This window comes from Euprymna scolopes, chromosome 7, assembly GCF_053919585.1.
Source record: "Euprymna scolopes isolate OS-2025 chromosome 7, ASM5391958v1, whole genome shotgun sequence".
Taxonomy (NCBI): Eukaryota; Metazoa; Mollusca; class Cephalopoda; order Sepiida; family Sepiolidae; genus Euprymna; species Euprymna scolopes.
Genome location: NC_136488.1, coordinates 44,186,443 through 44,258,531, shown reverse-complemented (window position 1 = coordinate 44,258,531; position 72,089 = coordinate 44,186,443). Strand labels below are relative to the sequence as shown.

General features: G+C 33.8%; 2 protein-coding genes across 2 annotated transcripts; one reads left to right on the top strand and one right to left on the bottom strand.

The window, feature by feature from the left end:
* The first annotated feature begins 38,384 nt into the window (after positions 1–38,384).
* LOC145280267 (uncharacterized) lies at positions 38,385–38,924 on the top strand. The gene has a single exon (XM_080132041.1). It carries the CDS (start codon positions 38,385–38,387, stop codon positions 38,922–38,924), a length of 540 nt encoding a protein of 179 aa, XP_079988167.1.
* Positions 38,925–41,002: 2,078 nt separating this feature from the next.
* Positions 41,003–59,236, bottom strand: LOC145280228 (uncharacterized). Its single transcript, XM_080132012.1, has 2 exons — positions 58,462–59,236; positions 41,003–42,962 (listed from the first exon to the last, which is right to left on the bottom strand). The coding sequence occupies exons 1-2, from the start codon at positions 59,095–59,097 to the stop codon at positions 41,733–41,735; spliced, it is 1,866 nt and encodes a 621-aa protein (XP_079988138.1). The 5' UTR covers positions 59,098–59,236; the 3' UTR covers positions 41,003–41,732.
* Positions 59,237–72,089: the final 12,853 nt, after the last annotated feature.

Sequence of the window (72,089 nt, the reverse complement as noted above, 5' to 3'; positions counted from 1 at the left end):
TGTTTGCCTATTTCCATTCTATGGAGGTCAGGCGCGAATGCAGACCCCACAATTTTATTATACCATCCCTATTTAAGTTAAAACATACTTATCAAAGTATCATTATGTACATCTATATCAAAAACGTTTGTAAACATTTTTTTTTAATTTTTTATTTCCATACTTTGTGGACCAGGCGCGAACGCAGACCCCAAAATGTAATGAACCACCGTTCTGCAGGATCAAATCTACCCATTCCTGTGTCTCGATACATCTTTTATCATTATATGTAATCAGTTTTTTTTTTTAAATAGTCAACAATATAGGAGCCTATTCGTGACCACACACACACACACACACAAACACACACACACAGATATTCAGCTTTATATTATATATATATATATATATATATATATATATATATATATATATATATATATATTATATGGAAAAATGCGCGCATGAAAAGTAATATTCTTAAGATTTTATTAAACCTGGAAAAGTAAAGGACAAGAAATTCAACCTGGAAAAGTAAAGAACAAGATATGTAAAGTAAAAAATAAGAATTTTTTAGACTTAAAATATTGCAGCTAAAAATAAAATTTGAATATTGATAAATATTTTATTTATTATTTGCATATGTTGTTGTTTATTGTTGAGTTAGAAAGGGTGTCAGTCGCTGGATTGAACTTATTTCCCCCCTATTATTTGCATATATTTATGTAGTGAAAATTGTTTGAATAAAATTAATTCATTAGTTAGTTAGTTAGTAGATGGAATTAATAATTTTATCATTTTATTATATCATAATTAGTATCATTTAATTCTTTTTAACTCAACAATAAACAACAACATATGCAAATAATAAATAAAATATTTATCAATATTCAAATTTTATTTTTAGCTGCAATATTTTAAGTCTAAAAAATTCTTAATTTTTACTTTACTAGAATATCTTGTTCTTTACTTTTCCAGGTTGAATTTCTTGTCCTTTACTTTTCCAGGTTTAATAAAATCTTAAGAATATTACTTTTCATGCGCGCATTTTTTCATATAATCCATGATTTTTCCAGGCATTGCTATTGTATTAATATATAAATTTATAATATTTATTAATGATTGTCAAAAAAAAATTAGCTCTCAAACACACATTTATGCAATATTTATCATTCAATCACAGTAGTTCCGAGCCAGAGTCTCTACCGAGACTGCGGTTCATGAATTCGTGATCTGTATAGAGCGTAAACTAACAAAAAAGAAAGTGGCACTCGGTGTCTTTTTAGATATCGTTAGAGCTTTTGACAACATACCCTTCAATAGTATGTTCAAGTCGCTACGAGAACTCAATGTGCCACCAGTACTCATCCGATGGATTGAGTATATGGTGAGGCACAGAACAGTTCAAGTAGAACTACTGAGGGCAACTGTTACAAGGGAAGTAGTTAAATGAAACCCCCAAAGTGGGATTTTATCACCTTTACTATGGAACTGTATGCTGAATCCTCTTTTAAAGGAGTTTAAAAATAGGAATATTTATGCCCAGGCTGATGCTGATGACATCGCAGTGCTGGTCGCGGGTTCAAAAGCATCATTGGTCAGACGCATTGCCAAAATGGGACTATATTTATCATCAAATGTGATAACGAAAAATTTTAGTTCATTCAAAGAATATGTATATTAAAGAATTCACTAATATTTTTAATCGATAAATTCACCATTTTTTGCTATAAAATCATAAGGAGAGTTAAAAAAATTAGTTATTAAAAAAGAATTCGGTTTTTTAATTATAAAAAAAACGATACACGGGATTAAACCTAAAATCTTTCCACCAACCCCCGGTACTCTAACCGTTACGCTAACATATCATATTGCCAAAATCGCAGTAAAATATATTTATATACAAAAAAAGTTATGCAAAATAAAAAAAAGCGTTAGTCACTTATGTACTTACTCTCCTGTTTGTGAACCCACATATTTTGTTGTAACTTTTTTTCTACTGAACCCATTTTCGAAATTTTTTTTTCAAAATGTAGCTAATGAGGTTTTCTATCCAACTATATAACCTGTTTGAAATTTGGTTGCGAATGGAAGTAGTGGTGGGGGTTTGAATGTGTCTCGATTCGTTCAATTTCGGACTTAAGCATATATTCAACCACTACCGTGGTTGAATGATATATATATATATATAGTTTGTGTGTAGCAGAAGTATTTGGTACATTGTTTTTTTTAAAGTATATCTCAAGAAATATCAATTTAATTTGAATGAAATTCACACTCAATATTTGAACAAATATTATTTATCTAAAACTAAAACGGAAATGAATATATACTTAGTTGCCAAATATTTATTAACAAAATATCAAAATACCAATATGCAAAAGTATGTAGCACACTGTCAAATTCTTTTCTGACGCAGTCCCTTCATTTTCCTATCAATCAGAAATTTAATTCTGAAGCTGTCATTTAATCTTGCTACAATATTTCAATCAATCAGGAGCAACCGCAGTTCGTGCTCCTTACATGTCAGTTGATAACAGCTCTCAGACATTGCAGAGGTTGCCTCTTTCATTACTGTTTTAAAACAAAGGAATTAACTAATGATACGGGTCATGAATCATAGAAAGGCATAAAGATTCAACGGGTACAGAAAAATAAATGAAGAACTAAATTTTCTGGTGAGTACAGTTGGGGCTGTCACGAGATAGTAGAAAACAATGGAGGAGGGTAATACTAAAAATTTTCAAAGAAGTGGTCGGCCGCCTAAATTAAATGATGTCACTGCTCGTTACATTGCTTGTAACGTGAAGAAAGAATTATTTCTGACTCGTTCAGAAATTTAGAAGGATTTGCAGAAAGTAGGTATTCTAGACCACAGAGAAAAACTCCATTGTTGAGTCCCAGACATGTGAACGATTGTTTGAAATTTGTTTGTAAATAGCAATGTGAATCGGATGGCTTCTGAAACAAAGTTATTTAGTCAGATGAAACAAAAATTGAGCTTTTCGGAAGAAAGATGCGCAAGCGTGTATGGAGGAAAAAGAACACAGAATAAAAACCATCTATTACCATTCTCAGTGTAAGATTTGGGGGTGGAAGTGTGATGATTTGGGGCTACTTTTCTGCAAATGGAGTTGGAGGAGTGGAAATCATAGAATAGAAAATGAATGTAGCAAAATACACGAAGATTTTGTCAACACATTTGTTCAAGAATGCCGAAGATTTAGGATTGAGTCGTGATCTTATCTTTTAATAAAACAATGATCCCAAGCAGAAGGCTAAAATAACTATGCAATGATTTAAGGATTAGTGTTATATCGTGACCTTGCCAGTCATCCGACCTAAATCCAATTGAAAATCTGAGGAAAACTTTGAAGTTAAGTGCATGCAAGAGATCCCAGGAATATCAAGGAATTGAAAAATGTTTGCGAAGAAGAATGGCTGAAACTACCAGTAAGTGCTTCGAAGAAACGAGTAGGCAGTTATAGAAAGTATTTGGAGGCTGTAAGGCAAAACAGATGATATACAACTAAATATTAGTAAATGTGTTAAATACTTTTGCATATGTGTAATTTGATTTTTCGTTTATAAATAATTGTCAACTAAGTATACCTTTATTTTTCCTTGAAATTTCATTCAAATAAACTTGATATTTTTTGAGAAATACGACAAGAACTAATGTATCAAATACTTTTGCTACCTTATATATACAAAAAGCGATATGCAAAAATCGGTGGGCTGTCTACCCTTACCTACCAATTTATATTATGTTGGTGCAAAAACAATATCTTTTTCTCACATATGTTACTTTTTATATATGATTAATTAATTAATTAATATATATATATATATATATATATATATATATATATATAGCCATTTTATATATCATTTTGAAGCGCGTTCTTCGCGCTATCAAATCGTTTCATTTGTTAACGTTCTCAATCTATTCATTCATTTTTCGCAGCATTTTCGACAGCATGGACAAAATTAAAATTAGCACGATTTTCTTGTTCCAGTTCAAACTAGGCCGAAAAGCTGCCGAGATAGCTCGTGATATCAATGATGTGTTTACCTGAGAACCACTTACGAACGTGTAGCACGGCGATTATTCAAGAAATTTCTCAATGGTGACAAGAGCCTCGATTATGGAGACGGTCGCGGCCGGCCGACTACGGATGATATCGAACATTTGAAATCCTTAGTTGAAGCCGATCCCTGCAAAAGCACAGGAGAAATTGCTATTGAACTCGAGGTCGATCACTCAACAGTTATTCGCCATTTAAAGCAAATAGGATATAAAAAAATGGATAAATGAGTACCGCATGAATTGAACGATAATAAAAAAAAAATCGTCATTTTAGGTTTCTTCTAGGATCCTTTTACACAACAAAAATGACCTATTTCTCGAGTGGCCTGTGACGTCTGATGAGAAGCTGATCCTCTACGACAACCGACGACGTTCAGCACAGTAGTTGCATGCTGGAGAAGCTCCACAACACTTCCCGAAGCCGAAATTGTACAAAAAGAGGTTATGGTGACTGTTTGGTGGTCTTCGGCCGATCTCATCCATCACAGCCTCTTGAATCTGGGCGAAACGATTACCACGGAGTACTGCCGACAAATTGATGTAATGCACTTCTTGACGACGTAGCGAGACATGTAATCGTTAACATTTTTTATTTTTAATTTGGTGGCGGGGGTGTGGATAGAAAAAGGAAATGGGGTGGGATGGGGTCAAGTTTTTTTTAAATACGTAGAAACACTTCAAAACGTATAGGGGGACTTTTCATTTTTTTAAAGATTTATTTTGAAAAAGTCTCACCGTGAAATATTACTTAATCAGTTAGTTATTATTTCCTGATGCTTTTTAAGGCTGTTAACACACACACATACACACACACACACACAAACAAACAAACAATAAAACTAGGGTGGACCTGTACAATGCACATCCCCTCCTTGTATTTTTTCTTTTAGTTGGTTTTATCAATTTTTTTCAATGGATTACACCCCTCTTATATAATGGATTTTTTATTTAATCCACAATGTATTCGATATTGTTTTCACTGGTCGCCATTTTTGTTTTCGTGCACGCGTGCATTCAATTTTTTGCACGCATGCTAAATTGGGTAGCTTTCACTGGTTTATTTTTGCGCGTGCTTGCAGTCAGATTTTGCGCGTTTATACATTAATTCTGTATATTCACTATTTCATAGCTAGTTTTAACATATACTGACCCAACGCACCACGGGTATTCTAGTATATCTATGAAGTGAAAGTGTGTGCGGGTGTGTAGGAAACTCTTCTCAACCTATATACTCAACGAATTGTTGATCTGAAGACTTATTTAGTACATAGGGTAATCAGACATGTGGAATGCTTTTTAACGGGGTTTCATCCGCAAAGAAAGGCTGCAAAGGAGGCAAAATTGAAAAATGGATACTTGTTTTTGTTTATCTGTTTGTCGACTGTTTCATGCGTTTTCAGAACACTTTTTAAAGATCGTGGGAAGCTGGTCTTATGGTTATCGTATTTTACTCACGGTTGTGATTTCGATCTCAGCTCGGGTTTTTTCTTTATTTACAAAAAGTGATCTGTGCGGAAACAACCTAATACTCGCATGCATATGTCTCAGTTTCTATATAAATTAAAATATATTTATGCGTATTATACGACCGGGCAACACCGGGCGATTTACTAGTATATATATCACGAAAAATACATGTTGATATAAGATACAATAATAAATATTAGCGGGGCCTATGGAAATTCCACAGAGGACGCTTTCATATGTAATATATTGATGTTGGAATTCTGTGGATGTTCCTCGTAAATGGAGATGTTGTGATATTATTGTACCTATTTACTATGCCTCCCCACGGGACAGAGTTAGACACCAGGGTCATTTTTTAATGTGGAGAAAAGGTACAAAAATAAAAATTGTCTCAGTCGTGAAGGATTTCTCCTCCACCATCGAAAGAGAACAAGAAAATGAAGTGCAGCATCTGAAGAATAGATACTACACTTTGATCTTGTCCCGAAGGCCAAGAAAGAACTGTTGTGATATTATTGTAGCTGTTTTGTTAAAATCGCAAAAGTATTTATCTAAACAAGCAGCCTCCCCCGGCTCCCCCGGCTCCCCCGATCTTAAAATACGCTGAAATGTGAGATGTTAATTCATGCAGATTACTTATATGTTATTATAGAGTTCATTTTCTATCTGCGATTGTATATAATAAAGTTGTGAGGTAAAAAATTAAAAAATGTATGCGTGCATCGGCTTGAATCGAAACCGAAACCAAAACTTATGAAGAATTCATGGTAAATTTATTTATAAAATAAAAATAGATGGCTTGAGTGCCATCAACTATAATCGAAACCACAACTTGTGAAAAATTCTTGGTAAAATTATTTATTACAAGAAATGAAAGGTCATAACAATTAGACGGCAGTGACTCGGAAGAAATATGATGTAAGCCTGACACACAAAATAACACACGCACTATCGTATTAATATACTAGCGGGGTTACCCGGCGTTGCCCGAGTGTTTGTTTCCGGGACGGGGGGGGGAGTTTTGAAAAATGTTATGGTAGGTAAGTAGGAAGGATCAAACCCGGAGTCATGAGTAAAAGTAGGAAAATAAAGTGTGAAAAAAAAAAAAAACATCTGCAACGTTAACAGTTCCGCCACCAAGAAAAGTCCATTCCAGTTGTTTAGGAAAAAAAAAAAAAAAACGACTACGGTAGGTCGGCGCGAACGTGAAAATATAATGTGAATTGTCCAGCACGCTAACCACTACGCCACAGAGCACTGCAGTTTAGTTTAGTGATTTTAAATAACTTCACATGAAAGAACTACGAAGCCAAACCGGTGTTCTCTTCTCAACTGTTCCTTGTGAACGATCCCCAAACGGTGTTAAGTGGTGGCAGGGGGAGGAGGAATTTATTAGAGAGAAAATATTTTACCACTTCCATTGATCTTAACTGATGTTGGCCGTGACTTCTCAGCAGAAAAAGTATAGAAATCTAAGATTATCGAGGAATCTGAGAAATAATAAGCCTATAACACACCTCAGATATTGTTCTGCCGTTTGTGCATATTATATTTGCATGAAATATCTTGATTTTTAATCCTATTAATGTCAAAATCAGACGGGAAAAAATGAGTTCATTTTATTTATATATATATATATATATATATATATATATATATATATAAGAAGATAGATAGATAGAAGAAGAAGAAGATAGAATAGAAGAAAGAAAGAGAAGAAGAATAGATAGAAAAGAAGATAGAAGAAGAAGAGAAGAAGAGAAGATAGATAGAAGAAGATATACATTTTTTAATCTGTTTACTATGAAATATATTCACAAAAAAAAAATGTCCATAGCATTATACTTGATAAGATGTAGAATAATAACCAAGCAAATGTACAACAGGTTTATTAATGAAGATGGAAGCTGAGAATGATGTGAAAAACGAGAAGAATGAGAAGTTTGTTATTTTAAACATGTCCTGTTGTTTTTGTTGTTGTTGTTGTTGTTGTTGTTATTGCTGCAGCTGCTGCTGTTGTTGTTGTTGTTGTTGTTGTTTACATTTTAGGTGAATTTAAGTGACTTATGACAGAAAATATTATCAACAGAAGGATATTTGTAATGAAACGTATAAAAGCTTTTCATACGATTAACAAGATGTGCATTACAGGTCGTATATGTCGAGATAAGCAAAAAAAAAAAGAAAAAAAGGATTGCTGTTTATGTATACATAAAATAAAAAAAGGTAACCGTAAAAAGTATTGATTATAAGGCATTGTTTATGTTGGAAAAACAAACAAAAAATAACAAAACGAAAAAACTTTTAAAATATATCAAGTCTCCAGTTGTTTATGAACTTCGATATCCATTTATTTTATAAAGTAAAATGCTGTTTTATAGGAAAATCACTTGTATATTTAATATAAGAACGCACACATTACACCTCGCCACATTTGCAACCATTTTGACTCTTAAATAAATGGTATTTGTTTTTGTTTTTTTGTTTTTTACACAGTGGTCACCTCTTATCAAGGCCCGGAAGCCACTCAGGGATAAGGGTTATTGCAAGTACATTACGTTAGTGCGGAGATTTGATGAAGTGTTTACTTAAGGGGGCGGTTCATTAGGAATTTGTTAACGTTTGACTTGAACACATCCAAGTTGTAGTCAGATGGGAAGCAAGCAGACGGAACGAAGTTCCACAGGCGTGCAGTTCTAAGAAAGAAGCTTTGTTTATGGAATCCACGTCCTGATTTAGGCGCAGATAAAGAGTGGGGAAAATTTTTCATAGTGGATTCAGCTAGACGGATGTTTTTCGTGAAAGATTGGCGAGGGGGGACCAGAGATTGGAGTTCAGACGAGCACCTGCCATGGAAATAACGATAAAACAAGGATAGGCTCGCAACGTCTCTTCTGTGGGAGAGAGGTTGCAGGGTAGAGAAAAGGGCATCCCCCACTAAGCCACGAAGTCTATTTTGTACTCTGTCAAGGCAGGAAAGGCTGTTTTTAGCAGATCCTGCCCAGATATGGCAGCAGTATTCCATCCTTGGACGTACTTGGCTTTTGTTACTTTGATTTATGAGCACCGTCCTTTTCCTTCCTTTGTATTTTATTTTAAATCATTTAAACATGCACAATGACACAATAAGGTTATTTTCGTATATTATTTTTTACTAAATGTGATAGTTTATCATTGATGAGAGGAATAAACACGCACACCCATAAATATATACTAGCAGGAAGTCTCGAAGTCGCTCGAAATTGACTGAAGATCAGTCTTATGTCTCGCTCCCTAATTCAATTTATAAAAGTCACTATGCCTGTCTGTCTGTTTTCATATTTTGCATCTACCGAAACTATAAGTCGCAAAGCGGCGCTAGGGGCCTCAATCGATTGTTTTTACGGGCTGTTTTTTATGGGTCTTTAATCGGCTAAAATAGTTTTTAAGGGGTTAAAAATTAGTCAAAATTGAAAAAGTCCATATAAATTTTGTTCATTCATGTTAGTTTACACCTAATCAGTTCCTTTGTATGTCACGTTGGTACAGTGGTAACTTCACCAACTTTGAATGCTACAGTTTTGCTTTCGGTTTCAATTCTAGCTGATGGCACCCAAATACTTTTTCTTTTTACTTTTGAAATCACGAATCTATAATAAAATATTTTAAATCTCGACAAATTAAAATATCATATTTAAGCGTATTTTACAAGCAGGCACCCCCCCCCCGCCGCAAGTGTAATATAAAGAAGTTAAAATGTTATAAAACTCTCAGAATTAGTGTTTTCTACATATGGTGTGTATTCGTTAAGGTCAGATAATCGTCTTCTAAGTTTTAAGAGATTACTGTTTCCATGGGTCACTTTAAAGGTATGGCACACATGTTATGCCTGCGAGGAGATAATTTGAATACCTACAAGGAAAGAACTTGAATGTCTACAAGGAGACAAGTTGGGTACCTACAAGACACTTTTCTTAAGTGTACAAGGTCTTTCTCTGCAGGGATTTGTCAGTAAAACCTGGCATTGGCATACTTTTTTCCGTACAATTAAACCATGACTAAAGATTCGAAATCATATAGTACTCGCGACCCAAATAAGATCGCCTCGGTATAGCTAATCAACACTGATATTTACGAGGAATGGTGCACCTTCTCCAAGTGGTGTTATCTCAAGTAACAGCATGAAACTAGATATTCTACCAGACTAGATAAATTATTGTCCAGAAAAATATATACTATAACATATTAAAATGATCAATTGGGGAGAGGAAAATTATGTTCTTAACTTCATGACTATCTCAGTGTTTTAGAGGTAAGGTATAACTTTAATAGAACATCCGAATATCTATGTATCTCATAGAGAAATCACTTGTTTACCGCTAGGAAGAGGTCCCTTGATTTCTAAGCATTTCGACGAAAGTAAAATGAAAGAAGAAACATGAACAGTAATCTAGAGATTCAGGGCTACGTATATTTTCGCCAGTCAGAGCATTGTATACATATAATATGAATTTTATTTAATTTGAATTCTCACTAAAAGCTAACTCCTTACACTGCGTTAGAATTTTCCTTTCTGTATCTCACATAAAAGTCGAACATAAGTATTCCTGAATAACATAAACGCAATTGTTTCGCTAATGAAATACGTCTATCTAATTTTTTATATAGAAATACAATGTTCGATTTAATACTGCATATCAACTTTTAAATTTATTAATTTTTCTGAACATAAAAAACATAATTCGTCACTGTTAATCATACTTATTAATGCGTTTCTTAGAAAAGCGTGGGATTTCAAGCATGGAAACATCGATAATTCAGGTGTTCGCTTTGTTTTATCTATTTTAAGACCGTCTAGGTTTCTGCCCCAATAAGCTCAACTCAAAATATTATTTTAACAGATGACAAAATCAATATTAGGTATTTTGAATTGTATTCTTTCGGGCCTTCGGAGAAAAGTAATATTCAAACGAAGTTAAACAAGCCGTAAACAAACGACTAATGGAGACTTTAAATTAGAGACAAAAATATAGTTCGTCAATTTTTGCACAAATATTAAATATAGATTTTTTTTAATTTTTCGTATTTCAATTATCAATATAACTTCTTATTCACTGAGGAAAACTATAAAAACTATCGTTGGCTTTTATTTGATCAATAATTAGTGTCCTAATCTTTATCAAACAGCGATGTTTTCAGGTACTATTTGCAATTTTGTTTTCCTTCACTATTTATTATCGTTTCACACAGAAACTCGAAAAGGGTAAGATTTTAATCGCAAGCTTATGATTGGCAGGGAGTTAATAAAAAATATACAATTCTATATATATATTTTTTTACACAGTGGTCACCACTTATCAAGGCCCGGAAGCCACTCAGGGATAAGGGTTATTGCAAGTACATTACGTTAGTGTGGAGATTTGATGAAGTGTTTACTTCAGAGGGCGGTTAATTAGGAATTTGTTAACGTTGGACTTGAACACATCCAAGTTGTAGTCAGGTGGGAAGCAGGCAGACGGAACATTGATTTAGGCACAGATAAAGAGTGGGGGAAATTTTTCACAGTGGATTCGACTAGACGGGTGTTTTTCGTGAAAGATTGGCGAGGGGGGGACCAGAGATTGGAGCTCAGACGAGCACCTGCCATGGAAATAACGATAAAACAAGGATAGGCTCGCAACGTCTCTTCTGTGGGAGAGAGGTTGCAGGGTAGAGAAAAATATAATTATAAATTAAACAAAGAATATCTCAGTGAATAATGTATTTTAAAAGATTTCAATACTTAAAAAATATATTGATTGGCATATTTTTAAAATTTAATAATAAAGTTATAACATAATACCAAATTTGTTTGGATTACTTAAAGGCAGTCGTTTTACTGAAATGTTTATTACTTGATCTTATTTTAGTCCTAATGCTATTTTAAAATTTTATTTCAAGGCAAAAAGTATAACCATAACTGTATTTTTAATTATTTTCAACTGGAAATACATCCCAACATTAGCGATTTTAGTCATTTATTTAATATTGTGTGCATCTGTATACGCATTTTAATAAGGATACGCTACTCAGCTATAAAAGTGATAATTCATATTTTCTAAAATAAGCGGCCCTACGAAACTCCACTTTCCTTTCGCTGAATCTCGAGTTTGAATTAATTTTATTATACAACCATGACAGATACGTAATTTTAGTTCTCTGTGTTCTCGTCCGTTTACGATCATGCGAGAAACTTCATATAATGCAGTATTACACTATCTTTGGTGTAAAACGACGCCTAGCAATGTTGATTTTTTTCAAAATTAAATGTTGGTACTATGTCGCGTACGCCTAGCGAGTGGCAATGATGCATCTGCATATTCTTTATAACAATATTTAAAGGTCGTTTTGTTTTTCAAATTGAGCTTTTACCGATTAAGTGTGCTTATTTATCTCATCTGCAGGAAGTAATATTAAATGTAAGGCGGGGTTTCGAAAGCCAGTGTCTTAGGTTAAGTGTATTCTTGCCTATAAAAAAATCTGATAACCCCCGTCTACATTGTATAGGATTTGCGCCTCAAGCGATTAGCAATAAAGTAACTTTTTCACTAGGAGATGCTAAAGCCTAAAAAAGTGAACCTCATTATATTGAACGCAACAATACGCCAACGCAACATAAATAAATGTGACACGTAAATGTCGGCACATTTTTACTTCGATTGATCTAATGTAGGAAATCTTCTGTCGATGAAAAAAGTTTCTTTCCTAGAAGTGCTTGTTGTGAAACTCTATACCGCGAGCCTGTTTGTCAGCTGACTAAAACCAGGTCGCTTTTAAGTCCAATGTAATCAAGTTCTTGTTGGGTTGTCCTCTTTATAATCAAATTCCATAACTTTTCAGCCAGTATCGACCTTTATCGTGCTGTCTCACCAACCTTCTGACAATCACCAATCCCTATCCTCGAATGACCTTCTGATGTTGTTAAGCGGTGACTCCATTTAAAAAATATGCATATTTCACAGTTAGAAAATGAGGTGAAATGAAATTCAACGTGAACGGATGTAAAAACTGAGGTTCTATCGTGATTCGTGGGTCTAATGTACGAGTGATTTTGTCCATAAACACTTTTTTCTTTGAATCGTGCACTTATGGAACTCTTTACTGCAAAAATGCTTTCCCGCTAACTACAGCATGGTCGTTTTTAAGTCTAAATGTGAATAGGTTCTTGCTGATTTGTCCTCTTAAATAATCAGTCTACTCAGTTTCTACCACTACGACCAATATGGTGTTGTACCGTCGACCGCCTAACACCCATTAACTCTTATCCTCGAGTGACCTTGATAAGTACTGACTCTCTGGGTAATATTATTTCGCAATTAGAAAATGAGAAGTCGAATGAAATTTAACGTAGACAAACGTAGGTTTAATAGTGAAAGTGATGCGGCCAGATGACCAGTCCACGTCGGTGTCTACATTGCCACCACCAGTTGGGGGACTAAGTTTATGTTATATTTTAATCTAGTCTTAGTTTACAAACTCTGGATTGGTTCGATGCTGAAGGTCAGCATAGTTCTACTTTCTCCATAACATAATACATACATCTGGAAATAAAGCTTGAATCTGTAAGAAGTTGTTTATCTTCCTCTCACGACTGGAAAGTAGGATGGTGAAATGCAACAGCACTAATAGCAGCGCATCCTAGACTTTAAAAAATACCTTATCAACCTCGTTGACATTCCCTGCTACAGGTGCCTCAGGCGATGAGACATAAACTAATAATTTCTCAAAGAGAGTAAACAAACCTAGGAGGATGAGCCTTCTAGAACTGCACAAAACCAGCAAAATACCGCAATCAACAGGGAAAAGTCGCTTTAAAAATGGGAAAGATTCTGTTAACTTTTGTGCCGAGAAAAGAATTCCCTCGCAGGAGAACGAAATCGTAATACGCTGCCAAGATCTATAAGATTATATTACTGTACACTCAAACGTAACTTTCGATGTCTCCGTTCAGTCTCGAAAGACAAAGGATACTCCTTACAGTGGCAGCTGCGCATGTAATTGTGTGGCAAGTGTTGCGCAATCTCCACCGACATCTCTCCTGAATCGGTACTGCTTGAGTCCAGTGGCAAGGAGAAGTCCAGGACGACTGGAAACAACGCCGAGATAAGCGGAGAGCACAGACAGCACCTGGAAGTCCCAAATTTTCACCCATCTAGTACTGGCCAGGCTCATTGTTGCTTAACTTCGGTGATCTGACGGGAACCGGTGTGTCAAACGTGATTACGCTGTATAACCTTATTATAACAGCAAGTGGGAAAACAAACGCGTAAAACGCAAGCTGCAACCGAGCAAAACATTTACAATACTGCGAAAAAAAAAAAAAAGAAAAGAAAGGGAAACGTTATTGACTCTTTTCGGTCAGCTATTTGAGTGAAAATGACGAGATCGTTTTTCTATTTATTGTAATAGCCGAATGGTTGTTTCCGGGATCTTTGTTCGTTTATATTTTAAAAAATAACAATTTAGAAGTATTTCATTCTCCGCATTCAACTACGATACGAATGGAAATATTCACAACATAACCCCCCCACAATTTACTATTCTTGGAAAAGAGATTATCACGCGATCATACTGGATCAAATTGCTTTAACTATTCTTCCGGTCTCTTAACAGACTACAAAGTATATAGGATTTATTATGAAGTAACCTATGTAGAAGTGCACAAAAGGGAGTATGCCTGTTATGTTTGTCCGTGCATTCAACGCTTTACAGCAAGATTAACTCTAAATAATGCACAATAAAGGGGGATATCTGGAATCATTTTTGAAAAAAATCAGAATTATATACTACGGATTGAACACGTATACTATTTTTCAAGATGCTATGTTGGAAGTATTATAAAATAAACTCAGTAGTGAACAGATTGTTTTCCATTTAATATGTTACCTAGTTATTTTATTATTCATGTTAAATACATGTATAAATATACCTTCTTATGTCACATTCTAATCTTACTACCTATTACATTTTAATCGAAAAAATACATCCAGAATATTCAATTTTTTTTTAATTTTTTAGATGAGTATTGATAATGTGTATTATTTAGGCCATTCGGACTACTGTTTTATTTTGAGTGCTATTCTCAAAATGTTTCGACAGGAATCTTTCTGTCGAATTCTGGAATCTGTACGGAATTTTGGAACAGAACCTTTTATAATTATGCTCTTGTTACATCAGTAATGACCGGGAAAATGCTTTAAGTAATTTGCAGTTGTATTCTTAATATTGTTCCATAAAGACTCGTAGCATATCGGATAAAGTATCAAGTGAAATTTACTGTGTGGAACGATAAAATTTTCGCTCTAGAAAAGACGTCATGATTCCATTTCTGTTTGATAAAACCGATTTTCTTGTTTTGTTGCAGACGATCTACTAGTTGGCCGGATATGTACAAATCCTACAAGCGATTGGGGGCTTCTATCATGTCTGAAAGTGACACAATTTTCAACGAGTGAGAGCGGAGATGCGCCGCTGTAAAACTCATGCTCTTTATCAATCCAAATGACAACAGGAACATTACCGACAACCTCAAAATGCACATCCGGACGGTTTAATGCTTAAGGTCAGAGCTCAATGAAGTTTCCAACCACGGTTATGGTCTTTGGTGTGGTTTAAAGTGAGGGTCACATCATGCCACCACACATATTCGAAAACGTCTCGAAAGTCAACACTAAAGGGTACCTGGATATGCTGAAGAGTGTGATGATTCTTTGCTTCAATCAGGTGGCCGCTGTCAGACCCTAGGTGCTGCAGCAGGACTCGGCGCCGGTGCACAAGTCCAAATATACCGAGGCTTGGCTTCAGAAGTGCTACGACTTTGTACACTTCTCTAATTAATATTCCCTCCTCCTCCGACCTGAACCCATTGGACTACTTCGTTTAGACATACGTCAAGAACATCACCAACATGACCTCCCACAACCCAAAGCCAGCCTAATCGCCGCCATCTGCCGAGTATTCGCCGAACGCCCGCCGACGCTTGTGGAAAAGGCATGCTCCCAGTTCCGAGCCTGTATGGAGGCGGTGATTAAGGCAGAAAACGACTACATTGAATAGCTGTCATCTCTAAAACATAATCAAGTTACCTGAATTGATTTTGTAAATAAAAGTTTTAAAATATAGTTGTAGTGTTGTTTTTTAGGGCGACAAATTTATCGTTCCACCCTGTTGTTCTAAGGTTCAATTTTTCGTGCAAGCGATGCTAAGAATACAAGATAAGAAAAGTAATCCAAATAATTCGCTTATAGATTATTATCAGAATGAACAATTTGGAAGACATTTTACAGGTATTTATTTGCTAAAATATGACCAAACTTTAATTTAATAAACCCAAAATCCTTCCAAAATGAACGGATAATGAGATGAAATATGTTATGATTAGATTTAGAATAGTTGATGCAGTTCATATTTTATTTGGAGCCAACTATGTTGTAATAGAATAATAAATTATACACATTAGACGCTTTTATATAAATTATATATAGACGAAGAAACGTATTATTATGTTGTATAATTTATAAACGCGCTTTTATTTACCAATGCATACAATGATAAAAGAAAATACTGACGTCAAAACAACGCGTCGCTCCAAAGAAGAAAATTGCAGAAATGTTTCCTTTATCATGGAGTTAGATAGATTACAATCATTTAATGTTCAAAATATAATAGAAGATTTGCATTTGATGACATTGTTATAAAAATGTACTTAATAACCGGCCACGTCCTGCGCGCGTAATGGTGTGTATACAGTGGGGTTAGTGCATTCATTTGTGTTAGCTTTCTCGTTAATACCTTGCCAATTTTATAGCTTATCTTTAGCGGCATAAACCTCTCAGTGCTTGCAGGTTGGGAATTCATAAAAATAAACCCTGTGGAGTGCGAAGGGGTTGTCAACGGGCCTCAAATTCGCAGACAAAATTAATAAGCCCAGTTAAACAATAAAAAGAAAACATTGAAAGATAAAAGAAGCCGAAAATATGTAACTCACGCGCATATACGCACACACGAGTACGCAGATATACGGATAGGTTCTCTGTTGTAAAGTGTCACCCTTCAGTAACGAAACTCGAGGTGTGAAAATGGTGTCGACTTGTCAATAGCAACAAAGCGTAGCACACGTCATGTGTCAGCGCGTGCGTGACGCCGTGAGCGTCGACAGACATGAGTTAGCGCCAACGTAAAAAATTAGGTAAAGAATAAACACTTGAAAATTTTTTAAAAAAAAACTCATTTTACAATGAAATTCCTCTTAATCCAATAGTTATCCTCGAATTTCGAAAATATTACATTTTTATACTAATAATTCATCGTTTATCGACGTTATATAATACTAATGCTTCACCGTAATCAACATCCGGGTACAATCAGTGTTTAAAGGAGAAACATATGCCATAACTTTGTACAATTTCGTCAGGCTCTTCAATATTTAAAAATACTGAGAATCAGTCATCTGACTCGCGGTACTCCTATTACTCTAATAGTTTTATTAGTCGTTGATGAACAAAAAAACTAAAGCACATACAATCAACTCTGGGGTGCAACAGGGATCCATTCTGGGCCTTACCTTTTTTCTAATCTTGACCAATGATTTTCTTAATCACATTCTAAGATCATTCAATAACTTTTGTGTACAAGACGCAATCACCTATGGCAACAATTCGAAGAACATTAATGATCAAAATCTTTCTGCTTCTCCATCTTCCGACCTGAAACACGTCGCCTAATGAGTAAAAAGTAATTAATTGATTTTATTTCATCTAAAATCAAATTTATCTTCTCTCCCTACCCTGATTGTCACTTTGTTTTACTTTAATTAAAATTAAAGAATCTCGTCTAAGGAGAATCCTTTTTTAATACGCTTTTTGAACTGGCGTTCACTTCAGACTTGATATAAAAGACGTACATCAAAGCTGTTGTTCAGGTGACTAAAAACCGTTGGATGTGCTATCGCTCTAGACAATATATCTGACGAAATCCACTCTCTGTGGAAGCGCCAAATACATCTTAAGATGTTGCCACATCTGGAGTACTGCCGCTCAAACCACACTTTCCTGTTTTTCTCTACTCTACTGTTTTTTTTTTCACATGATAGCTGCTCGACTGCGCTCAAATCTTTGGTTTCCTCTGCAAAATATTAACAACAAAACCATATCTAGCTGCAATCACTGTATATCATTTCACCTTTTTTCCTTATGTGTATCAAAAGCTAAACAAAGCGTCCATTGGCATTTCTTTTATTATTACCCAGTTTGAGACACAATAGACTTGGGATGCCTCCTAGCTGACTAGAACGTAGCCATTTTAAAATCCAATATAGACAAATCTGTGTTGATCCATCACTTAAATAATCAGATTTTGCTAACTTTCAGTCATCGTTACAAATCATCACGGTGTTATCTCACAGTATACCTAGCAAACACGTTAAAGTGAGCTTGTGAATTTCATGTTGTGACTTTTTAGTAACAGAAAACGAGCACAAAGGTCGGCTGGACGAGAATCGCCACCACGAGAGAATTGGAAACGTCGGATTAAATTACTTAAGAATAAGGTTATATATTATATATATATATTATTTGTAAAAGAATGACTAGAAGATGACTATATTGTATTTGGTTAGGGAGCCGCTTCATGGTATTTTTTCCAGAGATAAGATATGATAGAAAAAAAAAACTTTCTCGTGGAACTTATGTATGTTTTGTGTGAGTGTGTGTGTGTGTGCGTGTATGCGTGTGTGTGTGTGCGCGTGTGTGTATGTGTGCGTGCGCGCGCGTGTGTGTAAAAAGAGAGGGAAGAAAACAGCAGGGACAATTTATTCGCAGTGGTTGCAGCCAGAGGAGTACTTGCTATTAATAGCTTACAGATGTCAAGGAATGAAGCTAAGTAGATCATGATCAAAAAACGTATTGATACATTCGAGAAAGGCTATGTAACTTAACAGAAAGATAGGTAATAAAAAATAAAACGCATATTAGCTCTACAACAGTATTGAGCTCTTTCTTAAGTTTTTATTAATTACCATCTCCAATAAATAAATAAATATATATATATATATATATATATATATATATATATATATATATATATATAGTAATTTATAAAATATATATGGCGATTAATCTACACTGAATATTCCGCGTTTCATCCACTCTAGGACTCCTCAGCCTGACTGATATATATATAACTTATATATATATTACATTTTTAACGTAGTGCGTAAAAATTATGCAATACACATTATATATATATATATATATATATATATATATATATATATATATATATATATATATATTAGTAGGCCGCCCAACATTGCTCGGTCGTAAATACGCTTCAATATGATATTTTGATTAACGTACATTTCATATTGATAATTATATTATATGGACCCAATATATTGTGATGATTTAAAAAAAAAAAAATTAATGACTAGTGGGCAACCATCGAGAATCGAAACCAAAACGTTTAGCTTACGATTTACTTTTTCATTTACCGTTAGTGCCTGAGCTGGTAAGATATATTTGATGCAAAGCCAAAAATTAAAACATATATATACATATATATATGATGATGCAACGTCTTGTCAGACGAGGTCCACTCCCTCAGACATTTAAAATCCATGAGCCCAAATGTCTGAGGGAGTATCTATACAAATATGATGTTACAGTCTTAGCTTTGTACGACAGCTAAGTCTCTCTCGGTTCAAAATGTTGAGATCCAGCAACAAGCAAGAGCAAGATAGCCAGCAACAAATTAAACTGCAAATCAGCTTAATGCGGGTACTGGTCTTCCGCTTTATGGTTTTTTACATCAGAGATTTGCTTCTCCAAGAAAGGTTGCCTTCACCACGGCTTACGGGAGCCCTCTCTACCCCAATACACATATACACACATACACGTATGTATACATATATATACATACATATACATATATATGTGTGTATATGTATGCATACATATATATACATACATATACATACATATACATATATATATATATATATATATATATATATATATATATGTATGTATGTATATATATAAATCGTAAAATTGCCTTCCCGCTAACGAAAGAGCTGTAATGAAAAAATCCAGGAAAAAATAAACAAAAGTTATAAAAAAGAAAAATAAGTCTTTGAATTTCAACAAAGTTTTGCACTAATATATATATATATATATATATATATATATATATATATATATATATATATATATATATATATATATACTAGTATTTGAGCTCGGCGTTACCCGGATATTTGGAGGCGTATGTTGAGAAAAAAAAAAAAAAAAGAAAGCGGTCATTTTTTTTTTAACTTTGACCCCTTAACATTTATTGCTTTGGGCTCAAATCAAAGTATTACGTTTGATCCATGTCCAAGGAAACTATATAAAAAATTGCAAGTGTTTAGACCCAAAATTGTCGGATGTGTTTGGTAGAGCTCTCAAAAGTCAAATCGTTAAACTTTTACCTCGTAACCGCCAAATTTCTGGCCGAAAATTCATTCCAAAGATTTTCCCAAATCTCAGTACCCTGTATATCAAAATTCGAGTCTGTAGACTTAAAATTGACAAAGTTATTGCCTAGGGAAATGTACACACGCAGACAAACACCCAGATACAGAGACGCGTTCACTTTGATAGATATACTAGCATTTCAGCCCGGCGTTGCCCGGGTGTTTGGATGTGTCTGTTGAACAAAAAAAAGGCAAAAACAAAAGTGGTAGTAGGAAGGCAGGCTAAACCCGTACCGCGAAGGAGGAAAAGAACGGGGTAAAAACCTGACGTCTATGCTGTTACGACCACCGCCAAACCGGAAGCGACATTTATTTAAATTTAGGCTAGACAATCTAAAGGAGAGTATAACTTTAAAAAATATCGGCGAAAAAGGTGACCTCCCCTCTGTAGAAAAGTGCCTAGTTGAAGGTGAAGATATTAATGTTTTTAGACAATTTTTCGCTACTTCTTGTATAAAAGTTCGAACTGTAAAACGATACTGATCTTGGTAAAATCCGTCGCCTCTATTGAAAGTTTAAGGCAGACATGCAAACAGACATACATACATACATACATACATACATTTATATATTAATAACTAAAAATTTTCGACCCAAACTGATGAAAAAGCTTGCCCTATCTCTGAATACCCTTCATGTAAAATTTCAAATATTTAGACCAGAAATTGTCTCATTAATTTGGAAGAGACCGCAATTTTTATTAACTTTGACCCCTAGTATGGCCCCTTAAAATTTATTGTTTTGGGCTCAAATCAAGTTAATAAGTTAGATCCATGTCCAAGGAACCTATATCTAAAATTTAAAGTGTGTAGAGCCAAAATTGTCGGAGGAGTTTGGTAGAGTTCTCAAATGTCAAATCGTTGAACTGTGACCCCTTAATCGCCAAATTTCTGGCCCAAAACCGATCACATCGATTTTCTCAAATCTCAGTACTCTGTATATCAAATTTCGAGCCTTTAGACTAAAAAGTGACAGAGTTATTGCGTAGGGAAATGTACACAGACACACACACACGTTCACTTATATATATATATATATATATATATATATATATATATATATATATATATATATATATATCGTTCGTCTCATCTTATCTCTGTCGTCTTTCAGGACGCTTCACCACAGAATCTACACGACTTCTTCAGTTCACTCGATGTTGCATTGGCAGTTTGCAGGTCTCGAACATGAGATAATAGCAATGACAAACGTAGATGGTCTGTTAAAGACGATAGATTTCTTGTTTCATTTGCCAAGAGAAAAACACTAAATCGTATGGTAATGGGAACCGTGTATCAGGATCGTTTTGAGCAAGAAAGGGCGTCTCGCTGGGTTATAATTTGTGCGGCCCTGGGGTGGGATGACCTGCTTCTAGTTGGTACGGGTATAGTAGACAGGATTGATGTTGAAAACATGGTAGCCGGGCATAGATCGGTACTAGAACAGGTAGTTAAACGTCAGTTGGTACCAAACCTTGTGTCTGGAAACATTAGAACAGCAGGGGGGGGAGTCAGAAGTGAGCTGGAACCGCTGGAGTCGTAGGCAACTGCAGGAGTGAGCCGGCGCCGCTGGAGTTACAGGAAGCTGCAGGAGTGATATAGGGCTGCTGGACTCGGTGGTAGCTGAAAAAGTGAGCTAGGGCCGTTGGAGTTTCTGGAAGCTGCAGGAGTCTCTAGTTGTAAAGGGGGCCTTATAGGACTAGAACATTATCGCATTCAGGCCGTTTATGAGGTTTACTCAAAAGAAGGGCTGAATGGTATTCATAGTTGGGTAGTTGGTTATGTAAAGGGATTTTTGACTATTGCTGCTACTGCTACTGAGTCACTCCACTGCTGGACTCGACAACTTGATAAGAACGCGTCAAAGTCGAGATTCTAACCTCTCAGGCTCACTGAAATGCTTTGCTAAAAGGTCGCTTACTTTTTGAATTAACGTTCCGATTACAGAAATTGACTTGATAAACAAATAAATGACTGTAATAAATGTTGGTTATTTTTGTTTAAGTTGTAATTTTTTTATTTATTCCTTCTTTGTTGATGAAAAAGTTCGTTTTTATTTTAGCATCCGCGGTCATGATGTGTCTGTTGCATGTGTAGATCTACCGACAGGCATATTCGAGTTTGTTTTGTTCTAATGTAAACAAAAGATCCGTAACATGACATTGCGACAATTTAATCTACCTGAGTAGTATGCTTTTGTTTAATCAGTCATAGCCTGGTAGAACTCTTAAGATATTCGGAAGTGTATTCTTTGTATCTAAAGATTGAATTTTCAACTTCTAGAAGAGTGGTGCTTATAACTGAATCTTACTTAGTAGTTACAGTAAAAAATTAAGTAAAATGCAATTCTAATGGGTGGGGGTAAATGTTCTATCCCTAGTGCGGACGATACTAATAGAAATTATCAGTAATCGTCATAAAAATTCAAAACAGAATGTTCATGTTTGATAAAAATAAGCTCAATAACATTAATGCAGATACACTCAAGCTAAACAGATTTCGTTTTAGTAAATCTTGCTAACATTTTAATGAGGCTCAGTGTTTATTGGATTATAGTGATTTGAATTATTATGAGTAGAATAAATTAGTTGCAGTTATATTTTAGTTAAACAAGAAAACATTAACTACGAAAGAATTTATAAATATTTCCTAGCCGCTCGAATTTATCTTCTTATAATTCCTAGTTGAATCGCTTGTCGTATGAATTCACACGTGGTTTGTGTTGATTACAACCACAATTGGCGTTTTCTTTTGTCGACGGCGTCACATTGAGCTAGAGTTATTTAGCACCAGGGTAACAACGATGGCAAACTTGTCAGCAGTCGTTTCATTTTCATGGATTATTTTCAAAACCACGTCTTAATGAAGACTGTTTATAGACGGATACAGTTACAATCTTATCAATTTCCTTACTTGAATTGTCAGAGTTAAAATTAAACGGTATTCGAGCAATTTGCCCCTCCCACAAACTGAGCAAGTAAAGGGAAAGGGCGACAAAAAGAAAAGGAGCAACCTATTTCAAGATATGTAGAAAAAGCAGAGGGGCAGGGGAAGGAAATGCACAATGGTTGATTATTTTGTTTTTGTTCTTTCTCGTAAATAGATCAGATTTCATAGGTTTTTATTCATGATGAAAAAGCATTGTTATCAGGATTTCGCTTGCTTCCCTTTGACTTTCCAAAAACCCCAGGAGCCGTAAACGGCGATGCGTACTTCTTATTAAATGGATAATTGAAGGACAGATAAGATGGGCGAAAAGTTGACTTGTTTTTGATTTATGCCCGAAATGAAAATAGAGTGAAATTGAGATAAGAGAACATGAAGAAAATGGAGGACAATGTAAATTACATTAAAAAATTCAATTGATCTAAAAATGAAAAGTTAACTTATGATGTTTTAAAAGTTCAACCTAAACAGCATTCAAGCTGACATATCGTAGCTAATTTTCGTGCATTGTTTATGTTATTTGCATTATAATTGTATTGATTGCAGCTAATTTAAGAAAGTATCCAGTTGTGCCTGGACATCAGATAACTGCAAATGTTTTCAATTATATCAAATAATCCAGAATCAACAAGACGAATAACTTATATTTCATTGGAATAATACTTGAAAAGTTGTCTCCCTTTAAAATTATAATATTATTTTCTAATTTTCTTATCGTTTTGTCCAATAGAGCATCCTATTAGATGCAAGATTTTACTCTATTCCTCAAACATTCGACCCGAGAGATCTTTCAACGATTCAAAAGTATATTTAAATGTATTTGTTTGTATCTGTCTTTTGATTCACCGTGTATATTGGCCAGGTAGTTTTCGAAATTCTTTTTCATGTCTGGTTACTCTTACAATTACTGAAATGATAGAGATCTTCCTAAGATTCCAGTTTCACATATTATTCACAAAGCCCTGGTTTTCGTTGTTTTTGTTTGTTTGTTTGTTTGTTTTTGTTTTGTTTTTTTTCACTCTAACCTCTGTTTAACTCAGCATCATTGGATATATTGGTTTAAATTGTGGAAATAAATGAAAATTCAAAACTAAATTTATTTCTCTCCGCCATAGAAATGCCGGACTGTTTGAAGGTTATTGCTTTCATTGGTTTGATCCGCCGTACTGATAAAATAGGTTTATGGATTTTATTCTTATAATTTCAAATAAATTATTCATAATAAGATATTATGCTCTTGATGTGACTCATATAATTGTAAATCTGCGACCCTGAAATTTGAAATTTCGGAGATATATGCACGCAACGACGAATATTGTTGGTGTTGAAGTTTACAGAGTATAGTCATATCAAAATAATGAATATATCATAAATTTGTATCTTACTGGATTTTAAGGCACACACACACACACACACACACACACACACACACACACACATAAAACAGTTGGGAATAAGACTATTGCTATGCAATTTCTACAGCGCTTGTGCCCCGTGACGTAAATACCTCCGTTAAACCAGACAAGCAGCAAATATGAAATGAAAAGAAGAAGAAGAAATCTTAGTAAAAAAAGTGTTAGCTGAATTCTACATGTTATTCTATTGCTCTGTTTTTATATGGTAATGCACCTTTTTGGGGGAATATGTGTATGTAGTAGTTTACATTATCTTACCAGGTGGCAGGAGTGCATTTTAAAAAGGTAATGCATTTTATTTTTCTAATATATTGTTATCCTAAACTAACGTTTTTACTGTGTATACAGTTGTTTATCATTTACCCTCTACTATTTGATATGTTTTAAAGATCATGAAAGTTTAGAATTATAGATTTCTCATTTAGAAATAATTTACACGATCTTATACATTTCTACATCTACTGGCATGTCGTATTATTTGCAACTTGACTATTGAGTAATGTTTTTTTCTTTTTTTTCTACACAGTGATCACCACTTATCAAGGCTCGGAAGCCACTCAGGGATAAGGGTTATTGCAAGTACATTACGTTAGTGTGGAGATTTGGTGTGTAGCTAATGATGTCTATATATGGCGTTTTTTGTTTGTTTGTCTTTCTTTTGTTATGGGATGGGCTTTTATGGTCATAGTATCTTGATTAGAAAACAAGAAAATTCCTACCGACGTAATACTTTTTATTCTAAATTTCTTAGGTGTTGTGTATGTAACTTTTTATGGATGTTGTTATTATTTTTCTCTAATGCTCATATTTAATATGTTTTCTTATGTTTTTTTAATTATTTCTAAATATTCGCAGCAAGGACAGAAGTAAGATATTCTACTGAATGTTTCATGCAAACAATCGGTAACAGGGGACATGATTTTCGGTGCGATGTAGGAATTTCCTGCTATGTTTATTTGTAGCACGTGATTACAAGAGAGTGTATGACAAAATATATTTTCCTACTATTTTAATTTCATCATTAATATTGGTGTTATGTTGCTTATATTTTATTCTGTGTCTACTAATTGTTATTTCATAAAAATATTGATTGATTTCCTAAAGACATTTTCGTCGTTAAAGCTACTGCTAAGCTTTAGATAGAGTTAAATCAATTTATGATTGATGGAAGATAATTAGATTCTGAGTGTACATATATCGGATTGGCGTTATACGTAAAATATGGCTGGTAAGAATTCTCTATTAAGTAAAGAGTAATATTAATTAAATTGGTTATTTATCTATTAGATAACATGTCTACTCTGCCATATTTTCATATTTTCATGTGTATAATTTTCTTAATGTTCTTCTCCTTGATTTAGTCGAAATCTCTTAATATGTCATCATATATAGGTGGATATACATATTATCAAATATATCTGAGAGGTTATATAAAATAAAAGCCGAACTAAACATGTCTTAGCAGATTCTAGGGAACCCATGGTCAAATCAAAGGATTTTTTAAAATTATTTTTATCCATTGATCGTCATTATTTTTTTTAAGTGATTTTCTATATCTTTTAATCACCCTTGACTATATTCGTATCCATTACGGTAAAATCTAGAAAAGTTTGAAGAGTTTTCGAATATATATGGATAGAACTCCACGATGACACGTTGTAGAAAGTCATATTTATTCTTATTTTCAATATATTGAAACCAAATAGTTGCTCGGGGAGTATTGACCCACTGGTTTGATTCTATGTCGTTTTTGTTGTCATTTCTGAAAAATAATCTTTTACTAATTCTTATTGCAGGTTTAGTCGGATTAACCAAAGTGGCGATAAGCTTATAACTGAATTTATTTTTGTGGACTTTAAATAAGATATAAGTTGTAATTTACTAATTTGTCGCTAGTTTTTAATTTATCGGTAATTCGTTTACTTCCGTCATTAATTGTGTCTACGTAATTGCATTAGTCTGTACCGTTTTTTGTTTTATTTGTTGTTGTTTTTTTTTTAGTTTTTCGCAATGTTTTCTGTGATCTTGTTTATTATTATATTAAATAATTATAGTTTCATCCACTTTTGCAAAGATTTATTAAAGTTGTTTCTGTATCTAATGATATTGCGTAATTGGTTTTGTAAATTACTATGTTGTTTGTGGAACTGAAAACTTTTAATTAGATTTAAGAAATTATTTTCGAAAGTAATTATGAGTTCTATTTGCATCATATTTATTTAGGAAAAATATGTTCTCAATCTCAGTCAACGTATCAGTTCGTCGGCTTTCTTTTATTACGTTAATAATAACGGCCATTTTTGTTAAATGTTTGGATGCTTTAAGCGATTTTTCTAAAGTGATTTTCAATATTTTTAAGATGTTGAAATAAGTTCTTACTTACATGTACGACTCGAAGAACTAACTATTATTATTATTATTATTATTATTATTATTATTATTATTATTATTATTATTATTATTATTCTGTTGTTGTTGTTGTTGTTGATGTTGTTGTTGTCTCTCAATGAGCTTTTACACAGGTCATCAAAGATCTCTCTTTGAAAACAATGTGTGGTGTTCACTGGAAGCTGAGTGACAACAAGTCTCTACAGATTTCCAGTACTCTCCACGTCTTTCGATAATATTTGCAAATGAATTTGCGTTATCGCATCAGCCGCTTACCATTGATTTCTCGCTGGCAGCGGTCATTGGTCCCCCACTGAAATTTGAGTGGCAATAAGGCTTCCCCAAGTCCAAGTTTTCTTTGCACTTGTCCAGCGGAGGTCTGGTCAGCGCTCTCCCCTCGGTCTTTTCATCCTCCTTTATTCGGCATCACTCTTGGGGGGGTGAAGCAATTTGGGTACAGGAGGTGGGATAGAGAACATAGATATGCAGCTTCAGTGTTTTTGATTCCATGTAACGCTTCTTCATGTTTTGCCTCTGCAGCAGTTTGTCGCGCATGTGGCTCATGTATATCAGCCTCCCATTCAAGGTTTTTCTTAATATTTCAGCTGTTTTCATTATTGTTATTCGGTGTATCTTTCCAGCCATTCCTCTGATTCCAATCTCTCCCATTCTTTTTTCCAAATTTCTCGGAATTTTTCCTAGTGCTCCTACTATTATAGGTATTATTTTGATTTTCTTGATCATCCATATCCCTTTCGGCTCTCTGGCTAGCTATGTGTATTTGTCCCGTTTCTTCTTTTCTTTGATAATCACCCTGTGGTCAGCTGGATCAGCAAAGTCTAGGATTTGACAGGGCTTTTCTTTCTTCTTAATTATTATGACATCCGGTCGTCTTGTTTGGATGGGTTCATCTGTTTTTATGCCCATATTATTATCATCATCATCATTATTATTATTATTATTATTATTATTATTATTATTAGTATTATTATTATTAATAATAATAATAATAATAATAATAACAATAATAATAATATTGGCTCACACAGTTCATCAAAGATCTCTCCTTGAAAACAGATGATGATGTTCCCTGGAAGCTGAGTGTCAGCAAGTCTTCCCAGACCTTCAGCACCCTCCACCACTTTTGATAGTATTTGCAAATAAATGTGCATTATATTTTAGGAATCAATATTCAGTATTCACTTCAACAGTGTCTAATAGATTAGTAGAGCATATTATATAGCAATTATGCTACGCAGAGGCTTCCGTAAAACACCTGAAAAATGTATGACAGCAAGGCGAATTGTAAAGCATTTTAAATATATCGCTTTATTTAATACGCTTTCTTTTATTAAATGGTGATTTTTTAATTCATTATCACTGTTCACCAAACTTGTGCAATAGAGTTCTATAATATTCTGTCGTGGGAACTCATCCATCCACAAGATATGTCCTCTTCTATACTGTATAAATAGACCGAAATGTACTGTCTCTTAGGGTGGCGGTGGTGGTGGTGTGTTTATGTAATTCGTAATACGTCATCTTGGCATTAAATACTGCGACTGTTGGTATCTGTATATTCTGTGTGTTCTTACCTTTTTTTTTACTAACTTGTTTCTGTGTCTTCCTTAGTGACGCTTCCGTGCCAAAATACATTTCTATGATAAAAACAGTAGATTACTATGGCTGGTAAATTCAAAGTCTTTTTTATTATCATTTACCTATGCTCACAGCGTTTCAATATAAAACATAACTATCGAGAACTAAACGAGTTAGACAATTCAATAGATTATTTATTATATTATTAACAGGAAAACCCATCGTTGCCCGGGATTAAATGATGATCAAGGAATGTATCACACTCGCAGATTTTTATACTCATCGAAATCAGTGTAATCGACCAAATTGATTACTTGCCTATATACTCTAGTATGTGGACCTATCGCAGTGCATCGGGAGAAGGTTTCACATGCCTCACCAAACTGATTAGTTCACAATATATTGTAGTTTACATTACACTATATATTATTGATTTTATGAAAGTATATTTATATATAATTGTTTGAATTAAATTTTAAAATGCAAAAGGCAAGTATCATGGTTCAATTGTGATCTGAACAGAAACATTCATTTATAACGCACCCTGGTCATATCAAAGAACCGATCTACTGTTAGTTTTATATGCCGGGTCTTTCTCATTGTGCGGTAATAAAACATCTCAAAAATACTTGTGATGTTAGGCTGTATAAGGTTTTAACTTTGGTTAAAATTGCCTGCCTCTTGCTTCATTGAATTTTTAAATTATCGATTATCAAAACTGATCGAAGACATTCCGATACAAAACCTATCTAAAAACACTGTCAAATACAGTAAGTAAATTTGTGTGAAATTTCATAAAAATCAGCCGAGGTGTTTTGGAGTTCATAGGAAATGATCGCACACTCACACATAATGTTTGTTTTTTTATATAATAAGTGGGCCATATTGGATTATATATATTTTTTTCTTGAAAAAAGATTTCTTCCTCAACAGAAAAATAGTCAACAAAATACCTAACTTTTAAAAATTATATTTTTCAACAACATTAACAACAACAACAATAATAAAATGCTATTTACTAATTAATAAAATATGCTCAGAATAACATGAAAATAATCATTACATAATGTAATATTTGTTTATTAATCAATAATGCAATAAGTTTTTTTGTTTATTTTGTAATAACACAAGATGTGTTAAAAAATAAAATCATTTTTTTAATAAATATATTGTTTTGTTTTCGTGTCTTCACTCCGTGACTCAGTTCCATTCAGTTGCATAACATAATCAACCGTATCGACTTTCGATAGATTGATTTCTGCCGAACACTGATTTTGGACATTGCTTTAAAAGATATACAAATTTATTTTCTTTTGGAGAAGGAGGCTACTTTTAAAACTATATCTTCTTCCGTATTTTCTTTAAATTTCTATTTTTGAGCGATTATCGAGATTCCCATAACATCATACTCTCAGGTCGAACATTTTTTTGTTCTAAAATAATATTCGACCCTACTTTTTTTAAAGTAAATAAACGTTTTAAAATAAGTTGAACCATTAAAAGCTTACGAAGCTACTTAGAAGATGGATTTTATATATTTTAAAACAACAGTAAACAAGTAAATATATTTTTTTTTAATATATTATGGGGGTGTAGTCTCTTTTAAAAACAATACCCCCTTCAGTAACCATCCCAAAATTTGTTTCCAATCGACATTATTCAATAATGGAGAGTTTTCCTAGCTATCACAAATGGACGAGTTTTCCTAAATTTTACGCTGCATCCAATTTATAATTAATTCTAAGTATAATTTTCGTTAAGTTTAACTATCCAAATTTAATACGGTCAATGAGTAAAATTTCTGTAGGTGAATTTATTTATTTATTTATCCTTATTATTATTATTATTATTATTATTATTATTATTATTATTATTATTATTATTATTATTATTATTAGCAGCAGCAGCAGCAAAGTTTAGTATTTGTTCTGAGACTACACCACCTTTTTTGTCCTCGTATAGTGGAAGAGAAATCCTTGTTGACTTGTTTTTCTTAATAAATAAACACTTTCAAATAAGTTAAACCACTAACAACTTAGCAAGCTAGATAGAAAAATCGATGTTGCCTCTTTTAAAACAACAGTAAATAAGTATAGATATTTAAAATATATTATGCGGTCTGTAATTTCGTTTTTCAACTGAATAAATGTTTTAAAATAGTTGAACCACTAACAACTTAGCCAGCTAGGTAGAACACGAACACTTAGAAATCGATTTTACCTTTTTAAAACAAAAGTAATTAATTAAAAATAACTTTTAAAAGAATATTAAGGGGGTAGTCTGTTTTAAAAACAATATCTCCTTCAAGAATGGTCCTAAAATGTGTGTATGCATTTTGGTGCCACGCTATTTCTAAATAGTGTTTTCATGTGCAGTTTAAGTTTTCACGATATCTGTTTTTTTATTCAATTGTAATTTTTTATTCAATTGTATTTTTTTTTATTCAATTGTAAGGTGGAAGCACAGAATAGATACGAAACACCATCTCCTCCCCATATTAAAAATGGCTTTCAAAATAATAAAACATATTATTTCAGCACAGCACCAAAAATAAATTAGTACCTAAAATTTTACTTTGCAATGTTTTTATTTTTAAATCATCAAATAAAACATATAATAATTTTAAAACTTCATGCTTCTTTATTTTTTATTTGTTGAACACATGGGTGATGAAAATTAAATTATAATCACATCCTTACATTTGCAATAATAGTGCGATCTAATTCTACCTATTGTTCATTTCAAAATGTAAACAAACTTCTGGTTAAATTTATCGATATCGGTGTTGAACGTAAAGAGTCCCTTTTTAAGGATTATATAGTTCGACTAGTATTTTTAAGTTAAATTCAAGTTTGACGATATCTTTTTGTTCATTAAATTGTTAGGTGGAAGTACAGAATAGTTATGTACAAACAGCCGAGTAACACAAGCAGCTTTGATTAAAACGAAAAGATAGCATCAATAGTTCTAACAAGCGATCAGTTAGTACGCGTACTTGCTGTCGGCAGCTATTGTGAAAAGTTAGTATTAATAGTTGATCACCGTGGTTTGACAGAAAGGTTAGTATAAATAGTTACAGTAGAAAAACCGTAATATCCCAATCTGTAAATTATATTTTTCTTTTTAAATCGATAGTATATCAAAATATAATTAAAAAGATATCTCAAATAAATCAGAATAACATGATCATTATTATTATCACTATTCCAAAGGAATTCATTAAATATTTGGGGACGAAATTTAAATGTTGTTTTTCTAATGCTATACCTACGGCTTCATTCCTTATTCTCGCTCACCCTCTCTCTATCTCGCTGTAAAAATCAATGTGCAAGCGATAAGAAAATATAAAGAAAAATACAAAGAGTAGTAGTAACAGTAATAGTTCGAGCGGACAGGTATTAAATGTTATGTTATGGTAGTATGAATAGTCGCCCCGCTTGGAAACCCCTTAAAATCGATTTTGTAAGATAAGATTTGTTTTAATCGATATATCAAATTATATAAAATAATATCTGAAATGAAACAGAAGAACATGGAGATTATTATTATCACTACTCCAAAAGAATTCATTAATTATTTCGCGAGAAAATTAAAAATTTGTTTTTACATGAAACTACGGCTTTATTACTAGTAGTAGTGTGTAAGTAACATTTTGTTTAGCCAAGCAGTTACTTGCTCGACTAATATATATATATATATATATATATATATATATATATATATATATATATATATATATATATATATATATATGCTAGGTATGGGCAATAATATGGCTGAAACTGGTATAGAGGGATATTGTTTTGAAAGCTGGCTTATCATATTGTTTTATGGGGTTCTGAATACTTTTTTATTGTGTTTGAAATACTAAAGCCTAAAGTTCATGTGTAAAACGAAAGAAATAGTCTCACATGTAAAAAATTATAATGAAAAATATTTTCACTGCGGTGGCGGAAACTAAAAAATTAAGCTAAAACTGGATTTGAAATAAAGTCATTGAAGAAATCCCTTGAAAGTTAAATATTAGTTTTCTGGAACTAGTACAAAGATAATTATTAAAGTAAAGTCGTACGTTATTGAGTTGAATAAAAAAAAACATCTGTTTACAACAATAACTTTAATAAGAAGCGATATTTTAGTAACAGTTTCAGTTTCGCACAATTGAAAATTCGTCGTCCATGAGTCTAAAATGTCAAAAATTTAATTTTATTATGAAATATATAGAGGAATTAAAAATTATTATTTTAATTTCTGTATCATTTAGGATTATAAAAAAATATTCATTAATTTAGGTAATCTTTTTGTTGGATTAAAAATTAGAAAATTTATTTACTTTGTTATATGATGACTTCATTAATTTCCAAACATGTTTTAACGATAAATTAAATTAAACCTTTTTAAAATAAAAGTGCATTTTAAGTGTGGAAAAATGAAATTAAAATCACTTATTTCACTGACAATTTATTCATTAGAAAATAAATACACGATCATGCGTACGAAAAAATATAATGTTATATTTGATTTTTCTTTTAGAATTGTTATCAATAAAATCACATATGAAGAGAGGGTTAAAAATGTTTACGCATTTTTGGGATCGGCCATTTTTTTGCGTATCTTATATATATATATATATATATATATATATATATATATATATATATATATATATAAGAATTTACAGCGGTTTGGTCGGCAATGCAAATAACGATCGATAAACCCTTTCCGTTTTTGGTTGTAAAACGTTGATATTATAAGACGATAGAGACTTGTGTAATTTAAAAAAAATAAATATTACAATCTTATGCATTGATCGAGATCTCTACTGAAATTTAAGATTTCAAGTGTCGAAAATAAATAATAAAAAATCAGATACGTTAGGAGCCGTTTTATTTTTTTTTCTTTCTCTCTTAAAAGAAACAATGGAAATAAAAATAAATAAATGTACAAAAATATAAAAACGAACATATCGTTTACGTTTTCTCGTTTGTCCATCACAAATGTTTCGGCCACTTCTTTTTTTCGCTCACTCTCGATTTTTTTTAATTACTTGACAGGAGGTGTGATGTATTTTTTTGTGACAAGGGACCCCTACTGTAGTTGTGGAATTGTAGTAGAGTCCCGGGTGTTTTCTCTATCACAACTAGAAAAAAAAGTCGACAAGAAAAACAAAGAAAGCAAAATTTGCGGAGACGAAGGACAGAAAGGATGATGTCTTATGAATATCAAAATAAATTAAGTGACAAATTATGTGAACGACAAATTGGGAATATCTGAAATTACAAATTGCTTTAAATGTTCAGACAAACAAATAGAAAAATCAGACAGGAACAAAAATATGTTTTTTAATGAATCAAATTCGCCGTAACTTACAATTCCAATGCAAAGTTCAATGACAATCGAATTTATCAAACATGGCACTACTACTATTTTACATAAACTACTACTACTATTACTACTACTAATATGACCATTACTACATGTAAGAATAATAATTCTCTACTCTATAAAAACAAAGATGTATATGTTTGCATATTTATTATATACGAATAAAACACTCATTTCAGGGCAGATATAAGTATTAAATATGGTATAGCTTTTACATTTGCAAGCTTTTCTGTAAGGAATATAGGATTGCGATGCTATTTACCTAAATGGTAAATTTATATTAAAAAAAACATAATTAACTGTATACTTCATCAAATCACAATATATATATATATATATATATATATATATATATATATATATATATATATATATTACTAACTGTACCCGGCCACGGATTGCTTTGGTTCAGTTTGTTTAAATGGAAAACAAAGAAGAGGAAAATAAAATGCATGTTTCTCATGTTTATGTTCTTAATACGTGTAGAGACATAATATTTTGGAGTGTTCCATTTTCTGTACAGATATAGAGTCTGCATGATTTACTAACTGTAGAACACGCAACATACACTTGTTAATATGAAAAGCAATCTGAGTGCAGATGTAAGTCACACAATCTCTAAGACTTGTTGATGGTTATTACAAACGCAAAGCGAATTGTGAAGTGCAATATCTTAAAATGGTATATCAGTTGAATAATTCTATGCACGTTCGTCAATGCCCCGTTTTTCCTGAGTTTGACAAAAGGAAAAATATGAGAGCTCAATTCTACTATGGACATGTATGTGAGCACGAACTGGGAATCTCGTATATAAGAAAATATAGCCGACTTTTTTTTTTGCATGAAGGTATAATGTTTTATCGATAATAAATCGATGGGAAAAATGTAAAGAAAACTGTTTAAAAATAAGCCAACACAGTGTGAAACCGATTATCATTTAGAAGGAAGAAAGAAAGGAGAAATGAATGCAAAATGTTGTAAGATGACTTTAATAAAAGGAAGTAGTTTGGCAAGCTTTTGTTTGCATTCAAATAAATATCCTTATTTTCGCATATTGCTTAGGGAAGAATATAGCTTTCAAATATAATAAATAAGAATATTCGTAAACATGTTTGGTACTTTTCGTTATTGTAGTGAAATTCGGGGATTGGCATTTATTTTAAGTGAAACTATCTACTGAATTTCGCAGAAATGAAAATATCCAAAAATTACGAAAAACGATAAGGTGGAAATTATTTATTAAAGAAATAGTTTTCGGAGAAATTAGAAATTTTAGCTATTTTCCTTGTGTTTACGTCACAGGTCACGTGACAAAACAAACATAGCCGAAATTATTTTTTCGTTTAATCATAAAAGACTTAACTAATTGTAGCATGACAACCAGGTAGATAACATTGCTTATTGTTGTAATTGACATAAAAGGTAAGTAGCTATCATTTTTTTTTTGTTTTAAATTAAAAATAAACTTTTCCACTGTCAGTTTGCGCTACAATAATTAAGAAGCACCCTTTTTATCGGTAGACCAGTACAATGAAGACCCCGCATATATTTTTTCGTCTTTTATTTTTCAATATTTAGGAGATTATTAGCGATTGCAAAATAACAGATCCAAAAAAAAATGCAAGAAAAATCAATATTTAAAATTTTTAAGGTGTGCTCAGTTTCTATGTTCTAGTATATCTATGCCCTTATTGAGAACTTTCAAGGGAAACACGAAACCGTGTGGTTGGGAGGTTCTTTTCGTTTTTTTCTTGGGGGGGGTACAATATTTTCAGTAAATTATTATTGATTGAACACTCGTCTACCAGATTCTACAAAAAACATTTTTAATTCCCAAAATTCAATATCTAAACATTTTTAAGGGTTGCTCAATTTCTAATACAACGTAATTAGAAGTACAAGTTTGTGGTTGTTTTACGATGAAATTCGGTATGAGTTAGTGGCTTAATGTTTATTTTTAAGTAAAAATGTTTGGAAATAAACATTGATGTTTTTCCCTACTTCTTTTTTAAAAACTTAATTATGTTCTGCAAAACAAAAAAAAGACAAAAACAACAACCCACCTTTCCCCCCTTTTCCTTCCTCCCATTTCCCCTTTCTCTTTCTACCTTCCTCACTTCCTGATTTTCTAACCTAAGATTTACCAAACATTAATACTGTAACCCTTTTTTCTTCTCCCATTGCAAAACTCATTAATGTTCTGAAGGGCAGCGAACAAAAGCCATAAAATCCACTAAAGAACAGCTAAACCAAACACTACAAACAAGTGATTGAAAATACAAAGAGTTTGAAGAATAAAAATGCCTACAAAATAACTGAATGCTATTTCCAAAATAACTGGATTCCGCATTAAATAGCCCGAAAAAGGTTTATATGCAGTAAAACAAAACAACTAAACCAAACTCTACAAATAAATATTTAGAAATATAAAGAACTTGAAGCATAAAAACTGTTTCCAGAATAACTGGATTCGACATTAAATACCAGAAAAGGGTTTATATGCCGTAAAACAACCACAAATAAGAAAACATTAAAAGACATAGATAAGCTTTTTTTGCGTATTTAGGTCAGACGCTAATGGATAAGGCTGGACAGCTATATGTTTTGGTTTAGTTTCTACCTGATGACACGTAAGTCATTTTTTTACTTTTGAAATCACGGCTATATATTAGGAATAATATAATAACCAATAGAAAATTGGCTCTAAATAAGACCTACGAAATCTGCATAAATCAAAATATGATATTTTAGCATATTTTACGATCAAGCAATGTTGGACCGCCTGCTAGCATATATATATTCTTCTATCATGTCATACAAATGTTACCGAGTGAAACACATATATTTTTCTAGCTCCCGAACGAAGCAATTTCAAATGATCGGGTCTGATAAACAAACTAACAAGTTTAAAAAAAAAAACTAATCTATACTAAAAAGATAACAATAAGTCTGTTTTAAATAATGTCATCAGAAATTATATATATATATATATATATATATATATCAGAGGTTCTCAACCAGGGTCCACATAGACCCTAGGGGTCCATGAAATTTTTCTGGGGGTCCACAGGCAAAACATAACAAGATGGGGGTCCACAAGGATATTTTGGTGGGCCATGAAGAAAACCAACTCAGAATAGTTTTTATTATTAAAAATTTAATTTCTACTGTAATTTTGTATATTTTTTTCAATCATTCAAGTTATTTTAACTATAATATTTCTATTTACCAGGTTTACCTCAATCATTTACCTTGCACTCTGTTTCTAAACATGTGTTTTATTTGTCGAAAATTTTATAAAATGAATAGCAATATATATAGTATAGTGTAGTATTTGTATTACCAGATGTGTATATATATATATAATATATACATGTATGTATGTATGTATGTATGTATGTATGTATGTATGTGTGTATGTGTGTATGTATATATGTATGTATGTATGTATGCATGCATGTATTGTTTTTCAGACATCCCATGGCTACTCCAAGTAAAAAGAAGTACTGACAGTACTCCGTTGAATATTTGTCTTACGAATTTATTCCAGCACCACATAATGAATCGAAACCAATGAGCCTCATATGCATTGATGTAATTTCAAATGGTAGCATGAAATCTTCTAAGCTAAAAATCCATTTAGAAAAGAAGCACACAAGAAAGAAAGATAAACTAGTAGACTCCTTTAAAAAAACTTTGTGATGATTTCGAAGCTCGAAAAATACTGTCTCAAGTGTCAAAGTGAGTAAAATGAATGATGGTTTACTGGCATCAAATGAAATTAGCAAAATAATAGCAAAGGCAGGAAACCCCCATAATGTTGGTGAAACAGTAATTCTACCAGCAGTGTCTGTTATAATTTCGTCAGTTATGAAACAAAATGCCAGTGAAATTATTAATTCCACCCCTTTAAGCTACTCTTCTGTGTCACAACGCATTGAGGAAATGGCAGAGGATATAGAAAAGCAATTGATAGCCAATTCGCAAGTGAAACAGTTTGCCCTTCAATTGATGAATCACCTTTAAGAGATAATGGGCCATTTTATTAGCATATGTTAGATTTAACAGTGATGACGGGTCCAAAGAGGAAATGATTTTTGCTAGAAGTCTTGTGACAGACACAAAAGGTGAAACGATTTTTGCTGAAGTTGTTTCTTATTTCCAAGAAAACAACATTCCGCTCAAAAATATAATCGCTTGTGCTACTGATGGTGCACCTTCAATGACAGGCAGCTACAAAGGTTTTATTGCACATTTAAAAAAAAGCTGTCCCGCAAGTATTTTGTATTCACTGCGTGATACACCGTCAACACTTACTTGCAAAGAAAATGAGTGCACGTCTGCATGATGCCCTTACTGTCCTAATACAAGTAGTTAACAATATTAAATCAAATTCCCTCAGGGACCGCCTTTTTCATGAATTATGTAAGCAAAATGGAGAAGACTTCGAGCGGCTTGTATTACATACAGAGGTGAGATGGCTATCAAAGGGGAATTGTCTTCAGCATTTCATTGCATTTGGGGTTCTATTGTTTCCTTTCTTGCTAACACACAACTTGAAGAACAGCTGCTTGCAAATAAATGTGATGTGTTTTTGTTATCAGATCCAAGGAAAAGATTCTGATCTAATACCTAGTAAAAGTGCTATTGCTGCTTTTCTGATGAAACTACAATTGTATATGAATAATATCAGGCGTTGTGCATTTGAACAGTTTCCTTGTTTGGCCTCTGTTAGCAGCGATTTGCAAGATGAAGATGAAGAGCTTGCATCGTATGCTGAATATATGGAAAATATGCATGCAGATATGCAAACTCGGTTTAGTGACCTACTCATGATGGCTATACCGACTTGGGTTTTAATTCCTTTCGAAGTTAATGTTGCCGATATAGACATATCTTTGCAAGAGCCTCTCATTGAATTACAAAGTGATAAAATTATGCGTGCAAAATTCGAAAATGGAAAGTACAATGTATGGAAGATAAATGATGTTGCTACAAAGTATCATTTGCTCTGGGATAAAGCATATCTCTACGTTGTTGCTTTTCTAACATCTTATCTTGTTGAATCGGGATTTAGTCGCAATAGACTTGACATTGTGAAAAGAGGTGACCTTCGACTATCATAAACATCGATGGAACCAGATATAAAGAAACTCGCCGAGCAACATCAGCGACAGAGATCTCACTGAATAAAAATGCCTATCTCTCTTTTTTGTTTGTTTTAAATTACACATTCCACTTTAACTGTTTATCAAAAAATTTTAACCAGTGTACACAAATGCTGCAGCGAATTCAATTGCCTGAAGAGCTCTGATCTTCATCGGCTTGACCATGGAAGAAACATTGTAATATTGTAATACAAGACATTGCTAAAGAATTATTATCACTCTAAGTTAGATTATTATTATTATTATTATTATTATTATTATTATTATTATTATTATTATTATTATTGGCTCACATGGAGTGTTCACGCAAGTCAACAAATGATCTGATTGGAAACCTGTGGTGTTCTCTGGAAGCTGAGTGACAACAAGTCTCCCCAGACGTCCAGTTCTTTCCACCTCCTTCAAATAGCATTTGCAAATGAATTTGCATCATCGCAACAGCCTCTTACCATTGATTTCTCGCCGGCAGTGGGCATTGGTTTATACTGGAATTTGAGTGGCACTAAGCCTCCCTAAAGTCCAAGTTCCCTTTGCGCTTGTTCAACCGAGGTCTGGCTGGCGTTCTTTCCTCGGTCTTTCAGTCCTTTCTGACCCTTTTCAGCTCTTTGGTGTCACTTTTTTTATTGAGAGGAGCGGTGATAAAACTATGGGGGTGCATGCTGGAGGTATAGAACTTATAGATATTATTATTATTATTATTATTATTATTATTATTATTATTGTTATTATTATTATTACTTATTACTTATTACCTCTTATCATTATTATAATTATTATTGCAGTGGCTGTAGAATACTTTATTTACATTAAATTAGTTTTCATTTAAAAATAAAGCTTAATTATATAATATTTCTTTGATTATTAAACCCCCAAAATTTATATGAGTGAAAAATAGAAGATTGTCTTATGACCAATAGTTTTGAAGGGGTCCACCAAGATAAAAAGAAGGGAAAAGGGGTCCAGCTGTAAAAAAAAGTTGAAAACCATTTATATATATGTGTGTGTGTGTGTGTGTGTGTGTGTGTGTGTGTGTGTGTGTGTGTGTGTGTGTAATTTAACAACTACTAATTTAGAAGGAATAATACGCAATGTTACGTATTGCATTTAAGCTTTTCTATTTACTTTCCCTCTAATGTCTTCTATTTTCAATTAATGTTTATTTGTTTAATTCCTCAACGTTGTATTAGTTTTGAAGACTTAATTTAGAATTGAAAACTTTAGGGAAGTACTTGTACTTTTGAAAGCTTTGTTAGTTAAAATATAAATAGAAACTTTTTTCGGAATGAATCAACACGTGGGAATTATATATATATTTTTTTAATATATATATATATATATATACATATATATATATATAATTTCTAATATTTTACGACGCAATTTTTTATTTTAAAAAGTTCAAACGTAAAGTAAATAGAGTCTTACAAAACAAATAGAAATAAGAGAAGTAAAATAACATAAAAGAAATAAGAAAAGAAAGCTGAGAAAAGTGAAAGAAACAACGAAGAGAAAGTTTTTAAAATCGGGAAATAAGAAGAATAGTTAAACCTTGTATACATTATTTATTTACATACTTACACAATTCAGCTTGATCCTTTCATTTGCCTTTATGATAAGTATTTAATTATCAACCACCTAATATCGCATACTGATTTTTTAAAGACAGATACATTCTTCCTGCTTTTGATGCTTTTACTAGTTCTACCGTATATGTATATATATATATATGTGTGTGTGTGTGTGTGTGTGTGTGTGTGTGTGTGTGTGTGTGTGGAGAGAGGTGTTTTATTATTTCAACCTTAGGTGTATTAGCTTAATTCATTACAGGTGGTTTTAATAGACAGGATAAAAATTATCCGTCTATATCGTCAGATGATTTAAAATTTTTATACTGTCAATTGAAACAACCTATAATTAATTAAGTTGATACACGCGAGGTAGAAATAATTAAAAAAAAAACATATTTAGCTCTACTAACGCATTGAACACTTCTTTCTTGTTTTTTCCAAATATACCTCTTAATATACACACACACACACATACATATATATATATATATATATATATATATATATATATATATATATATACGCGTTTGTGTGCGTATAAAATTTTGCCTGTTGTCAGAAGGGGTATTTTAAACCATTGTAATTTATTTTATCTATACTTGTATTACTTCAGCATATCACAGTTATTAATTTATGACGTTATCCTTCAAATTACTAAAACATTCATATGTTTCACAATATTCCAACGCATGTTGGACTGAAAATGAGCGTTTTTAGACAACAGAGGTGTCACCTTCTTTTGTGATAATGATCGTTCTCAAACAGCACGTTTAACCAAAGGACTCCTAGAAAAATTTAATTGTAAACTGTTGCCTTATACTGCATATTTTCCTGACCTAGATCCCTCGTATTTTTCACTTTTTTGAGCATTACAAAACGATTTAGATGGCATTAGTGTAACATTACGCGACAAGATTGAACATGAGTTAGAATCACGTTTATTATAAAAACCTAAAGAATTTTCCAGCTGAGACAAGCTCGTTGACAAAAGGAATCAAGTTATGGAAAGTCATGGTTGTAATTATTATCAATAAAGACTTCTTACAATAGAGTTTTTTTCGGAAAACAAAACTTTTTAAGCGACTTGAAAATTGCTTCCGATGTCTTATTTCTGATTTGAATTGTCACTAGACATTGCAGGAAAAAGTGTCCACTTTTCTATAATATTATCCTTGGTGTGGCTTTGGAATCAAAATCTTTAATCGTGAAATACTGAAATGCCGCTGACATTATTTTGCCCATTGTGTGTCAAGACTAATTTATTATCAGGGCTGATGGCTAAACCAGAAAGCGAAAATTGCGTTATATTTGCAACTAATGGAATGTGTCGGATCTTATAGATATTTCGATTGAGAGCATCTGCGACGAAAATTCCTCCTTGTCTGCTTGTACAGATACCGGCTGGATGGCTTAACGCTTGATCTTTGTGTCCAAAATAGCGGAATAGTTCGTTGCCTTGGCGGTCAAGGCAAATCACGGATTTCTCGTAACTATCTGTAATAACAATGTGATGTTCTTTTGTCAGAGCAACGTAGGTTGGATGAACAAGCCTCCGACTAAATGACTGATAAATCTCACCAGTGATAGAAATTATATCTACACAAGAATTCGCGGCCGACGCACAGACGAGGACGCTTTCGCTTAGTGACACGATCCCTAAATATTTCTTACTCGTCATCGCTGTCCACCGAATGCACAACTGAGTTGCATGGGATAAATATACGATACTTCTCTTGCTGGGCACCGTAACACCTATTTCTCCCTGGATAAGACGACAAATTCCCCAAGGGGATTTTTTTAATTTAATATATTTTACTAATTCTCCTTCTTCTGTAAAGATCTTTACTTGACAGCTCAAACTATCCGTAACAACAAGAAACCCGTCCGGTAAAAGCGCCACATCCGTGATTAATGAGTCATCAGAGGAGGAGATTGTTGAAAATTTACTAAGTAGAACAGTTGAGGTGATTGTATCGTCTATGGCCTCCGCTAAACTACTTCCGGTCTCAGTCGGAGCAACAGATGCACTTCCATCAGATATGTGATCGCAGGAATCAGAGTTTGGCTGCTGCTGCTGCTGCTGCTGTTGTAGGAATATTTTACCCAGCGGTCGTTTAATCAGTCGCTGAAGTCTTTGCTGCAGTGAAGGGTCGGGCAGGAACATCAAAACATGTCGATTAGGGACGTTCGTATCAATTTCCGGTAACTCCTTGTACTTTTGCTCAGCTCCACTGATTGCTTTCAGGAAGGCTGCGTCGCCGACTTCTTCTAGCGCGTTGTGGTCAATCAAGTTTTGACAAATATTGATTGATTTTATAATGGATTCGTATTTAGTAAGAATTTCTCCCAAACGCAATTGGCCTTCGCTGTACTGATTTTCCAAATTGATGACAAGTTCTTTTTCACGGTCACGTAGCTCATGAAGCAACTAAAAAAGAAAGGAAATATAAAAATGCTTAAAAATAAAAACATGTTTTTTTTTTTTTAGTTTTAAACAATGTATCATTGTTAATAAGACTAAAAATAAAATCAGAATTTGGATTAAATGTAGAGTTTCAAAGGCGATTATTAATATGAGGAAATTAAAACTTTTTTTTAATTGAAGTGCATTCACAATGCCTTAAAACTATTTATAAAGGAAAATAAATAATGAAGTTTACTCGTTTCCTCAAGAACAACACCTTTTTTAATTATGTACTTTTTATTTTATTTCTCCTTATTCTAAGAGAAGTACAATGTTAGACAATTCCAATATAAGACTAGTGACGCTATGACTGTACTATTTGCGCTACTCTAGCTATCATGCTTTTTGAATAATACGGATGAGAATTGATAGTTCATATTATTTGGATTTTTTAAGTACTGTTCCTATCGTTACTGTTATTTTCACAATGTTTCGGCCGATTTAATATACGACCTTTTTCAGATGTATCGTGTTCAGGTCAGGTTGGTTGGTTGTTTTTGTTTTACGGCATATCAACCCTTTTCGGGTTATTTAATGCCGAATCCAAAGATTTTGAAGAAAATTTTTTTAATAGAATATATTTGTTGTTTTCAAATCAGTTTCTATTTAACCCATAGTTTGGACCCTAACAGGTACTACCACTCCGGGTCAGATTGTACCTGGGAGCAATGGTAATTAAAGGGCGGATCCACACTCCCCAAAGCCCGCAATCTGGGGCCTCACCACTGGATATAGTTTAAGGTCATATCCAGGACCGTTCAGGTCAGGAGTTCAACCAAAAGATTTGCGAATTCGACAAGTTACACCTAAAGAAGGTCAGAGGTTACGCCGAAACAATATGAAAATCACATACAAGATGAGAGTAACAGTCCGAATAATCAAATAATACCAACTAGTGGAAATTTCACGGTAGTTGAAAATATTTAAAATTAATAAAATTAAAATATAATAAATAACGACGAATTTTAAACAATTTTTAGCAAATTCTTTTTTCTAACCCTTTAAAGCTAAAATGAATTGATTTAAAAAATTTAGATTTTTTAATGAAAATTCAAGACCCAACACATTGTTTTATTTTGTTTTTATCTGAAATTTTTTTAATATAAATTATAATGGAACAGATTTCAATTCACTTGCACATTTCTTTGGAATTTTAAAAAGAAACTGTAATAAAAAAATTAGTCTCCTATCAGCATGAAGTTTTCTTTTTAATTATAAAATAATATAGCCAATATGTAACCGTAAACGCCCATGTTTTATTTCTTTTTGAAAATCTTCGGAAGAGAAATGATTTCAATGATTTTTAACTGATAAAGGGCGACTATAAAGGGAAGTAATTCATTTCTCATTAATTATTTTTTGCGATGATGATGTTTTTATGACACTGGACGTACGGAAAAGTAAATTAATATTTAGATTACACGGACTATTATTCCTTATCTACTCCACAATATTTTTGCTTAATCTATGAACTGAAACATTTAATTTGCCCTGTTTTGGAGCGGTCCAAAACAAAGGGTCCAGTTTAAACTTCTATACACATTGCGGAGCATGACTAAAAACTCCCAAGTTCAAAAACATTCATTTGAAAAAAAAAAGACTGGGGTTTACAGCGGCCGTGACGTTGTATATACAGCAAGCAGGAGAGTCATAATAGTCGGACTAGTTCAAGGCAACCAAATGTATGTATGTTATTTCTGTTTCATATTATACGCTTTTATCAATAAGTATTAATATATTCTATTAATTTAACTTATGGGATATGTATAGGTTATTCGGTTATCCACGTAATAATTAGCCTTTACCTTTTAACTGAAACAAATAATTTTATTTATTTTTACAAAACTTAAATGGTTGTTTAAATGAATTGTGATACTATGAAGCTATCTAGGAAAGTTAATGATAATAACAAGACAAGCTGATCTAACTTCACAGACTAGTGACGCTATGACAGTTGTTATCTTTCCAGATTGTCTGACAAAAATGCTGTCGCTGTGGCACAATGGTTTAGCTCCATTTTGGGGGGAGCTGGAGGCTTCTACATTAATTAACCTTGTGCACATCTATAATCGTTCTGTACTTATGAGGAAGCGCGTGCGTGTCATGAGGATGTTGTGTGATTTTCAAAATGTCAGAATATACCAACCAGTTTTGACTGACAGTTGTTATGAAACTCGGTTGTGTCAAAATGATCCAAGACCCCCAGAATTTGAAAGGCCAAACCTAAAAGAACTCGTCAATTAGCCTACAAAAAAATAAACATTGTTTAAGTGATGTATATTTCTTTCTCTATGTCTCTCTTTCACTCGCTTACTCTCTCTTTCAATGAAGAAAGAATTATAATAGTATTGTTTTAAACTGTTGAAGCTGACACAACGAACACGACGGCCATAGTAGTTTGGTTGCGAACGCCATTGGCGGCACATGTTGGGTCTCAACATATCTTACCTACATATGCTCCTCCAATGTTAATTAAAAGAATTATATTTTTATAAAGAGATCTTGTCGCTGTTTCAAGGACGTTTCTCAACCAAATAAATCCGGGTAAATGAGAATTATCATAAAGATAAGTTGAAGTAAAATTGAACCCGCTACTTTCTGGCGGTCAGCTGCGTGAATTTCTGGTGTATTTAGCTTTAGGATTAAAGTCGCTATACTTTTGGGATGCTGGCTGTGTGGTAGATAAATATCTATGGACAACTGTTCCAAATTGGTTGTTATTCTGACAACGTTTTAGACTAAATAACCCTTGACATAGATAGCTGTGTTTTCGCAATGGTAGGATTATGGTTTGTTTAAAAAAAGTAAAAAAAAATATTATCGTTCGAATTCAAAATACGTGCATGTGTTTATGAAATAGAAAAGGCGTTAAGCCGTTTCCACTTTTTTAATAATCCGGGTCTGTACAGATTACATATAAGGAGTCTGAATTTTCCAGAAACGGATTAATAATATGTCTTATTTAGATTGTTCCGATTACTGTTATTAATTTGGGTGCTTATTATCACAATGTGTCAGCCGAAAAAACCTTCAACCTTCTTCAGTTATATCTGGACAGTGGCTCTTATTGGCGAATCGTGAGGAAAATATATTAATTTTCTTTTCCAAAAATTCAATTTTTTTAGAATTCAAAACGTGTGATGTTATTACGAAATGGAAAGAGCCTCGAATCGGGATTAACTAGAAATCCTTTAAATAATAATGACTGAGTAAGTCATCTCTCAATCTTTCTAAATATCTATTTTGTAATTTAACACATATAATTTAACACATTATTTAACATATTATTTAACAAATGTAATTTAACGAATATTATTTCACACATATAATTTAATACATATAATTTAACACATATTATTTAACACATAATTTAACACATATTATTTAACACATTATTTAACACGTGTAATTTAACACATATATTTAACACAAATTATTTAACAGATGTATTTTACACATATTATATAACACATGTAATTTAACACATATAATTTAGCACATATTTTAACACATATTTTTAAAATATTTTATTTAACACATATTATTTAACATATATTATTTAACACATATTATATCAGGCATATTATTTAAGAATTTGTGTTTATTAACAAAGGTGTGCTTGGATACGAGTTTTTATGTTGTTCGTTGATGAAGAATTATGTGGTGGGTCTCGTAGTAGAGTAAGCAAACAATTGATTATGTTGAAAAAAATGGTTGATTTCACCGATTCCGATGACAATAAAAATATGGGATTGTAACATTCATTGATCATCATTCAATCCCGGACAAAGTCGGGTGTTTCTGCTAGTAAAAACAAAAAAAAAAGCTACCTATTGCAATGGTCATCGACGAAGATCCTGACATTAAAGTAATCACACATAAACGAGAATAGCGACCAAACAGAAAAGTTCTAGCTGGCGATAAACAGGAAAAGTAGAAAAACGATAACGCAATAATATCATTATATAGTACACATTATTTTGTGTTTTTATTCGGTTATTAATTCATTAGCGCATTATTTTTGATTAAAAAATGATGAAACGTTTTTGAAATTTTATATGACAATCTTTTGATATAGATTAATTAGGTGCAACGAGGGTCGGAGACGGGCGTGCAATAAGTAATGCCCCTGACCCACTTTCTATAGTAGTAGAGCAACGAAACGTGGCACAGTTATTAGTCTTTCTCTACATAGGAACCGCCCAGAGTTATGCATTTCTCCCATCGTTTGGTGCAGTTCTGGGGACCGTTTTTGGTAGAACCCCCCAGGTTGGTCCTCCAACCACGACGTGACTTCAGAAATCTAGGCTGCATTATCTGGGAAACGCTTTCCTTTCAAAAACAACTTCATAGCTGGAAGAGGTGAAAGTCAGAGGGTGCAAGGTCAGGAGAGTAGGGAGGATAGGGTTTCGATTTCATAACCACACGCTCATGCTTCTGATCTGGCGACATGAAAGTTGTGGATCGGATCGTTGTCCTGCAGGAGAAGGGTACCTTTGCTGATCTTGCCCCGCATTTTGATGTTGATAGTTTGCCTAAATTTCCTCAAAAGTGAAGCATAATAGTCTCCTGTAATTGTGGTACCCTTTGCCAGGAAATTTGTCATCACTACTCCGTCCTGGTCCCAGAAGATTGTGAGCATGACCTTGCCAGCCGAGGGCTGCACCCTTGCCTTCTTTGGAGGTGGTGAGTCCAAGTGCTTCCACTGCATTGACTGGGCTTTGGTCTCTGGATCATAGTGATGAACCCATATTTCATCCTGTTTAATCAGTCTTTTGAAAATCTTTGACTCATCTTCTTGGCACATCTCCAAATTCATCCTCGAGCACTCAACGCGTTTTCGCTTCTGGAATGGTGTGAGCAACCTGGGAATCTATCTGGCAGACACCTTATGCACATGCAAATGGTCATGAATGATAGTTTCCACAGACCCTGTACTAATCTTGACATCTTGGGCTATTTAGCGAATAGTAATGCGCCGATCTTCCAAAATGGCAGCCTCAACTTGACGGACAGTTGCCTCATCAATGGCAGAAGGGGGCGACCAGGTCTGGGAGCTGTTTCCACAGACTTCCGGCCATGTTTGAATTCACGATGCCAGCGTTTTACAAGGTCATATGATGGGGCATTATCACCATAAGTTTCTTTCATTTCATCAAAAGTCTCCTGTGGTGTGCGTCCTTTCAAATACAAAAACCGGATTACTGCTTGACATTCAACAGGCTCCATTTCATACCTGACTCAGTTCAAACACATATAAAACAGAAATCACAATTAGTTCAGTGCTATAATTTGCCACATAATCAGTAGAGATATGAATCATTACACATGCAAAATTTCAGCAAGATCAGATAAATGAAAGTGGGTCAGGGGCATTACTTATTGCACGCCCTCGTAGGAACTTTATAACCTTGAATATTTATCCCAAATAGTAATTTTAAACTTTATTGTTTATTATTATTATTATTATTATTATTATTATTATTATTATTATTATTATTACTATTATTATTCATAATACTCGCCGTGTTATTGCCGGAAAATCTGGCTGGTTATGTTAACCGCTCGAAGGTACCGAACAAAAACTTCGTCATATTATTTTTATTAAAACACTGGCGAATATTAAATCGCTAGAAAACAATTAAAAATCAAGAAAAAAAACACATGTAATTGTATGTTAATTTTAATGAAAAATATTACTTTTGTTTGTACGAAGAAAATTCAATGAACAATAATAAAGAACAATTTTAAGAAACTTTCAGAAAAGTATGAAGAAAATGCAATGTCAAGAAAAAATCTCATCATAGTAACTTCCTGAATCTATACAATATTCTAATCGTTCCTTTCTTAGTTGTACGTTAAGTTTTCAGAAAAACAGCCTAGTTCAACTTTGGAAAGTCAAACTACTTCAAAATAGCCAAGTTTGCCGAATTCAGCTTTAAAAATGCACTCTTGAAAGAATGTAAAACTGATTTCCCTTTGTATATAGCTTTGTTTTCGAATGTTATTATAATAATACATGATAATGGTTGTAATGGTGTGAGAAAGAAACGGTTCTTTTTTTACAAAGGAGTCACTACTTATCAAGGCCTGTATGTCATTCGAGGATAAGAGTTAATGAGTGTACGTCAGTCATTGGGATAATAGTGTAGTAGTCGTTAGTAGTGGAAATTTGGTAAATTGGATTACTTAAGTCGACGACTCATCAAAAAATTGTTTGCGTTGGACATGAAGACGATTATATTGTAGTCAGCTGGAAGGCATGTAAACAGAACAGGGTTCCGCAAGTTTACCCAGTGTGATCTGTTTTTTTATTTTCATGTTCTTAATCTTATCGGCTTCCAGTACTCCCAAATATGTGTAGCCTCTCTTATTGTCAACAGTCTTTATTAGATCTGTTATTGGGAGTTTAAGGCCATCTGACTGGACGAGTGCCCCTTTTCATCACAAAACTAGCGCATTTGGTGATGCCAAATTCTATCTTTATTTCAATATTAAACAATCTATTCTTATTCATTAAAGTATCAAGCTGGTTCTCATTTCTACTAAAAAGTTTAATTTCAAACATGAATAGGAGATTGTTGGTTGTTATAGTTCCATTTTTAAGTTCGTATGCTTTCACATTTTGTAGAACTTGAACGCCTACTGGAGAGAACTGGAGAGAACTTGAATGCCTACTAGACACTATCCTAGAGTGCCTTAGATCTCTCTATATAGGGGTTTGTCAGAACATCCTGACATGAGGATACTTTCCCTAGAAGTAAACCCTGACCAAATATTAAAAATCACATAATATTCGCTGCTCAAATAAGATCTCCTCACTATGGCTAACCCACATTAGCTTTTACAAGGAATGGTGCACCTTCTCCTAGTAATATTACCTCAAGTAATAGCACGGTGCTGGGTGCTCAGCCAGACAAGATAAATTCTTGTCTGGGAATCCAGTAAAACCAAGAAACCAAAATAAAATATATAAAACATATGAAAATGATTAATTGGGGAGAGGAAACCTATGTTCTCAACTTGTTTACTAACTCAATGTTTGAGAGATAAAGAAGTTTAATAGAGCATTCGAATATCTATGTATCTCATATAGAGTTCAAGTGTTAGCCCCAAGTAGTGGACCCCTTGATTTCTGAGAACTTCGACTGAATTAAAAGAAAACATGTTTAGATGGGATCAAGCTGATGAAAAACAGCAAAGGAGAAAAACTATCGGCGTATAAAATCCCTTTCTTAATTTAAAATCTGCCTAAATTCTTCATATTATTTTATATACGTTTCCAAACATTTGAGTTTCCATGTCAAATGCCCTCTACTAAATGTCTTCTTTCTCTCCTTCTACTTATGATTATTACATAGTAGTTTCAACCTGTGATTGTTTTGCTTGAATTTGATTTATTTTATTTTCCATATCACGTCAATTTTTTAGACAAACAAACTGTACCTTAACACTTGCAGCGTACCTAACATATTAGCCATTTTGAAAAAAATGGGAAAAAATACTTCATTTTTCTGTTTTAACTATTTATGATGGCTTTTACTAATATTTCTAAGCTTTTTAATTACAATGGGATCATCTTGATATATTTACATCTCCATAATCTATATATCTATTTTAACATTTATTTATGTTTTCTTTACTCTGGTATCGTTTTTGTTTTCATTTAGAAAGATTAAGTCGGATTTGGAATGTTCAAGAAGGTTATCAGTTTGTATGTGCTTATCTCAAAGAAGTGTGACGTTGTCGTTTTCCTCTGTCACTTCTGACTCATGTGGTTGAGTTCACAGAGTTTGCATATATTTTAGTGTAATAGGTTACTGACCTTGTCCTGTCTTTATTTTCTTTAAATTGATAACATGCAGCTAATGGCATTCTGATGAAATATGCAGTAAAGTTTTCTTTTTTTTGCATTAAGCATTCTGTACACCTGTATTTTTTCAGTTTTGTCAATGTAGTTTTTTATAGCATAAATAGCTTGTTCACGGCCTGCTATTAAGTTATTCGGGGTAGCTATTTTTAGATTACCCCTCGCCAACCGGTCCAGGTGTCATCTCTTAATTCAGTATTTTTTATGTTTTATTTTACTTCAGTCGAAGTTCTCAGAAATCAAGGGGCCCACAACCTGGGGCTAACACTTGAAGTCTATACGAGATACATAGATATTCGAATGTTTCATTTAAGTTCTTCATCTCTCAAGCACTGAGGTAGTAAAGAATTGAGAACATAATTTTCTCGAATACAGGAAGACAGTCTACCACAGAAAACACCACTGCCAAAATAAACAATTCATGAATAAATAAAAAGGCAAAGGCTGGAAAGTGAGAAGAGAAAGAACTACATAGATGATCCATAAAAATGACAAGAGAAGAGAACAATGATTGCAAATGGACATGACTTAGAATACGAGAATTGAACTGAGAAAAGATATCGCTACTTACAACCGCACAAACCAATAGGATTAGACCTAACTGATGCCTCCTTCAGTCTTGACAGACAATGGATACCCACTGTAAGGATGCTTGCGCGTGAAATTTATGTAACAACAGTTGCGCAGTTTCCAACCACGCCTCTCCTGAGTCACTATTATTGCATACCAGTGGCATGTTGAGGTACAGGACGACGGGAAACAATGCTGAGTTGAGCGGAGAGCACATAAAGCGCCTAGAATTCCCAAATAGTCTGGTATTAGCCAGGCTCAACGTTGCTTAACTGCGGTGATCTAGCGAGAACTAGTGTGTCAACGTGAGTATGCCGTACATTAGAACTAATTAAAGGTTTTTAGACCTAACTAAATTTTTAAAATTAGATAAAACCAAGAAAACAGCACATGTAGATTCTACTGATAAAGAGACAACACGGCAAATCAGATAAATCACATAAGTGATTGCAACAAAACAGGCGAAAAGAGAATACGAGATCAGATAATATATGTTTGGAAAACTGTACACTTGGCACTATGCACACAACTGCATTTTAAACACGCGGATGAGACGTGCAGACACAAACCGACACAATACTGGAAAATTAAAATCATAAAATTCTCTGAGACATGGAGGTACAAACGTATAGCCTCATCCAACCGGTAAGCCAGATGTCATATTAATCAATCAGAAAAACCTTCCAAGCATTAGAATTTGCTGTCCTAGCAGTCCACAGAATACTAAGCAAATACATGTTATCAAAAGAATGAAAGGAATACATGATACAAATAATATAAGTATTAGGAGCAGACACAAAAGCTCAAAAACAAACACTGGGAGGAACTGGACTCAAAGTGTAAACTGGGAAACCATCGATTATATAACGGATGTCAAGAAAAAAAATATCTAAAATCTTAAGGAATATTCTCGAATGCAGTATTTAACCCAATATAAATTAAAAGATAAACTAAAAACACTAAATATTCACTAGAATGTTGTATGAGGACGAAAACCCCAGAAATAGAAAGCACCGTTATATAAACCCAAAGAAAGTGAAATTTCAAAAAGAATCATAAGGTGTCCCCCTCAATACGTACGATGCTATCACATTCGTCTCGGCTGATACCACAAAAAAAAATCATGAATGCTCAACGAGAGTGAAAGGATCGAGGAGAGATAGTAATAATGCGACCTCAACTGAACGATTGCGGCGAGGACTGAAACTTTTGATAAGCTTACTAAAAGACAATTCGAATTGCCGTTGCCTATAAAAATGAATTGAAACGTCAGTGGTAGTGGCGATCACATAAAATCATTTACATGGTCACTGTCAGAGATAGAAAGACGCTGCAAACCTAAGGAGACATACTACTACTACTACTACTACTAATAATAATAATAATAATAATAATAATACGACTACTACTACTACTGATGATAATAATAAAAATAATGATAATGGCCAAATGGCTGCCATATTGGGTGGAAGTGGGACGAACTCCCACTCTATTAAAAAATACTCCCAAGGGATGTTCAAATCTATAGCCCTGACAATCTAGTAAAATTAGCGCCTTAAACCAGCAGCTCTGAATAGCTGCTGCTCGACAGCCTGGTAAGATGGACCACTAGGAGAACGAAAACTCCGATATCATTCAATATCCAAACAATTACAATTCTGAGAACTTTTGTATTTTGTAGATCGGCTGGGGATAAATAGAACTTGTTTTTTCTTTTAGGAACGAGAAATTACTAACGTTTCAAGAATAATAAGTTAAAATCGATATATATATATATATATATATATATATATATATATATATTAATATATACAATCATTAGGTTGGTGCAGAAATAATCGCTTTTTGACGTTCAACTATACATATAAAAACGACATTATTTTGGCCCCAACCTAATATAGCATATTCGTTTTCAATTTCAATGTAAACAAGTTCTGGTTCAGCCATTCTGTTAAACAATTTATTTCTACGCAATCGTCATCATGACAGATCATCATGATGTTGTCTCACCTGACACTTATTAACGCTTATGCTTTACTCGTTTCTGGGTCTTGATAAGTGGTTATTATGTAATTAAAAATAACCTCCTTTTTTATATCTACCTCTATCTCTCTTTGTCTCGCCCTGCTGATGTTGTCACAATCTAATACGCTCTAATAAACTCCTCATTTAATTCCCCCTTCAAATTCTCTACAGCATTATCACATTGACACACCAATTCTTGTTAGATCCCCAAGGTTAAGAAAAGTTGAGTCTTGTTAATACCAGATGATTAATTATTTGGGAATACCGAATGCTGACGTTAACACCTCCGTGCAATAACTGCAAAAACCTAATGTTGTAATCGCCCCTGACTGTAATATATATGCAACTGGGGATCGCTTGTGAATTTAATATTCCCTTGATACTGCCTCATCCGATTCAACCTGCCAAGGGTGGATGTTGTTCGTTAGCAATTCTCTTTTCCTTCAACGATCTAAAACATTCAGTGTGCAAACAATAACGTTTATCAGAGTTTTAATATTTCACAGATCGGCGGGAAATAAATCGAACTGATCATTCTTATGACCTAGACCTAAGCAACTGAATGATACTTTACAGATCAGCTAAAAGCGAATGCAACTTATCTTTATTATGAAAAAGACCAAAACAACTGAATGGTGTTTTGGATTCCGCATACAAACAAGAGTTTATATCAGTTCAAAATACTTGACCTTTGTACAGATAATTGATTCTAAAATGTTTCGATAATAACATGAATTATTTTTCGAATTAAAAGTTTTAAACGTTACTTCTTTTTATTTTTTTTATTTTATTTTTTTTTTAAGATACTTATTGTTAGTCTGTATGGGCTTAAATATTTTTTCAGAAATGGAGATAAACTGTTTTATATTTTACTAACAGCGGGGGGACGGTTTGTAAAATACGCTTAAATATATTTTAATTCATGCAGATTTCGTATTTATTATTAGAACCAATGCTCTATTGAATATTCTTGGAACTATCCAAATAATTTACATTTATATTGGATCTACCTCTGTGTTCCATGTTTAAAAAGGATGTGTCCTCTATAGTATCAGACCTGACGGAATATTTAATTGTAGATATAGACCGTTTCATACCCTCGAAAAAGTTCCAGCAGAAACCTTACAGCTAGCCATGGTTCTCTCCAGAATGTACTGCTGCCATTGCGCACAGAAATCACTTCTTCCACTGCTTCCAACGTAATAGATGTATGGAAACTAAAGCCGCTTTCAAGACTGTCAGCAACCATTGTAAAAAAGTAATAAAGAACGCAAGAGAGTTGTATGTTCAGTCCGTCGAATCCAAACTAGCTGAGCAGCGGCTTGGTTCCCACCAGTTTTGGCAACTAGCAAACAGTATCCTGGACAGAACCTTGTGATCTATCCCAACTATCATCAATGGACCCGGGGTAATCTTGTCAGCATCAGACAAAGCCAAACTCTTTGCCAAGAACTTTGCAGCTAATTCTACCCTTTGCGACCAAGGCCGCCAACCACCAATATTTCCTCCTGTATCAGAAAACACGCTATGTGATATACATATATATGTACGTAATGTTGCCAAGCTAATCAAAACTTTGATTCCAGTAAAGCAACCGGCCCTGACCGTATTCCAATTATAGTACTCAAAGAACTTCACCCAGAACTAGCACCCATATTTACTAAACTGTTTAAACGTTGTCTTAAGAAGAATTGCTTCCCATCACCCTGGAAAATCTCATCAGTATGCCCTGTATTTAAGAATTCAGGTGATCGCTCATCTCCCTCTCAGTACAGGCGAATAAATCTCCTGTGCGTCATGAGTAAGTTGCTGGAATCTGTGTTAAATAGAGAAGTAATCAACCATCTAAGCAAAAATAACCTTCTTAGTTATACACAATATGGTTTCCGTTCTGCTAGATCTATAGCAAATGTGCTTACAGTTATATCTCATAGGATTAGCGAATCTCTCGACAGAGGCAACCTTTCTCGGGCAATTGCTCTTGACTTATCTAAGGCCTTTGATAGGGTATGGCATGAAGGTTTATTTCACAAGATCTCCAACTACGGTATAGCTGGAAATTTCTTCTGAATGATTAAATCATTTATCTCTGATAGGTTCATAGGAGTAATGTTTTGTAGACATCTATGCTGATGACACTACTATCTATGGTAGCACATCTAAGTCATTAAACAACCAAGTTCTCTCCGATTCTCTCTCCTCTGATCTTGATCACGTGGTACAATGGGGAAAGGAGTGGCTGGTTACTTTTAATGCATCTAAAACCAAACTTCTCTCTTTACATCATCAACGTTCTGATCCCCATCTAGTATCAGTTGAAATGAATGGATCTCGTCTTGAGGAGGCCTCAAGTTTTTACAAGCTTCTGGGTTTGACCTTTACTCCTGATCTTAAATGAAACAGGTACATCAAATATGTTGCCAAGGCCGCTGGAAAAATGGCGGGACCATTCTATCGATCCAGTAGATATCTCACTGCTGATGCAATTATCTATCTATATAAGAGCCAGGTAGTCCAAGGATGGAGTACTGTTGCCACATCTGGGCAGGAGCTGCTAGAAAGGACTTGTCCTGCCTTGATAGAGTTCAAAATAGACTTCGTAGTCTCGTAGGAGATATCCTTTTCTCTTCCCTGCAACCTCTATCTCACAGAAGAGATGTTGCGAGTTTGTCTCTGCTGTGTCGTTATTTTCATGGAAAGTGTTCGACAGAGCTTCAGTCTATAGTTCCCCCTCGCCAAACCTTAACGAGAAACACTCGTCTATCTGAAAACACTATCAATAATTCCCCCACTCGTTATCTGTGCCTAAACCTAAAAGTTGATTCCATGAACAAAGTTTATTTTTTAGAACTGCACGCCTGTGGAATTGTCTTCCGTTTTCCTGCTTTCCAGCTGACTACAATATGGTTGTCTTCAAGTCTAACGTAAACAATTTCTTGATGAGCCGTCCCACTTGTTAACAAATTTACCGACTTTCCATTTACTAACGATTACTATATTGTCCAATTTCTACTGTACACTCTTTAACCCTTATCCTCTTGGCCTTGATAAGTGGTGATGCCCATGTAAAAAAAACCCTAATATATAGTAAAGATTTAAAAAGTCTCAAAAGATGACATAAAATCGAAACCAAAAGTATTTAGCGCTCCAGCTGCGTCACCAACCATGGGGCTAGCGAGATATACGTAAGAAAGAATTGAAGAAATGAATGGAATTTGGCCATGTGCAGAAAGAAGTAAAATATGTCAACAAGTTGAAATAAGCAGTTTTTTTTTCAACTTGTTAATATATGTCGGTACGCATTATTCGTTCATCAAAAGATCTTACTCGTTATAAGCCGCCCTTGGTGTCTGATTAAAATTTCCCGTGAATTACAGTGTTATGTGACCAGTAGTTTAAGAGTTTATGGACACACACACATACATCTGCTGTGCTATTTTTATAGATTGTAGTCTACAGCTCCAAAATAGATGGGGTGCGAGATTAGCTTTATGGATGTAGTCACCGACTATGGGATTAGATATAACAAGTTTCAAATTCATCCAAATATTTCGCATTCAATAACAAATACTGTTGCAAAATATAGGAATTCAAATTTTTTTCCCGCCTATGACAAAGTAATCACCCTAACCCTGACTATGATCAAAGTTACCCCTTTACTCATAATAAACTAAAACACTTTTCCCCTAATTTAGAATTACTAGAGATATATTAAATAAGTGATCTGCATTCAACGGATTATATACAATTAATCGTTTAATAAAGACATTTAGTTTCGGCAAAAAATTACACAAAATTACGATTTAAAAATCTTCTCACACTTGTCAATATGTTATATCTCTACAACGCCCCATTATATTATGTATAGATTATTGTTGTCACATAGTGTTTCAATCACCAACCACGAGTCTTTCTTTTTAAGATAGCGATTATGATAGTGACAACCTTCTGTCTCGTGAGAAAATGGCGCTCCACATCTATTTACTGCACTGCAGCAACTGTTGTCGCTATACAGTCGAAGCTGGAGTTGCTTCTGCAGATGAAGGCCCGACCGGGTGATATGGAGACCTAGGTTTGCCGTTACTAAAGACACCCTCTCGAATTGCAGACCAAGTCCGGCGGAAAGGTAAGCCAAAAATCGGACCCAGCACTGCCGCAGTAGTTGCCTGAAAGATGTTGCAGTGCTTTACCATCCGTCAATCGAATCTTTAAACCAGATTTTTGTCAAGGTTTACTTTATTAATCTTTGCCATTCCCAAAGCATTCACTGAGCAGTGGAGATATTTGACCATAGCTGTTGAAAATTTGATAATTTCTCCAATTTTTGCCAAAAGTGACGGAGATTTTTATTGTAGGTATGCTTGTATCAAAATAAATGTCAAATCCTTACATCTTCTTTAAAATACTCGAGCCAAAGTAACGCGAATTCCATAACAATGAAAACTTTACGTAAATAACGTAGATCCTTATCGTAGTTATGGTTGTATTAAAATAAAAGCGAAGTGATTTTTTTAAATTCTCGAGCAAAAAGAATCTAACTCCCAAAGCTCCAGTCAATCTCCTATCGCCGCATTCTTGTATATGTGTGTGTGTTTTACAAGTAGTTTAATGGAATGTGCTCCGAAAATCTTGTTGCACTGGTGCCTTCTTGATATAAATAACTCTGATCAACCCATGAAGCCGCTAAATCTCAACTCTTCACCTTAGAAATCCTCAGATGCAGGAAGGCGTTCTACTCTACTTGGTTCTTTCTTTCTTCTTATGAACCTTCTCCCTGCTCCTTGTGTCTCTGAATACAAAAAAAATAAATGTAATTTACGCAAACATCTCGCTGCACAATTTCCCGCTTAAGCTGCTCCTATAGGTATTGCCCTTATTTCACAGTATTCCTTACATCACAGGGGGAATGTGCCTTTTTTATCGTGAATAAAATCATGTGAAAAAAGAAAAAGAGGTCGATATGTCGTAAAATAAACAACACAAAATATATTTTCTTACCTTAGCAATAAGTTCCGTTTCATTCTGTATATCTCTAATAATCTGCTGTTTGTTGACATTCATAGCCGAACGATGTTTCTTTAGACGAGTGTAAACCTCTTCAACTTCAGTTTTTCTTGTCTGAAGTTCATCACAAAGTCGTGATTTCATACTCATAATCTCATCGACAGCCTCCGCCAACGTTTGCACCGTGCTACACGTTTTATGAGCTTTCGCCGTACATAAGCTACATAGCAACGTATTACAATCCATACAAAAAAACTTGACGCTCTTCGAGTGATGAATTGTACACATTGTTCGTCTCTCCTTGCGATGTTTCTCCGAAATAAACTCATCTGTGATGGAAATGAGAGTATAATTGGTCGGGAATCGGTCGACCCATTCTCCGACCGATAAGGAGTCGTCTTCAGATCGAACAGCTGTTTTGCACAGTGGACAGGAAAACTCCCGAAGTTTCTGGCCGTCGCGCAGATTTTGGGTCTTTATATTCAGGTAGGTTTTCAGACAACGACAACAGAATGAATGTTGACATGGCAAAGTCTTTGGTTCACTAAATATGTTCTGGCAGATCGAACAATACAAAGACTTCAGTTCTGTTTTAAATAAATCCGTATCCGACATTTCTTCATCCGACATTTTGAACGACCAGAGTAACGGGTGTGAAATAGTAGTTCAATTACTTCACACCTCGATGTGAGTGTATTTCTATGTCGTTGTCTCTGTTTCGTATTTTTGAAAATGAGGTTTTAATTTGTTAAAATCAATGTCCGGTCAAATTGTGTGACGCTAATCATGACGGCCGTTTAATCAAAAAGCTGATAACGTATAAATTAAACAGACGGTAGACTAGCGTGGAGCAGGGGCTTTTATCAGTGACACAGTTCGGAAGTTCAAACAGAATGCAAATAATACGTGATTAACTTTGATGTTAATCTACAACTTGTTTAATTCGATTCACAATTCACAAGGTAGGCGATACGGTACAAAATCATAAAATAATTTTTTCAATGGCCATAATTAGTCATAAGTTTACCTTTCTAAAAATGAAAATAAAAATATTTCGTGATAATCGATATAATGTATAGGTTTTAGTGATGTCAACCCTTACAGCTGATCGACGTTCGGTGGAAGGAAAATGACATGGGGGATATAGAGAAGTAAAACAGCTCTTGTCTAGATAGCTAAGAAACTAAGAAATGTACAAGGTGGAACGATAAAAGTGTCGTCCTTAAAGAAACAACACGACACTTTTATTTAAAAATTTTTATTAAACAAAAATCAATTCAAATAACTGATTATGTAGTAGAACTGACATCTATTCGATATAGTCGCCTTCAGCATAAATCACCGCCTCGATACGGGTCCGGAAGTTGGAGCATGCCTTTTCCATAAGCGCCAGCAGGAGCTCGGCGAGTACTCGGCGGATGGCGGCGATCAAGCTGGCTTTGGTCTTGTGGGAGGTCATGTTGGTGATGTTCTCGACGTATGATCAAACGAAGTAGTCCAGCGGGTTCAAGTCGGAGCAAGAAGGGGGCCAGTGACAAAAGGGTACAAAATGCGTAGCACTCCTTCTGAAGCCAAGCCTGGGTCTCTTTGGACTTGTAGGCTGGCGCCAAGTCCTGCTGCCACAGCCAGGATCTGCTAGCGGTCACCTGATTGCATTAGGATATCACACGCTTCAGCTCATCCAGGTACATTTCGGTGTTGATTTTCAAACCGACTTCACGGATGGTGTGATGTTGCCCTCACTGGAAACCACAACAAAGACTATAGCTGTTGCCAGAAATTTTGGTTTTATTACCCTGTGCACGTCCTTGTTATTGCTGGCAATCCAGTGATGCATTTTGAGGGTGTTGGCAATGGTCCTGTTGTCATAACTTAGATCAGTATAACTTAGAGTTGTACGGCGGCGCATCTCCGTTCTCGCTTGTTGAACATTGTGTCCCTTTCAGACATGAGAGGCTTCTATCGCTCTCGAGATTTGTAGAAAACTGGGCAGCTATGTATGTGGTATTTTGTACATTTTTAAGTATACAATTATCCATGATTGGGGATTCTGTGCAATACTGTTTTTTTGTTTGATTTTTTATCGATGCAATTGATAGTTTTTGTTCGATATTTAGCTTTTGCCTCATTTAATATCTTTTGATCAATGTTTAGCAGCTTCTTTAATCTCGTGTCGCTTCCAGGGATCTTTTCCATTCACGTATAGTAGACAGCGGGTGTCAGATTGATAACTGTCTTTGCTTTGTTATGCAATTAAGATTTTATACACAAATGGTAGACAGGTTATCATTCCTTGGGTGTGGCTATCTTCTATGATTATTTACCCACGAAGAATTTATACACGAGTCATTGTAGTGATTGCTCATTGGAAGTGTTCCCTGGAATTTGAGTGACAAAATGTCTCCCTAGATTCCCAGCACTCTTTACCTCTTTAGATAACAGTTGCAAATTAATTTATGTTAAAGCAACAGCCGTTTGTATTGAGTTCTCGCTAGCAAAGACCAGTTGTATTCTCTATGATTTAAGTAACAAGAAGTATCCCCAAATGTCCAGTCCTATCCGTATTGCTCCCAGAATAGATTGACGGTAGTAGGTAGTCTTTTCATCCTTCTTGACCTTTCCCGATCATTTTATGTGGCGCTCCCATGTTCATGTGTGTATGTATGTATGTATGTATGTATGAATTTATGTGTCCGTATCTGTTTTCTTTTTAGGTGGGGGCATTCGAGTAAAGCTGTTTCTCACAGTTTTAGTTCATTTGGACTCTTGTACGAGGAGCGTTCTAGAATTAATGCTTTCGTTTTTTATTCCGCCCGATTGGATCAGATCAGCAAGTTGCATTGTTCTGATGACATAATTTATGTACTCATGACTCGAAAGTTTCAGATCTCTGTTCCCGATCCTGATGATGCGAGACTCCAAGAAAACACTATACCATGGACGTGCGTCAGAAGCAGAGATACACCATTGAATTCCTTCATAGAGATAAAATTGAACCGATATGCATTTATCGGCTCGTGTTAAACGTTTACGAAGCCGATGCAGTTTATATTAGTACAGTTAGGAGATGGGTTCGTCGATTTCAGGATAGCGACTGAGATTTGAGTGACAAAGCGCGCTCTAACTGCTCATGCACAGTAATCACTCTATCGCTGACAAAAAAGTGCATTGAAAATAGTGGTGGTTATGTAGAAAAATAAATTCTGGAGCACAAAAGATCGCTCGTTTTTATGACATCACTTTCGTTTCCGTAGTTTTCAACTTTTTTTAAAGTTAAAAATAGGATGTATTTTTTTTTGGAACGACCCGCGTAATATACTTTATATATACATACATGCATATATATATATATATATATATATATATATATATATATATATATATATATATAAATAGAACAATATATATATATACATATATATATATACATATATATGTATATTTATATACATTAATAGAACAATATATATATATAAATAGAACAATATATATATACATATATATATACATATATATGTATATTTATATACATTAATAGAACAATATATATATATATATATATATATATATATATATATATATATATATATATATATTGTTCTATTAATGTGTCTACTTGCCCGAAGTTCGTTGATGTTCGCAGGTTGTGCAGGTTGGTTTTCGAACTTGATAATTTTCTTTGCTATTCTTTGCTATGGTTTTTCATTGAGAATTATGTTTGGATCATTGTAATAATGTTTTTAAGTCATTGAAATCGTTTACGCGCGTTTCAGACGGTCTGTTATGCGTCCTCGTCAGAAATTATTATATATATATATATATATATATATATATATATATATATATATATATATACTTGTTTATTGTTATATAAACATGGTCAAATCCTGCTGCTACAAATAGCCACTTGTTTCAATCAAACAACAGATATCATCAGGCAACGACTTGACTATTCACAAGTTCAATGAATAATCAGATTATTCATTGAATTTTTAAATAGTCAAGTCGCTGCCTGATGATATCTGTTGTTTGATTGAAACAAGTGGCTATTTGTAGCAGCAGGATGTGACCATGTTTATATAACAATAAACAAGTATTATCAGCTCTTTTTATTGAGCACTATCTAACAACCTCGTTGAATTCATTAGTCCATTATTTTTTAATAAAAAAACCCGAGTATATATATATATATATATATATATATATATATATATATATATATATATATATATATATATATATATGTATATATATACTGTTCTATTAATGTGTCTACTGACCCGAAGTTCGTTGATGTTCGCAGGTTGTGCAGGTTGGTTTTCGAACTTGATAATTTTTTTTGCTATTCTTACTTGTTTCCATCGTACGTTGCATGGTGCCGATTCTCCCTTTCATTTCAATTTCACAAGCTTTTACAGGTTTTTCGGTACGATTGGGGTGCTTCAACAGTATCATTTTTCATATTCCATTTTTTTTTCAGATCTTTTGGAAGATGTATGTGTTTGCTGAGTTTTTTCTGATTCTTCTATTTTCACCATATAATTAGCTTTTCCTATGGGCGTATGCATCTGTCTACCTCTTCAAACTGCAAACATTTGTCTACGTTCAAACTGTAACTATGTGAACAATTTTCAGTAGATTGCCCGCTTAATTCACCCTTTCTATTTCTGTTGAACTTCTTAGCTTCGATGAATTATTATGTGATTTACTATTTCGTCTCTTTGCCACATATTCTACATTCTATTTTCAACTAATTTGCTGCATTCACTTCTTATCATATTTACCGCTTCGTCTCTTTGTTAACAGAGTCTATATTTATATTTTCATAAGTTTTATCTATTTTAGTTTTGATATAGATTTTTTCCTTAATGAATCTATTGAATCTATGCTTATCAAAATGCGAATGCCCCTCAAGGATAAGTGTTAATGGTTTTGGTGGGTGGGTGGTGAAAAAATATTGTAAATATTTTTAACAATGGTTGTAAGTGGTCAGAATTTTCTTATTTAAAAAGACGACTAAAAACAAGAAATTTAACTTGAAAACAACCATGTTGCAGCCAGCTGGAAAGCAGACCCATAGTGTTGTCTTCCACGGATGGGTAGTTCTAGGAAACAAACTTAGCCCATGTAAATTCCGTTTAGTTTTAGGTACATAAAGGGAGAAAGGTAAATCATACAAAATTGCTGTAGCTAGTCGAGTATTTGCTATAAATATTTTACAGGAAGACCATAAATTGGACCTCAGTCAAGAACCTATCATGAAAAAGTCAACGATAGAGTAGCGAAACTTCTGTGCAGGTCATCATCAGTGATTGCTCACTGACAGCAACTGGCGGTGTTCACTAAAATCTTGGTGACAAGAAGTCTCCCATCACTTCCAATACTTACCACCTCTTTCAATAACTTTTGCAAATGTATTTTCGTAATCGCAACAGATGCTTGCCAATAATCTCTAACTGGCAATGATCATTGGTTATCACTGGAATGTGGGTGGTAATATGCCTCCCCGACGTGCCAGTCCCTTTTGCGCCCATCTAGGTGAGATATGGTTAGTGCTTTCTCTCCTTGGTCTCTCCATCCTCTTTTCGACTATTTGGTGTTGTGCCAGTCAATGCTAATTCTACAGGGGTTTTTTTGAAGATGGAAGTCTTAAATTTACAATTTTGCGTTTTCAGCTTTCTTGCTTGAATGTGTTTGTGGTACTGCAGTTGCAAGTTCTATATGCTGGTATGCGTTTGTAACTCATATGGATTAGTTTCTTTATTTGAGTGTTTTCCTTAAGGTCTCAGCTGATTTCACTAATATCGTATGTTGTACAGTATCGGTCTTCCCCTCGATTCTGATTTCTCCTAGTCATTTGTTTTTCAAAATTTTCAGGAATTGTTCCTAGTGTTTTTACAATTACGGGTCTTGTTTTATTCTTATGGATGTCCCCATATCTTGCTCCAAAATTGTTTGGACTTTACCGGGTCAGGTTGTTAAATTTCTATTAATCCTCGGTTCACCTTTTTAATAAAATTCTTTTTCATTGGTTTCAAAGATCATGTTTTGTTTGTACTGTTCAACCTTGTATCAGTATTGGCTCAGTCTTCCTTTCTTTGTTGCAATCATTTGTGTTAGTGCTTCATCTTAGTTCTTCATTGTTTTATTATTATTATTATTATTATTATTATTATTATTATTATTATTATTATTATTTGCTGCTGTTGTTATTATTTTTATTATGATTGGCATCATCATTATTATTATTATTATTATTATTATTATTATTATTATTATTATTATTATTATGAAGATTGCTGAGAATGTGGTAGAGCTTTTGTAGACAAGTATGGCTCAATGGAAAATGGTGCTGACAGCAAACAGAGAGGAGATGGGGCAGGTTAGCATTAAACGTGGAATATTCCAAGGAGATTCGTTATCGCCATTTCTTTTTGTAATGATAATGATGCCACTGAGCATCCTCTTGAAGAGAGAAAAACTGGGGTATAACTTTGGATCTTGTAACAGACGCCTCAACCATCTACTATTTATGGACGATGTGTAAATATTCGGTAGAAATGAAAAGGAAATGGCGAGACTGGTAGAACTTGTAGGGACATACTCAGAAGACATTGGGATGGAGATTGGGATAAGTAAATGCGCGGTGCTGATGATGAAAGCAGGAGTAAAGGTTCATTCGAATGGAATAGTGTTGCCAAATGGAGAAATCATGAAAAAGGAGAAGATACAGGGTATAAGTATTTGGGAGTGTTGAAGGGTGTAGGCGCCATGAACAGAGAAATAAAGGAGAAAGTCAGGAAGGAGTATCTTAGAAGAGTGAAACTGATTGCAAAGTCGAAACTGTATGGACGAAACCTAATGAAAGCAGTAAATGCATGGGCAGTCAGTGTTTTGAGATACAGTGCGGGAATTTTAGAATGTTCTGTCAAGGATTTGCATGCCATGGATATCAAAACAAGAAATGCTTTAGCAATGTTTGGTATATTTCACATTCGAAGTAGCGTAGCAAAGCTGTATCAAAAGTAAAACGGTGGAGGAAGATTGAAAAGTGTAAAAGATTGTGTTAGAACCGAGGAGATGTCGTTGAAGGAGCATGTGGTTAGAAGTGAGGAGTGGATGTTTAAGGTCGTGGACAATGAAGTGGAGGTGTGTGAGACCAAAGTTGATTGTGAAACGTATGGATAGAGAAAGGGCAGAGGAACTGGCAAGGAAGAAAATCTATGGACGGTTCTTTTAGGATATAGCAGAAGTGGCTGATGAAAGATCATGGCAATGGCTTAGAGCTGGGAATCTGTCTAAGACTACTGAAGCTTTTGTTTGTGCAGCACAAGAGCAGGCATTAGGAACACGATTGTTCAAAAAAGTGGTTTTAGGAGAGGAAGTTGCTGTAGAATGCCGGATTTGTGGTAAGACCTCAGAGTCAATTGCGCACCCTGCAGCAGGGTGTTGTGGACTGGCCCAGAAAGAGTACCGTAAAAGACACGATCGCATGTGACTCCGGATATATTGGGAGGTGTGTAAGAGGGTTGGGGTGAAGTGTGCTGGAAAATGGTTTGAGGAGGAGCCTGATGAAGTGAGAACAAGTGAGGATGGCCAGGTAGAGGTATGGTGGGACAAAAGTGTCATAACGACCACGCAATTGGAACATAATTTCCCGGATTTGGTCGTCATTTACAAAGTCTGGCAGATTGTAGACTTTTCAGTACCCTGGGACAGGAATGTGAGAGAGAAGGATAATGAGAAGTGAAGCAATTATGCTCCATTGGCCTTGGAGATAAGGCGTATACACGGGGTTAAAACACAAATAACCACGGTTGTAGTTGGTACACTAGGTGTAGTATCAAGTTGTCTGGAAGGGCAATTGAAAAAACTACAAATTCCTGATACTTTAGGCGGCCTTCAGACCTCTGCTATTGTAGGAACCACCAACATCCTTATGAAAACCCTTTATCTTTGAAGCTCCTGATTTGAAGCCGAGATTGAGGGAAACCTTTTCAAAAGAGACGTTGATAAACGAAATCAGAATTATTATTATTATTATTATTATTATTATTATTATTATTATTATTATCTGCTGTTGTTATTGTTGTTATCATTGGCATCATTATTATCATCAGTATCACATCTGTTATCATTTTATAATTAATAATAGCATTATTATTATTATTGCTATTATTATTGTTATTATTATTTTTTATTATAAGCATTATTGTTGTTTTCATCATTATTATTATCATTATTATTAAAAGTTTTTTAATATTATCATTATCAATATTATTGTTATTATTTTTATCATTCTTTGCATTATTAGTAGAACTATTATTGTTGTTAGTGCGATTTTCCTAAAATTAGTATCATTCTTTTTATTATTACTATTATTATCATTATTATATGACTATTATAATTTTATTATTATTATTGTTATTATTATTATCATCATCATCATTAATATAATCGTTATTAAAATTTATTATTCGTATATTTTTGTTGTTATTATTGTAATTATTATTATTATTATTATTAATATTAATATTATAAAAGTTTATTTTATTACTATCATTATTATTATTATCATTAATTACATGATTATTTTATCATCATTATTATTAGCTATATTATTAGTGTTAATAACTAGCGTGGGTGCCCGGCGTTGCCCGGGTGTTTGGAGGTGTATGCTGAGCAAACAAACAAAAAATTTAAAAAACGGTCAATTTTTATAACTTTGACCCCTATTATGACCCCTGAACATTTATTGTGTTGGGCTTTAATAAGTTTATTAAGTTAGATCTATGTCCAAGGAATCTCTATCTAAAATTTCAAGTGTTTAGACCCAAAATTGTCAGAGGAGTTTGGTAGAGTTCTCAACGGTCAAATCGTTGATCTTTGACGCCAAAAAAGACAGATTTCTGGCCAAAAATCGATCACATAGATTTCCCCAAATGTCAGTACGCTTTATATCAAAGTTCGAGTCTGTAGACTAAAAATTGACAGAGTTATTGCGTAGGGAAATGTACACACACAGACACACAGAACGACACACAGAAACACAGAGACGTTCACATTTATAGATATATAGATTACAAGCATGGGTGCGCGGCGTTGCCCGGGTGTTGGGAGGTGTATGCTGAGCAAAAAAAAAAAAAAAAAGGGGTCAATTTTTTTTTATTTTACCCCTATTATGACCCCTTAACATTTATTGTTTTGGGCTCAAATTAAGTAAGATCCATGTCCAAGAAAACTATATCTAAAATTTCTAGTGTTTAGACCGAAAATTGTCGGAGGAGTTTGATAGAGTTCTCAAAGGTCAAATCATTGAACCCTTAAACAGAAAATTTCTGGCCGAAAACCAGTCACCTAGATTTTCCCAGAGCTCAGTACCCTGTATATCAAATTTCGAGTCTGTAGACTAAAAATTGACAGAGTTATTGCGTAGGGAAATGTACACAGACAGACACACAGACATCAGATCCGTTCACTTTTAGAGAAATACTAGTAGGTGTGCCCGGCGTTGCACGGGTAATAGGAGGTGTAGGTTGAGCAAAAAAAAAAATATAGCGGTCAATTTTTTTAAATGTGGCCACTATTATGACCCTTTAAAATTTATTGTTTTGGGCTTAAATCAAGTTATTAAGTTAGATCCATGTCCAAAGAACCTATATCTAAAATTTCAAGTGTTTAGACCCAAAATTGGTGGATGAGTTTGGTAGAGTTCCGAAAGGTCAAATCGTTGAACTTTGACCTCTAAATCGCAAAATTTCTGGCCGAAACCCAATCACATCGTGTTTTCCACATATCAGTACCCTGTATATCAAATTTCGAGTCTGTAGACTAAAAATTGACAGAGTTATTGCGTAGGGAAATGTACACACACAGACACACAGATACACAGACAGACAGATACACAGAAACGTTCCCTTTTATAGATGTACTAGCATGGGTGCCCGGCGTTGCCCGGGGGGTTGGAGGTGTATGCTGAGCAAACAAACAAACAAAAACGGTCAATTTTTTTAACCTTGACCCCTAATTGACGCCTTAACATTGATTTTTTGGGGCTAAAATCAAGTTATTAAGTTAGATCGATGTCTAACGAACCTATATCTAAACTTTCAAGTGTTTAAACCGAAAATTGTCGGATGAGTTTGGTAGAGTTCTCAAAGGTCAAATCGTTGAAGTTTGACGCCTTCACAGCCAAATTTCTGGCCGAAAACCTATCATATAGATTTTCCCAAATGTCAGTACCATGTATATCAAATTTCGAGTCTGTAGACTAAAAATTGACAGAGTTATTGCGTAGGGAAATGTACACAGGCAGACATACAGACAGAATCACAGACAGGTTCACTTTTATAGATATACTAGCATGGGTGTCCGGCGTTGCCCGGGTGTTTGAAGGTGTATGCTGAGCAAAAAAAACAAAAAAAAACAAAAAACAAAAGCGGTCAATCTTTTTAACTTTGACCCCTATTATGGCCCCTTAAAATTTATTGGTTTGGTTTCAAATTACATTATTAAGTTAGATCTATGTCCAAGAAACCTATATCTAAAATTTCAAGTGTTTAGACCCAAAATTTTCGGAGGAGTTTGGTAGAGTTCTCAAATGTCAAATCGTTGAACTTTGACCCCTTAATCGCCAAATTTCTGTATCCTGTATATCAAATTTCGAGTCTGTAGACTTAAAATTGACACTTATTGCGAATGAAAATGTACACAGACACACAGACAGACAGACCCACAGACACAGAGACACGTTCACTTTTATAGATATATAGACTAGCATTTCAGTCCGGCGTTACCCGGGTGTTTGGATGTGTCAATTGAGAAAAAAAGACTGGTAAGAGGAAGGAAGGCTCGAACCCGTTCCGCCAAGGAGGAAAACAACGGGAAGAAAAAAACCTAACGTCTATACTCTTACGACCATCGCCAAACCTGAAGTGACATTTTTTTTTAAATATAGCCTAGACAATCCAAAGGAGAGGATGACTTAAAAATATCGGGTAAAAAAGCGACCCCTCCCACTGTAGAAAAGTTTCCAGTTTAAGGTGAAGATATTAATGTTTTTAGGCAATTTTTCGATAGTTGTCGTCTGAACGGTCAAACTTCAAAACGATACTGATCCTGAGAAAATCCGTCGCCTCTGTCGAAAGTGTCGGGCAAAAATACAAACATACATACATACATACATACATACACTTATATATTGGTAACTAACAATTTTCGACTCAAACCGATTAAAAAGCTTGCCCTATCTCTGAATACCCTTTATGTAAAATTTCATATGTTTAGACCAAAATTGTCTGAATAATTTGGTAGAAAACGCAGAGTTCAAATTTTTTTAAAACGTTGACCCCTATTAAGACCCCTTAACATTTATTGTTTTGGGCTCAAATCAAGTTATTAAGTTAGATCCATGTCCAAGGAACTTATATCTAAAATTACAAGTGTTTAGATCCAAAATTATCGTAGGAGTTTAGTAGAGTTCTCAAAGAGTAAACCCGTTAAACTTTGACCCCTTAATCGCTAAATTTTCGGCTGAATACCGACCACAAAGATGTTCCCAGTTCTCAGTACCCTGAATATCAAATTTTGAGTCTGTAGACTCAAGATTGGCGGAGTTATTGCGTAGGGAAATGCGCGCGCACACACACACAATTTTATAGATATATAGATAGATAGACTAATAGATTAAACAAAAATTAATAAAATAGACTAATAGATTAAACAAAAATATATATGTATACATAAATATATATAGAAACAATTTTATGTTCACTGTAAACGTTTTACACAAATATTACGCAAGTATAAATCAAGTAGAAAATCTGCATGAATATAATTACACGTAATAGTTAACTAAAGATGATCATCCCATCAGAAAACCGAAAGAACTAAAAGGGAATTAATTAAAATGAATGTTTAAAAGAATATGCAAATTGGCTAGATCTTTTGCAGATGAATGAAATTCATCGGCCCATATATAACAAAATTGTATTTTCTTTTTAAATAAATTGAAAAGAGGTTTTTTAATAAGAATATCAATACACACAAAAGAAAAATGAATTCATAGGAGTATAGAAGATAGATAGATTAATGCTATTTTTAGTTCCCACGCGAGTGATTACTAATAATTTTCCACTGATAATCACAAAATACATTCACTGAAGCCACAGTGACAACAAAAAAGATGGTTGCAAGTACTTATACAAGACTCTACAGAAAGTATTCCTAAAGATCGTCAGAAGGAATCTCGCAAAGACAGATGTAGATAATTGCAGATCGATTTTAAGGGTAGTATTGAGATTTTCTATTCGGTACAGATTTTATCCGAGGAGATACTAATTTTCCCTCAGTCATACTTATATATATATATATATATATATATATATATATATATATATATATATATATATATATATACTAGCATTTCAGCCCAGCTTTGCTCCGGTCCTATTTAATGTTTATAACTTGCCCTAAGTTTGAATACACTTTATGTAAGGTTTCAAATGTTTAGACCAAAATTTGTCTGAGTAATTTCGTAGAGACTGCAGAGGTTACTTTTTTTAACTTTAACCCCGATTTTGACACCTTAACATTTATTATTTTGGTCTAAAACCAAAATACAAAATTTTACCCACGTCCAAGTTACCTACATCTAAAATTTAAAGTCGTTAGACCCAAAATTAGCGGAGGAATTTGGTAGAATCTGTAACGGCCAACTCTTTCAACTTTGACCTTTTGGCAGCTGAATTTTAGCCTCAAAACTGATTAAAATGCTTGCCGCATGTTGAATACACGTTATAAATTTTAAATGTTTAGACCCAAAATTGTCAGAGTAGTTTGCTAGACGCTGCAAAGGTCAAATCTTTTGAACTTGGACCCCTTGGCAGCTTTAATTTTCGACCCAAACCGATTAAAAACCTTACCCTTTCTCAAAATACCCTTTATGTAAAATTTAAAATGTTTAGACCAAAAAATGTTTGAGTAATTTTCGTAGAAATCGCAGAGGTCAAATTCTTTTAAAATTTAACTCCAATTTTGACCCCATAACCTTTATTTTTGAAGGGCTCAAATCAAATTAAAAAGTTTGTTTCATGTCCAAGTAATCCACATTTAAAATTTAAAGTGTTTAGACACAAAACTGGCGGAGGAATTTGGTAGAGTTTTTAAAGTTGAATTCGTTGAACTTTGACCCCGTGACAGCAAAATTTCTGGTCGCAAACCGATTAAAAAGATTGTCTAAAATCTCAATACGTTTTATGTCAAATCTTGAGTCTCTAGACCGAAAATTGGCAAAGTCATTTGGTAGGAAACTCTACACAGACGCGCGCGTACACACACATACAATCATTTTTACTTGCTTACAATCATATTTACTTTACTTGCTATATTATGTAGCCAGACTTTGTGGGCACCCTATATATATATAACACACGCGCGTTTGTGTGTATGTGTGTGTATACACACACACACATATATATATATATATATATATATATATATATATATATATATATATATATATACAGGGTGCCCACAAAGTCTGTCTTCATTATGTAGACACCCTATATATATATATATATATATATATATATATATATATATATATATATATATATATATAT

Bases quoted from the DNA above. Each gene is read 5' to 3' on its own strand.
- LOC145280267 (XM_080132041.1), top strand. From the start codon at position 38,385: ATGTGTTTTTGTTATCAGATCCAAGGAAAAGATTCTGATCTAATACCT.
- LOC145280228 (XM_080132012.1), bottom strand. From the start codon at position 59,097: ATGTCGGATGAAGAAATGTCGGATACGGATTTATTTAAAACAGAACTG. The intron at 42,963-58,461 runs GTAAGAAAATAT...TTTCTTTTTTAG, and splicing joins AAACGGAACTTATTGCTAAG to TTGCTTCATGAGCTACGTGA.